The sequence below is a fragment of the Notothenia rossii genome (genome assembly GCF_949606895.1).
Source record: "Notothenia rossii genome assembly, chromosome: 3".
NCBI lineage: Eukaryota > Metazoa > Chordata > Actinopteri > Perciformes > Nototheniidae > Notothenia > Notothenia rossii.
Genome location: NC_136901.1, coordinates 28,903,329 through 28,959,361, shown reverse-complemented (window position 1 = coordinate 28,959,361; position 56,033 = coordinate 28,903,329). Strand labels below are relative to the sequence as shown.

General features: G+C 42.6%; 2 protein-coding genes across 3 annotated transcripts; one reads left to right on the top strand and one right to left on the bottom strand.

The window, feature by feature from the left end:
* Positions 1-3,087: 3,087 nt before the first annotated feature.
* Positions 3,088-34,321, bottom strand: adgra3 (adhesion G protein-coupled receptor A3). Its single transcript, XM_079670328.1, has 19 exons — positions 33,395-34,321; positions 25,410-25,481; positions 18,831-18,902; positions 15,072-15,143; positions 14,893-14,964; positions 14,152-14,312; positions 11,614-11,827; positions 11,358-11,522; positions 10,643-10,844; positions 9,885-10,034; positions 9,196-9,354; positions 8,499-8,666; positions 8,204-8,411; positions 7,891-8,099; positions 7,627-7,751; positions 7,261-7,384; positions 6,637-6,782; positions 5,777-5,872; positions 3,088-4,808 (listed from the first exon to the last, which is right to left on the bottom strand). Exons 1-19 carry the CDS (start codon positions 33,601-33,603, stop codon positions 3,362-3,364), a joined length of 4,071 nt encoding a protein of 1,356 aa, XP_079526454.1. The 5' UTR covers positions 33,604-34,321; the 3' UTR covers positions 3,088-3,361.
* Positions 34,322-35,846: 1,525 nt separating this feature from the next.
* On the top strand, positions 35,847-42,100 carry gba3 (glucosidase, beta, acid 3). 2 transcript variants are annotated; one of them, XM_079670329.1, is made up of 5 exons: positions 35,847-36,064; positions 38,205-38,429; positions 39,149-39,945; positions 41,043-41,166; positions 41,828-42,100. In XM_079670329.1, the coding sequence occupies exons 1-5, from the start codon at positions 36,010-36,012 to the stop codon at positions 42,025-42,027; spliced, it is 1,401 nt and encodes a 466-aa protein (XP_079526455.1). In that variant the 5' UTR covers positions 35,847-36,009; the 3' UTR covers positions 42,028-42,100. The 2 variants fall into 2 exon arrangements, with proteins under 2 accessions (XP_079526455.1, XP_079526456.1); XM_079670330.1 differs by lacking the exon at positions 38,205-38,429.
* The last annotated feature ends 13,933 nt before the right edge of the window (positions 42,101-56,033 follow it).

Below are 56,033 nucleotides of genomic sequence, written 5' to 3'. Positions count from 1 at the left end.
CAGTAGCTCATTAGCATTTAAAGCTACACAGAATCAGCCATTTTTGGAACAGGGCTGAAACAGAGGGGTTTATGGGATGCTACAATGCATGATCTGTTTTGTATTTCGAGCCAAAAACTTTAAAGACATGTTTTGTATATATCTGAGACCTATAATATATTCTTGAAAAAGAGTATAATACGGAACCTTTAAGATAAAAAGTTAAAAACAGAAACACATTTGACCACTTGTATTTGATTCTTTGACTAATTGACATGTAATTAAAGAAGAGGTTGTCTGATTTTTTTCTTTTGGACTCATTTTGGGAAAACTATGAGTCCACACATTCAAACTGCTTTAATGATATTGAAGCATCAGAAGCCCCTTCCCTCGAGAACTCTTGCATCTATTTCTGCCCTGCTCTCTGATGGTGCCCAAAGTTGAATCATGATATATTTTGGTTTGCACACAAGGACTCTGCATTGTGATTAATGAGAATACCGTATATATATTGGAATTATGTCACTTCAATTGATCTTAACACAAAGTTAGGGACTTAATATAATATGTTCATCCCACACATTCCAGGAGAACTACTGTGCCACAGTATATAGAAGACTCAATCATGAGGTGGAACATGGAATTTGCATTGTGATTTGACAGGACGAGATGTGGAGTTTTATTCTTAAATTGTTGACTGGCAGAATATTTAAAATGGCACTTATAGCTTCTTCTGACACCTTTATCTGTTGAATAAACAGTAAGTTCACTTTCTGAAAACACCAGCTATACTGTATAGCACAGTTTCTCTTTAAAATAATCTTCCTTCATTATTAATTGTAGTCACTCATGCTTCCCACTTCAACCATAAATAACATGGACAGGGAAATGTCTACTCCTGTTTTGGATTATCAGCAGAAAACCAAGTTGGCCTTGCATAATCTGCAGACAGTGAATCAGCTATTTTTGAGGAAATGATGTGCAAGTATGAAATATTCATGATGAAAAAAAACTAGCAACTAATAATTGTATGGATGTAATGTGACGCAATACATTTGTCTGAGATAAGGTGGGCAGTATTATGTGTTATTAAGTGTGAGTTGAATGACTAAGTGCTGAAATGCAAACACTTACAAAAAGCTCTGACCTTCGCTTAAACACAACTTACATACTGATGATTTCCAAATATCTGCTCAAAGAAAACAACATCAATTCAGCAGTTATCTCAGCAGACAGCTGTTGGACAGCGGCAGCGATCATCACAAACCCTGTGTGCTAATTATTGCTTTAATCTTTACTACCGGCCTCTGAGGGTTTTTGGGGAGATGATCACACTGCAGGAAGTAACACTGCAGGAAGTATTTGTGGCTCCCCTGGACAACCACAGCCAGCTAATTACAATCAGATGGCTTCCCTCTCTGAAAAGTATCAATCTTCATTGCAGAGGCAGGTTTCCACAGCAGAGGCAGATGCTGCTGCAGGGGGACGAGCAGCTGAAATGTAAACAGACATCAGCTGTCTGCCGCTGGTCGTCCTCCTGGTGAGGCACGCAGCTCAGATACACTCCACAGCGCACACTAAGTGGAAACTGGCTGGAAAAGACGAGTCATCGCTGTTCCTGAAAATAGACTGTTTACAATTAGGATACTCTGATGTGCTATTTCTGGCATCTGACCCTAAGACTTCTGAATGAGACTAAGAAAAGATCTTAATGACTCCATTTGTTTTATCTTAATTTATTATGGATTTCCGCCCAAGGTGTCCCTGTGATCTTAAAGCAAAGATGCGATCAGTGCTTTAATTAGCTTTCCCCCCAAACATCGTCCCATTGTCATTCCCACCTCGCTGACAGCCGAAGATGAACTCTATAACCGACGGCAGTGTTAAAGAACCTTGGCAATTATTTGAAGATCACTCTTTCATGCCTGGAGGAAATGTGCAAGGCTGCGACGAATCACGGCATAACTGCTCTCTACATAATTCAGAAGTCTTATTATAATTTGTCACATCCAAGTTGGCTGGGCAATATATCTTTGTTTTATTAATAGGCCATAAATGAAAAATCTGAGCTGTGCTTCCTCTGCTGTGGGAGTGATCAGCGGGATAATAGCGGGAACATTTTTGCAGCACAACCTTAAAAAAAAAGAGTTAGTGGCATGCTGTGAGAAGACATGAATATCACGTTTAATAAGAAGTGATTGTCTTATTGAATAATAATATTAAAGCATTGGAAACGGTTTTCAATCCAACAGTGTGACATTGACTTTCTGAAAATAGCTTTACTCCCCCAAAGACTGTCGTCCTTAGCCCGATTAATGTTGGTAAGCACGAAGGTTTATAGTTTTATTTGTATTGAAGTTAATTGTGGTGAGTACACCTTTCACCACAACATGGATGCTTTAGCAAAGAGAACTACAAATAAATGCAAATGAGACTCACAAGGACTATGAGAGGGGCAAAACGACCACAAGAGACGAGAAGCAACTTAAGTGAGACAAAAAACGATCTTTAAGTCTGTGTCTTGCTGCTATATAGAAGAGGCGTTGGAACCTATCGTCACATATCCCCCTTGCTGTACTCTTAAAGCGTAAGAAGCAGAAAACACATTTACTGTCAGACAACCACCATGTCAGATACATTCAAGTTATTGTATAATATAAATATCAGCATAAACACCATACTTTGTGTCAGTTATATGCTCTCTGCCTGGGACTGTGTAGGAAGGGGGGGGGGGGGGGGGGGGGGGGGTGAAGGGAACAAGCTGCACTCCTCTCATTATTCTGTCTTCTCCTGGCGGCTGCTTTGCGAGTCAGCTGTCAATCACACCACGGGCATCGAGTCAGCGGGAGTTCAGGACGTACTGCACTCATCCAGTCTGCCAGCAGTCAGGAGATGCACCTCTACGCTTGAAGCCAGATGCAATTAAAGAAGGCCCGCTGTGTGTGTGGGGGGGGGGGGGGGGGCTGAGGCCAACTGAAGGTCAGCGAGAAACCCAATTACCAACTTGTCATATTCTGTCAGCACGAGTAATTCTTGGAAAGAAAACAGCTCTGACTCACCTTTGCACCGGCTGCAGAGAGAGGAGATCACAGGAACAAAAAGGTTCAATTAGGTGTACAACACTTTTGTTTTATTATTGTTGGGGCAAACTATTAAATGGAAAATAAATCCCCGGGGGTAAGGGTATGCAGTTTCAATTACACAACTCTTAGAACAACAAGGTTTGGATTAAAGTTATAAAAATAGACCATTTACAAAAAAAACATATCTACAGAGATAGTTCAGTGGCAGTAATGATTTGATCAAATAAATGTACAATAGAAAAAAACAAAAGCATTTCACAGTTTAAAGGCGATGCAGTCTTTGGGTACGGAAACTGTCGCTACACAGTAGTTTCATGTTTCCACAGGCCGGTCTTTATACTGGCTGCACTCTCTGTGGTTAGTAAAGGCACAAGCTGTCCGTTTTCTTTGACTGTTCCACCGTTCTGAGTGATGAGGTTCAACCCGTAAGATTTGGGCTGTGTCTCTAGTTCAGTGTCGGGCTGCGGGACAGGGTCAGAGTCTTTACTGGCGTCGGACCCCGCAGCAGCATCAGCAGCGACCTGCTCCTTCTCCACCGTCACCACCGTCCCGTTCCCCAGCGTGCCGCCCCCAACCTTGTCTGCGTGGCGGGGCCGGCGCGGCAGGCTGGCGCTGTCGCTGCTGTCGTGCTGCTGCTGGCTCTGGTGGCGCTCCCTGTACGCCATGTAGGCCGCGCGGCGACTGTTGCGCGCCGCTACGTCGTAATGATGGTGGCGCCTGTGATTGGCGCTTTGCACGCTGCCCTCCACGCTGGTGGGCACGTCGTAGGCGTACTCCCGCAGCACCGTCAGCCGGCTGGCCCTGTGCGCCCGCGCTCTGTTTTTGTGATGCCTGCCCACGTGTCCGTTGGGAAGCGCCGCCGGATTGTTGTTGATGTTCATCGGGCGGAACTGCACCTCCAGCGGAGCCACGTGCATTTTTATTTCATTGTCTATAGAATGTTCCGTCAGGCTGTTGTCTAAAACAGCTGCACCGTTGGCGGTCACCGGTGCCGAGGCGGTCTTACACTGCGCCGCCTCTGCGTGCAGATTGGTCAGCTTGCTGCCGTGGGCGGAGTTACGCACGCTGGGGGCGCTTTTATTGGTGTAAGAGGAGTCTGCGCTGCTCTGGCCGCACCGCGTCGACTCCCCGTCTGCTTTGCTCACTGACCCTGCTGTCGACGTCATGGCTACGCCCGGCTGAGGCAGGAGCACGTCTTCCTGGGCTGAGTAGGCCCGTCTCCCCGAGCAACAGGCCTGGGACCAGTAGCGCCTCATATCCTGTCTGTTGACACAGTGATGGGCCACCATGAAGGCCCCCAGAGCCAGCGCAGCCACCCCGTAGAGGCAGGTGAAGGCCAAGTCGAAGGGGTGCTCCTGCGAGACGGCCATGGCCCCGAACACCCAGAGGGCGGCGTACAGCCCCAGCGCCCCCACCGCCCCCATCAGCTGAGCGGCAAAGGTGTGCTCGTTCTCCAGCGCCGACAGCGGCACCGAGTGTGGAGCGGAGCCCACAGAGGAGGATCCCTCTGGCTGCAGCTGCAGAGTGAGGGGGTGGCAGTGGCTGCTGGGAGCATCGCCCCCCCCCTCGCTGTGGACTAGAGCCAGGTGCTGGTGCTCGTCCGTCAGCTCCTTGAACTCGTAGCGGCGCTCAGGGTGGCGGCGCAGCTGCAGGAGGATGCTGAGGAAGTACATGCAGTCCACGAAGATGATGAACCCCACAGGGCCGTAAAAAGCCCCGATACTGGGCTCCCAGGCCATCCAGCAACTAGAGAGGAGACGGACAATCAGACATCTCATTTACAGGAAGAGAATAGGTGTGGCGTTTGATACTCTTTGAGAGTTTTATATGGAACTTGGTGGAAGGTTGCAGTATGTGCCAAGGAACCTCAACCTATTCAATGTTTGGAGCCGATTCAAATAATGTTGCGGCAAAATTGTTTTACTTCTCTTAACAAAACATAAGGGCATTTGTGCTGCAACGAGTTCCTGATTGGGAAACCGTAAAGTCAGAACTGAGAAACTGAGATATCAAAATGTTTTTTAAAACACTACAACAAATGTTTTTTGTGTCCATGTTGTTTACACATGAACACACCAAAGTTGGAAAAATGACATCCCAACTGACACCAGAGGCCTTTAGGGAAGTATGTACTACATTTGAATAGTTATTAAATGTTATACAGCACCTCTTAAAAGTAAACTTGCCGATAGTGCTCATTAAAACAATACCACATCTCCTCATCTTAAATCTGCCACCATCATTATTTACTTCTCAAACTCTTTGAAAAAATTTTGCGTGGTGTTTTGTCCAGCCACTCTCCCATTACATTTAATAACCCAGGCTGGATTTGTTTTAATTGAAAGAAATTACTTAAACTCCAAAGACTTCCGACGACACGGCTGCAGATTTCTCAATTAGCCATCCACCATCACTAAACATGTAAACAGCTGCTTCTGTAGGAGCGCTGTAAACTCGCTGCAGTTGTTGATGCTTGGATGCACATTACCATTAATAGGCCTCCATAATCAGAACATCAGGGAATAAACTTTTCATACCCTTATAAAAATATCCATTATTTACCAAAGCAACGCAGCCTGGCCGGTCGATAACTAAAGCCAGATCCTCCTGAGGAGAGTGTAAAGCATCTCCTGGGGCTGGAGGCTTCATTTGAAACATCGCAGGAGCACAGACATGAAGGAACTTTAATTGCTTTTCATACAGGGACTACTTACTATTGGGCATTGGTCCGGCTGCCGTAGTTCTTGATGTTTGCTGCTGCAGTGATTCCACAGACAATGATGGGTATCCCTCCGCCGATTAAGTAGAACCTATTAGAGAGCAGAGAGATTGGTTAGTTAGTCTTTGTGTTTGGAGGACGACAGCTTTACTGGACATAGTCTCTACACTGACACCGTGTGGCAGATCCACCAACAAACAGGACCACTTTGTTTTTTTATATTTATTGTAATTTGTCTTATCTTTAATACTTTTGTATGCATGCTTCTTAGGTAACATTAAGCTATCTTTGGCTCTTTTCTGCTGGAACAATGTAAATGCCCCCTCTGTGGGACTAACAAAGGTATTCTGATTCTGAGTAAGGAAACCTAAAATATCATTTCACAATAAGACACAGCTTTTCCTGATGCGTGCATTTTTCCTGTTAAATAAAAAGCATTCTTTTTGAGGCATTCTATAAAGTGTTGTTTAAAATGTCTGCTTTTAAGATCAGCTCAAAAAAGACACGCCATTTTAATAAATGTAGGGAAATGCAGGTGTCATAGCAGCATTATATATATGATTATATTAAATATATATTCACTTTATATATCACAAAAGAAACAGATGGCACAACTTAGGTTTTTTAAAACTCTGGTTTGTTGACTTCTTTTCTAACAGAAGGTGAGAAGTGGATAGTGAAGCGAGTTATCTTACAGTTCCGCATTAAAGTTTCTGCAGTTTAAAAAATCTTTCAGCACCAAATACATTTCAATTGTTAGTAAAGGCTGACATTGGGAGGAACACAAGTAATCTCATCCAAGTTAAAATAAAACCTATGTGTTTACTTTGTCCACCTATCTGTAATGTCTCGTACCTCAGCATTGGCCGTGGTGGTGGTGGAGGTTCGTCCAGCTCTTCGTAGCGCTTGGCCTTTCGGGTCACCTGTTTGTAAATGTTGCGTGCCGTCACCCCCACCCACAGAGCGGTGGCCAGAGTGGAGTAATGCAGCAAGATCCCAACCTAGAAAAGAGGGCATAAATATAAACATAAGATTTAATGGAGATAAATGCAATTATTCTCCAATGTCAGAATGCAGCTGTTAGTTACATTTCCCCAATACAAATAAGAATGATGGGCAGTGCATCAGTATTTTAAATGGCACGTTGATCATTGAGCTATTTCCTATTGAGCGTGTCATTACCAGCATGAGCTGAAAAGTCTATTTGTGAGATATCTGTATGCCAGAGGGGATTACATAAATAAACAAAACGTTCTCTGCTAAAAAGTCTTTCATCCAGGTACTTGTTGCAATGAACACGGAATAAGTAATGTGTTTCGCACCATAAGGGATCACCCCCGGACATGGAAACTATCTACTGTACCCTTCGATGCATCTTTTACTGAGTTTCCACAACTTTTTTTATGAGCAGAGTGAACTTAGCCAAAGGCAAAACAACAAAAGCACTTGGTCTTTTTTGCGTTAGAGGAGTATACTCACTGCCTGGCACACGCTTGCATAACGCGTCTGATTTATTCCCCCGACAAAGACCCCGTAGGTGAGGCAGATGTGAAAGCAGAGGTTGACCAGCATGTGCCAAAACTTGCGGCTCACACGGACAGACCTGGGGTCAGAGAAACAAAACACAGTTAGCATTTCTTTATTACGGATGTGACACCTGTTCACGTAGACAATATATTTTACAATCATCTGAATATGACAACCAATGAGAAGTTAAAAAGCATTCGTCTCGTGCATTGGTAAATGATTAAAATGGTAGCAGAAAATCTCTCCAAAGCCAAATCCTGCAGGGTTTCAAGATAAAGGACAACCAATGAATGACAGACACACATGATGAGGTCTCACCTGTGATGGTAGATGTAGCTGATGGTAATGGTGAGCAGGCAGATCAGGAGTATGATGGTTGTGGCGTAGATGACAGGGTGCAGGGGCCGGATGCTGGGAGAGAAAAACTCCACACTGCTGAGGTCCTGCATGACAGAGGGGGGGATACATCCTCAGGTTTAGGTCATATTGGCACTCCAAGTCACTACAGGTTACTACAAAGTGTCCAATGCTGATACACGGCCAAAGGTTGCTGTCATTGTCATACAACAAAGAGCAACCCACCATCAGCAGGGCGTAGTTTCCCAGAGAGTTGCAGGATATGGTGGTGAAGTTGTCGTGATGATCCAAGATGCGGCAGCCGTCGCTCTGCCACCCTCCCTGCCCCCCCACCAGGCTGAAGTTCCAGCAGGCGGACACGGCGTCTGAGCCGCGGGCAAACCGCCGCAGGGTGACGTTCACGGGAGACCTCAGCACACGCAGGGACATGCCGTCTGATGGGAAACAGGCAGAGTAATCAGAACTGATGTCAAGATAACTGATGTCAAGTTGTCGTGTGCTGTGGGAAAAAAGGATTTGAATTAGTCAGATTACTCACCAATCTTGGCCATGATGACGGGGGTGGCCACACTCCTCCTCTTCCCCCCGTCAGCTAGCTGGGAGGAGTTGCTGGTGGAGGGGAAGAACTTGCCGTTGCGGAAGGCCAGGAGGTGGAGCTTGTAGACGGTGTCCTCAGGGTGCCCGGGGAGCGCAGTGGGGGTGAAGAGGGCCTGAGGAAGCTGCAGGGAGGCCTCCACTATGGTGCTCTACAGGGACAAAACACATGAAACAGTTAGGTTCTTACTTGTTTGTTGTGTTAAACATCAAAGAATTTCATTTTGTATGGAGCTGACCTTGTGCAGGATGCTGGAGAAGGAGCTGGTGGTGTTGCATTTGAAGGTGAGCTGGCGATCCCCCCCCGGCGAGCGCTCCGGGCTCGGCCTCTGGAACAACATGCAGGTCATCCCGTTCCAGTCTGCCGCCCTGACAGGGTGAGCCTCCAGCGCGATGTTGGGGGAGTTCTGGAAGGACAACAACAACAACATTGGACTAAGGATTTTACAACAACATTTTAATAGTGGAGCATGACATACAGGTCATACTTAAATTGCACAATGCAGGCAAAGTCTTTAATATTGAGTATCTGCCGACCAGATATATATATATATATATACACACTTTTCCCTTCAGATTACAGCTGCACAGCATACTGAAGCCAAATAACATTTCATTTAAAGACAGGAAGACAGATAGCCTCTCTTCTTCCTCATTAAACAGGATTTGTAGCTGCAGTTTTGACTACAATGAGACACATAATGACTACAAAGATACAAAGAAACAAACAGATGGACATGCAAACAATCACAAAGCAAAGAAAAAAGTGAAACACAGACATACTGTCAAGAGATGCAAAAGATAAAGAAAATACATAGAAAAACTAGAAAGAGAGCCTGATCCAAAGACACAGAGACATGTGTTGCATGTTTTTCAGTTTAGGGGTCTTGCTCATGTGTCCATCTAAAGCTAAAGGCAGATATTAGGAGGACTAACCAGGGAGAAGGCCTGTGCCGTGGCATGGCGGTAGACGGCGATCTTCTGCAGGCAGGCGATGATGCGAGAACACGCTGAGGCTTCACGCTGAGCCATCCACAGCACGCGCTCATCAGCCAGCATCAGGTTGGAGGCCATGTTGATCATCACCTCGCCCAGCTGAGAGAGGGAAACATTTTGACATGAGGGAATGAACATTGGTTATAGACGTGAAATGTCATTTATGAGTCGTACCATATCCAAATTAGTATTGTCGTCATTTAGAATAGCTCCTGTGCTTAACCTGCTTTGTAAGGTTGTGTTTGTAAACGTTTCATTCAGCAGCAGCATTTCTAAAAGACATAAGATTCAAACCTGTTCACCATCTTGTTTGTATCAAACGGCCATAAACACATGCTGTGTTGACTTAGGGCCTTACTTGACTCCCTAGGTGACGATTAGGAACACATTTTAAGCATAGAAGCGCCAAACTAAACTTTTAAACTGCTTTTTAGTGCTCGGAGCTGCTTCACTTTGAAAACTGTTCCTTTTGCCAGCCTACAGCTGTGCCCAAGTCATGACAACACCTCTCATTAAACATGATAAGAAACAGCTGCTGAGCATTCATCTATTTATCTTTGAACAAGGACAAGCTTTCACATTCTTCCGCCAACATAAGCTCATGAAAAAAAGTTAAGAGCAGCACTTACATCTTTAAACTTCTCGACAAACTTGCCAAACTTCTCGATCATGTCCGCCACGAAGATGATGTCCATCTTGTCGGAGAAGTTGGCGGCCTCGACGGTGTAGACGAGCAGGCGGCGAGCCCGGGCAACCACGTTGCTCTCATTCAGAGGCATCTGGAAACAAGACACAGAGAGGGAGAGTTCACTCTCAAATAACTAATCTTCTCCATTAGCAAAAAAGGGACAAACAGAAACGATGAGAGAAACTTTTTTGAATATGTAAAAAGCATCAAAAATAAAAACAAACAAATGGACTGGATGGATAGAGAATAGATTAGTTTGCCCTATTCTTGATTCTTAAGATATTTCTTTTAAAAAACTTGGGTTTGTGGAAGGAAGATATGTTATATTAATATCATTATTTAAATATGTTTTAAAGATGTATAGTTAAGAAAAAGAAAAAAACAACAACATAAAGATAAATGCCAATTTACTGGACTCTGAATAATAAGATTTGTTTGCAGTTCTAATGTTTTGGAGCCTTCTTGCAGGAAGGCAGAGGGAGATAGTTTGTCTGTTAGTACAAATGAACCCTATCAGGATGGATTACAGCAAGTTTCTTTAAAGGTTTGATTATATTTCAAAGTAAAAAAAAAAGCATGTAAACCAGATTCTGAATGTTATGCTTTATTTGAACTGTTTGAATCTAGTGAATTCATTTTGATCAAAACTGAGGATACAGTGAATGAGGTTACAGAGCAGAACATAACAGTTTCTCAGACCTGGTTGATGACGAACAGAAATCTGGTGACGTCCTTCTGGAACTGGCAGCGGGAGTAGTCCTCCTCCGTCCACAGCCCTTTGTGGTCGCAGTATCTCCACGCTTTCTGCTCCTCACCCGAGCTGCCCGAGTACGTTCCGGCGCTCGACGGCAGTCTGTTGCAGGGCAGGTACGCTCTGATCCCCGCCAGAGTGCGAGGCCACCTGCAGGGAGCAGAACAAAAACATGTTCCATCAACCTGTATATGAAGCGTCCCTATGTTTTACTGACTTTGTGTAATAACATCAACAGTCATGTGCTCATTATGGCTCAAGCCCTGAAGTCATGTCTATGTTTTACCACAGGGGGGCGCCACAGAGCTATCTACAAATGTTTTACTGAATATTTACCAGTTTAGATTGCATTGACAAACACATTGATGCCTGCGTGTTAAAAGCAACATATTTCTTATTGCAGATGCACTGATTTGAGATTTTTTTTAACATCTGACCTTTTCTCAAAAACATTGTGTTTAATAAAATTGTAATTAAATGGTATGTTCACAATAAAAACAGTTACTTTCTAATTACTTGACCAGCTTAAACTCAGTAACAATGCCTCTTTTAATCGTCTCATTTAGAAAAAATATCCTCAGATTTTAATGTATCCAATAAACTTAAGTATAAGTCAATAGCTCTGTTCTGCTTGTTGTATACTCCATGTCGGGGGAAACTCACTTGAACTCTCCCTTGTTGTTGGAGATGCGTTCAGGAGCGCAGTACTCTGCAGAACTCTCCAGCACCACGATGTGGACCGTCCTGGTGGTGTTGCCTCTGCTCGTCCTGACCCGGCACTCCCAGTTCCCAGTGAACCCTGGCTGGATGTTGGAGATGGTCAACGCACTGAGGGGAGACGAGAAATTAGAAAACATTTGAGATAACCATTTTGTCCCATTTCCTATTAAAAGTCCTGAGACTACAGATGCTGCCGTACCTGGCGATGAGAGAGCAGTTCTGCACCATGTGCTTCTCGATGAAGATGCCCTGCGCGGCGTCTTGTTTGACCATGCGGCCGTTCTGGTACCACAGCACCTGCATGTCCTCGGCCACGAAGGAGGCCTGGCACTGGAAGGGAAGGCTGTCCCCCTGAAACACCACCTGGCGCTGGGAGGGGGTCAGCTGGAAGGAGGGCAGCTCCAGGGGGGCGTCTGGGGAAACCATGAGAGAATAAGAGTCAAGTTAGAAAAAGATTCAGGGCTTCATTCATCAAAAGCTAAGTTAGTTGGCTCAAAGTCTTTTTTATTCCATGCCCCTTCAGGTTCAATTAGATTTGATTTGTAACATTTGATCCAGTTCCTCTCGATTAATATATACATACATGTGTATATTCAAACAGTAGACTTTGTACATATGTTGATATAAGAATCTCATATTAGGCAGGTGTCTTTTTAGGACACGCCAGGCGGATAGTAACAGCTGTGACATCTTTCCTAATCTCAGGTGGTGCCTCTGTTTTTACTGTGGACATGTTTGTAGCCGGCAGAAGTATCAGTTTACCATGTAGACCCAGATTGGTGTCCAGCTTCCTTGTTTTTTCATTCAATGCTCCAAAGAATATTTCCTATGGGTTTGGTTGTTTTACATTAGTTTAATGTTATCATTAAGTTTTAGTTCAATATATTCTTAGCGCTAGTTAGATTTGTGTTAGGGCCAGGTTTTATAACTCTGAATTTTGAATGGCCATAAAGTTTAAAACTTATGGTAGTCAACTTGTGTCCTCTTTCATGCTTACACAAGCCCAGTTTTAGTTTTAGATTACCATAATAACCCTGCTCTGGGGCAGAAGGGGAAGAATGGAGAGAAATATGTGGAAATAATACCATAAATAAAATGTTACCTCTCATTTATCATATATGAAGAATTCATTTTTCAAACATTGATCAAAGCCAATTTTAAAATGATTTAACAAACGCCTTTTTTAGACTCCTCAGTGCACACAAAAACATAACTGGGAGAAATAAATAAATACGGATATGTTATTTAAAACCACCTCGAAAACATTTCATAACATTAACACAACATATGTTGTGTTAATGTTATGAAATGTTTTCTCGTAAATGATGCGGTAAGCAGGAGGACAGAATTACGTCTAAACTGACGCCGTTTTGCATTTCTATAGGTTGTAGATACGAGCATGGTTTTATATACTATCATGTTTAACCATGTTTTATGCCGTTTGCTAAGACTTGATAAGTTGCTCGTAAAACACAGGAGGCATGGAAACTAAGAGCATCATATGTGGTCAATTGTGCAGCTAATATAACAGAACACATTAGTTGTATTTCCTTTAACTGGTGGATATAGAGTTGATGCGGAGGGGGGGGGGGGGGGGGTTGAGATGCACAGGCTGCAGTGGAGACGCTGCTCACAGCTGACACAAACGGACACAAACCACCAAATACAAAAACATAATTTCGATCCAGTCGTCATGACTCCACTCCGGAGGGATTCCCCGATCATTTCTTACAGTTTCTCATCAAGGGGGGGTCTCCTGTCCCCGATACAAACACACTGCCTGAGGAAGGCTGTGTATTTTTTTTGTCATTAACCTTTTTCGGACCACTTATTTATTTATTTGGTGATGATCCGACCTCCATGCTGCTACTCTGGTTCAAACTGCATCCACCAAACAATGTCATTTATCTCGACCTCCCCAAAATAACCAAAGTCTGACACGGTGTGAGATGTCTTTTTTAGCTGTTCTGTCATCATTTCCTGCGATCTTCTTCATAAAGTCAGTCAAAATGAATGAATGAAAGGGCGTTTCTTTGACTATTTATAGGCAAATATGGGCGTTACGTGAAGCCCGCAAAAGCTGCACCGCATTTCGAGTCGATGGTGATTTATAAAGGGAAACCGGCGTAGGAAGTCCTGTACGCACTTTCCTCACCGGTACGCAATGTTTGGTGAATCGGAAAATGTCGGAACATTTCTGTACCTATTTTTTGGATTTCTACTACGTAAGCAACCTTCCCACATGAATCCTACACACGGCGTTATAAATGAGGCCCCTGGACATACTCTCCTTTTAGTGTCAAAAACAAAACAGTGCCTTGAATTCTGGGTAATTTTTCATGTATGTGAGGCCACGGCTCCTGCTAAACCTGTTCGCTGTATTTCATAATCCCTCACCGGGATGACGGCCTCACAGATAAGATATGAGCAAGTACAAACACTGGCCCGGCCCTTCTCCTATCTCCTGTCACTGCACAAGCCCTCCGCTCCCCCTCTCTGATACCAAAATAGAGAAATTAAAGAGGCAGGCCACCGTTTGACACCACAATCTGTGTCACAACTCAACATGACTTATTTCAACATTTCAAAACGTCTGAGACGGGACAAAAGACACATCAGAGAGTGTCCCTGGAATGACTAATGGCTCAGTATCAGATTGTGCTGCTATTTTAGGATGACATCTTTCAGCTGGGTCAAATCTGTGTGTGTGTGTGTGTGTTCGGGTGTGTGTCCCTACCACAGGTGAGCAGCTCGGGCTTGATGGAGGTGATGAGCTGGCCCTGCAGAGACTGAGGGAAGGAGCACTTTGTGTTCTTCACCACCATGTTCCTGTCTCTGATCCAGCGCAGCAGCCACGTCAGGTTGCAGTCACACAGCAGGAACGGCGTCTGGAACTCTCTGTGGACACGGACACACACACACACACAGGTACAGAAACAAGACATGTTAAGTGTTGGGGAACCAACAAATATCAAGGTTAAAAGACCAATAGCGTTCTGCCTGATCAAAAACCTCTACCTTGCTGCCATATTTAATGCCTTTAATACTTATTATTTAAGAATTGATTTGATCATTTTGTATCTGTTATTGATGTTTTGCATGTAAAAAATTTTTTTTTTATTAAGTCTGACCCGTTTATAATGATTTTCCTAAGAACAATGGTTTACAGCATACCAAAAACAAATTCTAACTTTTGTTCCAAACAAATAATTGACTATTTAGAAGCTTGCATTTTCTCTAAAAATACTTTCTATCACTCAAACAAATCTCAAAATGAAAAAAAGTCCACCGTTACTGGAAATAAACAAATCCAATCGACATGTTTTACGTTGCCAGAAGGAAACGGGTGCAACACTTCTATTTGGAACACAGCCTGTGTGTTAATTTGACTGGCAAGCAAATAGAAATATGATCAGCTGACATCCAGACAGTCTCAATCAATGGTTTATTAATGCATCTTCATTCATTTTATACTTACAGTGACTTCAGAGACACCAAGCTGTCAAAGGTCCCTTGAGCCAAGGAGGAAAAGATGTTCCCTGAAAGGTTTCTGCAAGAAAATAGAGATTATGTATCCAGGTTGATGACAAAGACAGGGTTATGTAAATGCATGTTTTAGCACACACTAATATATTCATAACAATACTGTGGACTTACAGTCTGATCAGATTGGTGAGGCCCTTGAAGATGTCCACGTTGAGACAGCCGATGCTGTTGTTAGACAAGTCCCTGTAGTACACAGCAAACAAAGTTTTTGGTTAATAAGTTCCACTTTTCAGCATAAACACAAGATGACAGTTACACTTGTTTGAAACACCATCTATGAGTAAAAGGCTGGGAATGTTTACCAACAAGATAAGCCATATGAGAAGAAAGGATAAACAGAGAAATAATGACGTTGCCGAGTTAAAGCGAAGCAGGGTTTTTGAGGGGAGAAAAAAAGTGAAACGGGGACAGGTTGAGGCAAAGAGCCCAAATATTCAGCTGACAGGTTAACAACGTTCAAGGTGATTTCAGATAACGTGTCTGTGTGGGCCTCCGGGGGGAAACCTACACATCTGAGGCGGAGGATTAATCGCCTTTGATTAACGTCAAAAGCGTCAGGAACAAAAAGTGTGTGTTTCTCCTGGTGGATGTGATCTGACACGATGTCTCCGGCAAACATCAGATGGAAGTGTCTGAGAATGCTGACGCCTTTTCAGGAGGAATCAAAGGCGAGTCCGGGAGCGAACACGGAAAATACTGATCCTGCCGCTGTGAATTATACTCAATTTGAAGGATCTGCCGAGGGGAAATATTCACTGCAGGCTCCTGGAACTTTTAGCACACCGTTCTCTGAAGCACATATACTTAAAATGTGTGAGAGTCTTTAAGACAAAGCTTATACCAGGGGTGTCCAAACTACGGCCCGGGGGCCAAATGCTGCCTGTTGTCCATTTCTAATTGGCCATCAGCAAATTCTTAAAGTATAACGGTAAATGGCCCCCCACCTGAAAGTCGTGTTTGTCTTATATTGTACTTCTTAAACATATATGTGAGCCTATATTACACAGTCGTTTTCATATGTTAATAAGTCCACTATTCAAAGACATTCAGTCAATTAGAGCTGAGAACATGTTCTAACAAATCTTTCTTTTATTTCCATAACAAGCTTTAAAAAGACCCTTCATATTTCCCCTTATTATAAGCAATCTGAGGCTTCCGTATTAAGGGATGGACTGCAACTGAAACCCTATGGAGAGTTGTGATGTTTCTTCAATCATATTCAAGTAGAAAGCATCATTTACCTACATTTGATTGATTTTGCTGAATTATAATTTAACCTATAAGGCAGTATACCTCACCTCTAGTGAGGGGCCCAGCCCTTTGTATGTTTTTCTGTATGTGGCCCTCAGTGAAAACAGTGTGGACACCCCTGGCGTATACAGAACAAGAAGGAAAGGGGCTATTTGTCTTCCCAGAGAGATAACATCTAAAGAAACCAGTCACAGCAACTCAAAGGTTCAAAGTCAGCGCAGCTTCACATATTCTCCTGTGAGTGATCCAATCATTGTGAAGAAACAAGAGCCTGGGAGAAGACATTACCTCAGCGCACCAGCTGAACAGTGTCCTGGGGTGCTGGAGGAATGTGATCCCCACACAAACCTGGAAAATGTCTGTCAGGCATACGCTAACATCCGAGCGTTTCTGTAATTATTGGTGTTGGTGCTTCAGGTACCAGCTGGGGATTTTACTGTGTGAGGTTATTAGTTCCACTTGGAAGGAAAGAGAAAAAGGCTTCTTTTACAGGCTTGCCAATTTGTGCAGGCATTGTGTGTCAGGGGAAGGATAAACCAGTGTGGAGGGAAGGGGGTGTGTGGGGGGGGGGGGGAGGGGCTGAAGGCAGACTTTCATCTCTCTTTATCACCTGGACTCAACTTCTAGAGTTACAACAAGGGACTGAAGACAAGGGGGAGACTACTGTTATTACTCTCTTTTATTTTCACTAACATAAAAGATTTAAACATTTCAATTAAAAACGCAACATTGTGCAAAAGTTAATATCTGAGTGTTTGGTCTGAAATGTTTTTGATGTGTTGAACTTATTATCTCCTTCTTCTACTTCTGCCGCCTTCTCTTTAAATAGCACTGCCCTTTGAACACATGAGAGGAAAAGCTGCTCCAAATGGCACGTCTTGAATTGAGAAGAAACCTAATTAGGCCACACTGAGGGGGGGGCGGGAGGGCAGTCACACAGACGGAGGGAAATCAAACACCGGCTAGAGTCAAAGATACAAAGATAGGGACAAAAAGAAACGGAGGGAAGCGTGTGCTTAAAGTAAATGATAGGAATGGGGGGAGAAAAATCAATACAGCATATTATCACAATGTTTTTGATATTTTAGCAATGCCATGTATCAATCTTTTATTATATAAACCACTAAATGCAAATAACAAATCCAACTTTTTTGTAAGAAAGGGCTTTTTTAGTCCACTAGATGGTGCTAAGTTTTGCTTTTGTTTACGCAATTGGCAGCTAATTGGGAGTCTATTGGCATCATTAGCTGTTTAAAGAAAAAGGTAATATATTGCAACATTTATAAATATATGATATCCCAATACTCTCAAAATGTTTAAATGCAAACATCCTGCAGTAATGATATGGTATCATGGAGCCTTTGGAGAATCCCAACCTTAGTAAAAGTAACAACAAAAACCTCCTTTCTGATAATTAGCTCAACTCCCGTTTTCCAAATCTGGCGAGCGTTGTTGCGAAGTGTAACGGCGGATGCCAAGCTCTGATGTCTGGCTTCAGTGTTGACATTCCCATGGTCCAGCAGCACTACCTCATCCTCCTCTCCTTCACTCGTCTCCTCTTTTCTCCCTCCTTTTCACTCCGGTGAGTGACAACCACCCTTTGAAATTAACCGAGGCGGGCGGAGGGGCCAATTCAACTTTGTTATCCTGAGGCGAAACCAAACTGGAACAAACATCGTCCATGTGAGGCTACAGATCACTCTGTGGTGATGAGGAAAGTCTTTATGGAAAGCTTAATATGCAGAAGACATATAGGCAGGCCTGAGTACGCAGTGAGGAGGATGAGGGGGGGGGGGGGGGGCTGACCGCCTTCTTGTCTAGCTCCACAGCAGCAGCCAGGCTCAGTTTGTGTTGGCAGCCGCCGGGAGCTGTCGGGTGATTCCAATTCATGCTGCGCTCTCACTCTCTCTCATGCACACAAACAGAAAGAAAAACAGACAACTGAAACAATCTGACCTCCCACTCTTACACACCACGTCCCAGAAGGACAGGGCATATCAGAATCAACGTCACATAACATTCATAGACACACAGCTTTAGATATCCGCCTGCTTCTCCTCCTGTGGTGTGTGAAAGTATGGAGGGCCTCATGCAGTGCTCCCTGGCAGCAGCCCAGAGGCAACAAGCAGCAGCAAATAGAAAATGGACCGCCGCCGCTGGACCCTGCTCCCTTATGGACACTGGATACACTCCAGTTAGAAGACACACAGTTCTTTGCATTGATGGACACAAAACAACAGCTGCTTTGAACACAATATAGGATTGTGTGAACGCTGAGAGACGCCAGAATAAATGTAATAATAACGAATACAGCCACACACTTAATTCAACGTTTCATTATGTGATGTGAAGTTTGACTGAATCGGAAGAAAACGGCACAAAATGTAAATGAAAGATGACAAATAATCTTCACTCACACTATTCATAAGCCTCTATTCTTACATAGCAAATAAGGAAAGCAAGAACTCTAAACTCACTTTGAAAACCTTGATTTACAGCTCATTTGGTTGCAATATTAAAAGAACACCTCAGTGACATCCCAGAGGGGCTAAATGTGTGAATGTAGGGCACGGAAACACTTTGCAGAAACCACATTAAAGACACAGCTCCACTACTCACAGTCTTTTGAGTGCCGGCAGTCCGAGGAAAGCTCCAGGCTCAATGCGATTGATCATGTTACTCCGCAGGTCCCTGTGGGGAAAAGAGAGAACATTTCACGAGTAAATCAAACTGTATCTGCTGAACAAAAGTTAATATTCAGAGATCTGGAAATTGGCGTTGGAAACTTGTGAGGAGCATTTTTGTAGGCAATTTACGGACATTTGTACCATAAACGATTATTAGAGGGAATGATTGGTATCTCACTGATGAGTAAAACAATCATTATTTGCAAACATGTCAGGTTATAGGATGCATAAGACAAGGAAATATGAGCAGATGTTCAGTAACATGCAGTCTGATGCTTAAATATTCTAAATTACATAAAAACCAGAGACTGACATTTCATGCAAGCATCAACATGGCAACAAGTGAAAGTGCGAAGGAAAGACTTGGATTACTATCTTTACACCAACTCTTGGCAATCCCAGTAATTATAACAGCAACACCTCAAAATAATATGTTTACAGTGGAGAATATCACACACATTTCTTTTTTATACAATCAGACCACCGTCACCTCCACCCACTGCCTCCCCAGCTGCATCACTGACGGCGCTCAGCTCTCTGAGGTTCAAAGGCTCGCGGTCACACATTCCTGCAGCCTCACCTGCACAGTCACTCATTACACTCGCCACCTGAAGCAGCACAAAGGCCTCTGGGTAACTCTGCCCGTTTGATGTGGTGGAGCTGTCATCTGAAGGTGGGGAGGTGGCCACAGATAAGTCCCGTACAAAAAGCACGCTGCTCGATAAAGCTTTTGATGTGAGCAGGGGGCGTTGAGAGAATAATGAGAAGGCAGGACGGGGATATCAAAAACATCCTTACATGACCTTCAGAGCGAAGGAGAGACCGCCGTGTTCAGTGCAATTATTTAAAGTTCATTTACTCTCATGTACACGTTTGCTTGGAGTTCAAGTTGTTAAGAATCAAAGGAAAGCAACACAAAAACAGTATGAGCTCTGATTTCCAAGTTCAGAAAGTAACTGGCATAAAATAATGATCCTGATCTCGATTATTTTAATTCAATTCAAGATTCAAAGGTTTTAATGCAATATGCACATACAGTGGGGAAAAAAAGTATTTAGTCAGCCACCAATTGTGCAAGTTCTCCCACTTAAAAAGATGAGAAAGGTCTGTAATTTTCATCCTAGGTATACCTCAACTATGAGAGACAGAATGAGAAAAAAAAATCCAGAAAATCACATTGTCTGATTTTTAAAGACTTTATTTGCAAATTATGGTGGAAAATAAGTATTTGGTCAATAACAAAAGTTCGTCTCAATACTTTGTTATATACCCTTTGTTGGCAATGACAGAGGTCAAACGATTTCTGTAAGTCTTCACAAGGTTTTCACACACTGTTGCTGGTATTTTGGCCCATTCCTCCAGGCAGATCTCCTCTAGGGCAGTGATGTTTTGGGGCTGTCGCTGGGCAACACGGACTTTCAACTCCCTCCAAAGATTCTCTATGGGGTTGAGATCTGGAGACTGGCTAGGCCACTCCAGGACCTTGAAATGCTTCTTACGAAGCCACTCCTTCGTTGCCCGGGCGGTGTGTTTGGGATCATTGTCATGCTGAAAGACCCAGCCACGTTTCATCTTCAATGCCCTTGCTGATGGAAGGAGGTTGTCACTCAAAATCTCACGATACATGGCCCCATTCATTCTTTCCTTTACACGGATCAGTCATCCTGGTCCCTTTGCAGAAAAACAGCCCCAAAGCATGATGTTTCCACCCCCATGTTTCACAGTAGGTATGGTGTTCTTTGGATGCAACTCAGCATTCTTTCTCCTCCAAACACATCTAGTTGAGTTTTTACCAAAAAGTTATATTTTGGTTTCATCTGACCATATGACATTCTCCCAATCCTATTCTGGATCATCTAAATGCTCTCTAGCAAACTTCAGACGGGCCTGGACATGTACTGGCTTAAGCAGGGGGACACGTCTGGCACTGCAGGATTTGAGTCCCTGGCGGCGTAGTGTGTTACTGATGGTAGCCTTTATTACTTTGGTCCCAGCTCTCTGCAGGTCATTGACTAGGTCCCCCCGTGTGGTTCTGGGATTTTTGCTCACCGTTCTTGTGATCATTTTGACCCCACGGGGTGAGATCTTGCGTGGAGCCCCAGATCGAGGGAGATTATCAGTGGTCTTGTATGTCTTCCATTTTCTAATAATTGCTCCCACAGTTCATTTCTTCACACCAAGCTGCTTACCTATTGCAGATTCAGTCTTCCCAGCCTGGTGCAGGTCTACAATTTTGTTTCTGGTGTCCTTTGACAGCTCTTTGGTCTTGGCCATAGTGGAGTTTGGAGTGTGACTGTTTGAGGTTGTGGACAGGTGTCTTTTATACTGATAACAAGTTCAAACAGGTGCCATTAATACAGTTAACAAGTGGAGGACAGAGGAGGCTCTTAAAGAAGAAGTTACAGGTCTGTGAGAGCCAGAAATCTTGTTTGTTTTGTAGGTGACCAAATACTTATTTTCCACCATAATTTACAAATAAATTCTTTAAAGATCAGACAATGTGATTTTCTGGATTTTTTTTCCTCATTTTGTCTCTCATAGTTGAGGTATACCTAGGATGAAAATTACAGGCCTCTCTCATCTTTTTAAGTGGGAGAACTTGCACAATTGGTGGCTGACTAAATACTTTTTTGCCCCACTGTAAGCTACATTGTAGAAATGAATAATGTATCATTCAATATTGTACATTAAGATGAAATTAAATACGGTTTATTCCGGTGATAACTATTTAGATAGTAAATTGCAAGATGACAAACAGATAAAGGAAAATAAAAGCAAATAAAGTTGTGTTGTTAGAAGGTTCCATTAACAAGAAGGACATATGAATACGTCACACTTTATAAATATATTTTTTCTGTTTGGTAAAATGCTTATTTTTAAAGCTAAATCAAAAGATATCTTAATATAATCTTTGTAAAAAATGTATTGCGAAAGCCAATTTCTTTTTGAAAAAATATCGCCACAATTCATTCAAGAAATGGGACCAAAGTTAGATCTAAAGAAGAAATATGTATCTGCAGATCTTGTGTGTGTTTGTTCTTTTATACGAAATGTTGAAGGCATCCTATCTGTTTTGTCATATTATAATTATTTCATTTTTTGTATGGGCCGGTGTTGTCATCTCATCATACTATTGTGTACTTAATGTTTATCTGTTGCCTGTACTTCAAATAAAACACAAAGATACACAGTGAAACCAGCTGGTGGTCTTCACATACAGTCAAACTAGCCACACACACTGCAGCTCTGATATTGAAACACTTGTGGATGAAACATGTGGAGTTAGAGCAAACCAGTCTGTGCCTAATCATCATAACAGAAGTAGAGACTCCAGAGACACATGACCACACATGACCTGGCACCTTTTGAAATCTATGGCCAGGGAAACATGCAGCCAGGTTTTATCAGCGGGCTCAAAGTGAAATAGCTGGCAGAATGTTTCAGAAATGTTCCTCAACCTAAGGGTGGTTTCACAGCTGCTCACATTTCTACGGGAACACAAGCAATCTTTCAAAGGAGCTTTTCAGGAGTGAAGATGAATGGGCATTATGTTTGTTTTGGCATCATTTCTGGTGGAGGGTTATGGAGAACCTATGGAGGTTTCCAGTTGCAAAAAGTGGCAGATGGTTATAGGTTAACAATTATATAAATATATAGAAAAATAAACTCTCCCAGTCTACTGTACCAACTCACCACACAATCAAAGCACATTTCCAAATGGGCGTTATTTGAATAACAACATGTCAAAAAACGAAATATTTACTTTCATGCCTTTAAATATATTATAACTTAATATAGTCAAATGTTAGAAGCTTTAAAACAACACACCAGTTCTCCCATCACCCAAAGATTGATTAAATTATGACTTTCAACCTGGTTCCTATTCTTTAAAACTGTATTACATATGACTTCAATTGTCATTTGTTTAAATAATATTGCATTTTAAACACAGTCTTGCTTTATTAACACTGATTGAACAAGTCAAGCGATGTTAACAGTTTCCTCCCTACAGATGTGAACTAACTAAAAGCAGAATTGCAGTATCCATTTCAAACTATCTTTATATTTATGCGCAACTTGTTACCATACTTCCTTCCACAAGTCATGAATAAACAACTCTTCAGGAAACAGGGCACACTGGAGCCGTTCTCCTGCTCGGTTTTCCACAATGAGCATTCCTCCACAGCAGCGGATTTAGAGGGGAATTAGCATGTGACGGTCGCCTAGTCTGGCGGCTATTTCTATGAGCAGAGTAATAATGGGGATTCTGTGTGGCTTATTTCCAAGCAGGGGCACCTTTTGGCCCCCGACAAAACACAGCGGTCTCCACAGTTACTTTGCAATTTCACGCAGAGGCAAAATCAATTCTCTCCCCTCTCTGGACTCAAAGCCGGCTGCATACAGGAGGGCCAAATGAGGGAGAGTTTCTTTGTGGAATAAGGAGGGGGGGAAAGCTGGAGGAAGAAGGGGTGGGAGGCAAGATATAGAGGAGGGAGGGAGGGAGAAGCTTCAGTGTGTTTGGGATTCGTACTGCTGGCACCTCTGGCCTCGGCTTGGCTTCATTACAATGACAAAAGCCGGACAGACATCAAGTGATCTCGCCTCATTGGCTGAGGGCGGGGGTCTCTGACACAAAGGAAGCTGCTCTTTGGAGGTAAACTTGTCTGTGGAATGATGCAACGGCCGAGTTTACAACCAAATCCACTAGCCATTCACAGAAAGAACACACATAGGTGCCTGAAGGGCTTACTGAGGGGAGAGGGATCAAAGCGGGTTTTTTTCCTGACACGAACACACAGCCTCATGTTAATCTAGTCGGTCTGAGCTCTAAAAACATTGGATTCAGTGGGGGATTGTCTGCAGCAAATATACGAACAAGCTATGCAGATGGATGGATTATTAAACAGGAGTCATTCAAATTTAATTAAATGAAGACAACCATATAAAAAGAGTTTGGTCCAGAAAAACAGGACGTTATGTCAAGAAGAAAATAAATCGGTGATTAACTAAATTTGCAAATACGATGACTGGGAGCATATTTAAACCTAAATCTTTTTTTCTGAAATGATACAACAAGGCTAAATGTGGCTGATATCATCTCATACCGTTGTATATTTCAGGTCTTTTCAACCATAGAGAGTAGAACAGGGGGGAACATGCTCTTAGAATTCCATATCAATGCAGTCATGTGTTAGTGTAGCCTTGGGTAAAAGCAGGGCCATTAATGGTCTGGTTATTTTATCTGCATGAAGCCATTCCACAGTGATAAATCACACACAGCCCATATGTGCAGGTCCACAGCCATTTTCATGAGATCTCTATAGGAAGGAAACACCAGTAATGACATTCCTATCTCCGAAAAACAGGGTCACATGACATGGAGGACAGCTTTCCGCTGTTCAAGGGACAGAAAGGACTATGCTAATAAAAGTCTTTATCTAGAAAAATAAAAGGTTTTCCTTCCAGATATATTACAGGGGTCTGGAAGTCTGAAGTCTTATCTCATGTTTGGAATGACACTTGGGAATTTGGTATAACAGAAACATGTCTCCTGAGTCCTAACTGCAGTTTACAAAAAAAATGGTATCTTAGTACAGGAATTTAGCAAATGTTTTCATCCATGTTAGCAAGCAAGCTAGGCGAGAGCTGTAGATAATGTAGAAATTGGTATCCATTTTATTTTGTTGCCATTTTTATTGCAAATACTACTAATATCACATGTTTATATACATTTTTATTTTTGACATTTTATTTTTTTAGCTCATTTTTTTTATTTGAGCAACTGTCATGAAATCTTATTTTACCCCCGAGAATAAATAACGTATTCTGATCATGGCTTGTTCATCTAAAGTTGCCTATTTGTACATTTTAAACAGAGATGCAAGAAAGACAGAACTAATTTACAGTCATACTCAGGATACATTTAAGATAGGGAGTCTGACATAGAATATGACACAACCATGATTTTAGAAATAGTATCTGTAATAGGAAGACAGTCCTTTTGGGAACTTGAGTTAAGAATTGGAAGGATATTTATTCTGAAATGAGGCCCTGATACTTTACACCCAGTGTTAGAAGACTAGTTTACATGTATCTTAGGGTGTCCTATATGTGTTCCCGTCCCCAGAATAACAAGCAGCTGTGTATTGATAGTGTGTCACCAGGCAGACAACAGCCATCACTCGGGGCTGCTCCTATAATTAGCCTTTTCTAGTTCCATCTCCAATCTTCCTCCATATACTGATAGTCTTTACCGAGGCTAAGTGCTGTGCCTTCTCATTTTCTATGACCTGCATGTTCCACTGGCATGAGGCCACTGTGTGTTTTATAAACCTCCTGCTCCACAAGCCCGAGCTTGACTTCAACCTTAATATCTGCTGTGACTGTGAGCGATGGAAAACATCACTTATTAAAGCTACGGCTATTATTTGACTAAATCCTAAGTCAACAATGTCAAAAGCTGAGGCACTGGCAAACTGGAAAACAACACATTTATGGTTTTTATACTTACAATTTCTCCAATGTAGACAATCCAAAGAAGGATCCATTTCGGAGTTCTTGAATCTTGTTGTTGTTCAGAATTCTGTGGAGAGAAAAATATGTTTAAACTCAAAGAAGATCGAACAATACATGTGAATGAAGTTCTCAAGGTATTACGTCATTTCTGTTGTCTTTTGTATCATATATTTGACCCCACCCCAAACACATGCATGTCATTTCTTTCAAGGACATATTGATTTCAACTTTCCACAGCGGTTCCAAATGAATAAAGGCTTAGGTGTCATTTCTGTTTGCAAAATAACACTATATTATTATTCAAAACATTTGAACTGTGCGGTAATTTGTGTATCCGCCTGTTACTTGCAAAATAAGAGGCAACCTGAGGTAATATTCCACACCCCTTCAAAACATGCAACAAGTACACATCCTGTTCTAGAACAAAATAAGTCATTGTTTTAATCGTTATCACTGCAAAACATCAAGTACAAGTGTGAATTCTTGATTGCTTTCTTCCTGGGTAATAAACCTCGATTTTATGATCCGGTTTATTCAGCACAAACTGATTTGCTGCATACCAAGCTGCAAAGTAAAAGCTCCACTTTCTGTGCCCGAGTTTCCCGAGAGTTTCCGGCTTTCTCCACAAACTACTCCCAGAGGATTTGGAGAATCAATAGCCCTGTTACGTCCCTGCAGAAACCCAAAGCAACGACTTGTGGTTAGCGTATGTTTCTGGCCAGCTGGGACTCGGGATGTGGTAGGTGACATACATGCTAGCTGCACCCACAACCCGGGGCCATATTGGAGTCATTACGGGGTGTTGAGGGGTTGTTTTATTACAGGGTTGGACAGCACAGACTCATTGGAGATTTGCAGCTTGCGCTCGTTGTCCCTCTGAGAGAGTGTGCACACAAACGGTTCCTGTGTTTCCCCGCCCGGTGCTCTGCAGGCTTCCTCAATGCTGAAATGGCAGATGTTAAAAACACGGGCGATGTACAAGGCTGCAAATTCTACCCCTGCCTGTGTACACATGATCTGATGATATAGGCAGAGACGGTGGGCCTCCCAATATTAAGGTTACAGAAGTCTCATTTATATTGAAGAATAGTTAGAATACCAATGGGATGCTTTTACCAGGAGGCCTGTGTGAAAAATAAGGAATGTGGCACTCAATCCACATAATATAAGGAGAGCACGGAAACATCTCACACAACATAAACTGCAGTTCAGGGAAGCTTATAATGAGTGTTGGCAACTGATGTACAAGACAAATTAACATTGTGACCCTTTATGCTCAGAAAACTTAACGATGAAATTATACTGCAGTATAATTACATTGCAAACCTACAGTTTAAGGATCTGAAAGAGATGACTTTCGAGAGCCGCAAAATAGAAATGACCTGAGGCAGATAGCCCCCTTTGCATCATACCTGTAATCTTTAGTGTGGGCCTGACAATCCCTCTTTTTATACGACACCATAAGCCCATTTTCAGAGGTACAAAGGGGGCAAGAAAACAGCTACATTACAACAACTTGGTGAAAAATAAGCCTTTACCTAAAGTGACTGTGCGTTATAGGAGGTTACAAACAGCACACACAGACTTTTAATCCTCAAGGAAAGTTATATAATTAGGTTTACAGAACACACTATGATCTTTAAACAACATGGAATGGATGGGAGTCTGGCTGCATAAATACACATTGAATCTACAGGTCGTCAAAATATAGCTTTGACAGAAAGTTCTCCAGAGAGTCATGAGCTCTCCTTCTTTCCGGCTCCCCCCTCCCTCCCACACTAGCTGTTGTCCCTCCCTCTTCCTCATGACAGGAGTGTGACCTCAGTAAGTTGCTTGGCAGGAATTGCACAATTGAGTTTTTTCACAGAAAGAAATATTGTAGCCGACTATCCAAGCAATATACATAACAAAGTGTCAAAACGGTATAGATTGCGGTCATTTAACAACTCTACCCCGCCCTCAGGACGTGTATCCAGCCGTCTGCTTCCTTACACTGTCTCTGGACGTCAGCCTGAAGTCTCAGAATGAAGAACTGTCAAAGGAATTTCTTCAGGCTAGGCCTCGAACCCTGGAGGAGGGGAGTCTCTTATCTTGATGCATAGATAAGACCTGCTAAAGCACCGGCCATGAACAAGCTGGAAGGAGATCCTACCAAACCTCACGTCCTGTCTCCTGATACAGAAGCTATAAATCCCAACGACATTTATTGTAAAGCTGTGTCCAAAAACCCAAATATTTACTCTGAGTAATAGAGACATATTAAAGCCTTTGGCCTGAATCTCATCTTTCCTTCCAATGAGTAAATATGTTTCTTTTTCACTTCAGAAAAAACACTAAGTAGGAGGAAAAATGGCCAGCCATAACACCAACCCCTCACAGGCGCACAGCACTTTAGAGACAAATCCAACTGATGCTCTCTCAACACGTTCTTTATGCTTAGGGAGGCTTTTAGACAAAGAACTCCCAAGCGGAGAGCTGTAACCCTTCAACAGGTTTTCAAATAAGTTTCAGATTGAGCTCATAAAATTCTTTCTAGAGTGACCTCCTCTGAATGTGGTGGATGGAAAAGTGGGCCTCAGTTCAGGTGGAAAAAGAGTCCACTGGCTGAGGTGCTGCAACTTGCCAAAGTCATTCCTGTGGTTATCCAACACTTTCTTGTTCCATTAATAATCCAAAGATGTTGCTGCGGTATTTGGATTTAGTTTGAGAATGTGCACCAACGGGTAGTAACTCTGTAGTGGATTCCATGTAAAAAAGCTAATATTAACTTCTTTAAAGAGATTCATTTGCAATGTAAAAAAGTTAACCCGTCATACAAGCTGTTATTGCCCCTTCATTCCTGTAGGCTTGGCAATATCCTCTTTCAACATTCAACCGAGCCAATAGAGCACACTCTGGCTGAATAGAACAATGATCCACCATGCAAACAGCAGGATAAAAGCAGACTTAACACAGTCAGTCGAGGAAGCATTACACAGCCTTACCTCATGTCTACGCACTAAACTCAAAATGTTTGTCCGGGATTATATGAGTCTTGACTCGACCTGGCAAAGTCAAATCTCCACAAGTCTGCCAAATGTAAGGCTGTGTGTGGACTGACAAAATGTGCGGCCACTACTACGAAAATACAGGAACATTTCTTTAGGGCAATGCGAAAAACTAAAACAAATCCTCTGAGGACAGGTATGACCGTTGGCGTCTAGTTACACAAAGCACCAAGGACTCCCCGATTGACGTAGTGGCTTTTAATGGTGAAGCAAACAACCACAGGAGGAGATGATTGACGAAAGGAATGATCATGCATTCCTAACCGGTGCGTCTTAAGATCTGAAATCCAAAAGGAGAACCAGGTGGGAACAACATGTAACCCTAAATGCCAGTCGGCTGAGAAACAGGACCGTATACTTAGGGTTAGGGTCATCACATTGTGCACGCTTTTCCCTGCACTAAAGAGGAAATCCCTGCTTTCTTCCTGACAATAATCCTGTGCTGCTCTGTAGAAGCTAAACCAGGTGCGCTTATTTGCACTGTCCAACCCAGGTGCTCATGTGAACAGGATCCTGATTACACTAAGCAAGACCTGTAAAGACATATGAGCTGGGTGAGTGCAGAAAGCTTAAATATAGTCAGTTCCCGTCTGCACCGCATGTGTGTAGGCTGAAACTTAAATCAGATAAACAGAAATAAACGCTCATATACACACCCATATAGACGGCTCCTGATTTATAACTCCATGTAAGGCAAAGGTTAAGTGCGAGCCGTCGTATTTTAGCCGAGGCCTGCACACTAACATGAGAGGACAGGCCAGCTGTAAACACATTTGTGTCATTTCCTCTCGGATTACTTTGGCATGCGGTATCATTTGGAGAGCACGAATGTGGGGAATGCCTCACTCATTTTCCTCTACGGAGAAGAATTCAGAGCAGAGCTGTACGGAATATCTACATGTTATCTATCTAAGGGATAAGTTGTAAAACCATAGCTACTTAACTGTGCTCATGTACAGATTGTTAAATAAAGAACACGGTAAGACTCATCATGTGAGAGCAGTGGTTCAATACGTTCACTAAAGAGTAGTGTGCTTCAAATCTCTTTTTTCTTCCTCTATAAAGCCCGGTTAAAATTGTATATTCAGTAGATTCCAAACCCCTGAAGAGTAAAGGCCGCTACACACCAAAGGCATCCCGACTTTTATGTCCCAACTTTTACATCCGCTATGTTGCCCGCCGACCGCCTACGAACACACCGCAAAGACTTCAGTCGACGAGTGGCAATAACTGTTCTTACCAGCAGGCAGCGGTAGTGTGTATTCGTCATTCAAAAGAGGCAACAGCCAATCAGAGTGATTCCTTTGGCGGCCATTTTCACACCTCCCGCGGCCGATTCAACATGTTGAAACGGCCGCGGGAGGTGTGAAAATGTGCCGAAAAGCAACGACGGTGCGGGACACACCAGAAGGCGATAGACAGATTGATCCAATCCCATGCCAAGTATTTTTGAAAGTGCCTGCCCTTTCCAAATGGCTTCCAATGGAGCTTTCCTAGATGGTTTGGTGAAACAAACCATCTGAGTCAGGTAAGTAATGCTCCATCACATGTTTCTATTACAGGGTGAATCTTAAACTGAAGCTTGACTTTAAAGCAACCCAACGGAAGTTTCATGTAAGTTTAGTTCTTTCACTCGTAGCTCGGGCTGTAGGGGTGCTAGAGACGGGAGCACGTTGATACGGCCTTCCTAACCGTTGTTATGGCCGCATTTTACAATAAACTTCCGTTGGGTCGCTTAAAAACAAAATCGCACATCGAATCGCAATATCTGTCAGAAAAATCGCAATTAGATTATTTCCCCAAATCGTGCAGCCCTAATACTGCTACCAATCAACACATTAGGGAAATACAAGGATGCCTAAATTGAGGAGTAAAGTTCAGAAGCAGTATTTGTTTTTTGTATAGTGATTTAAAAATGTAAATGAAGTAGTCGAGTAGTAGAAGTAAAAAAAAAACAGATTTAGTGAATTCACAGCGAGGATTTAATGCGTTAACACTAAGTGAGCAAAACTAAACGGTGAGGTTTGCTTAGGCTTAACAAGTAGAAGGAATGGTCTGTCATTTCCAAACTTCAGAAAAGTCTCTGACAGCAGCTGAGACCTTCAGATCATTCCAGTTCAGACCAGCTGTGCATCAGCCACGGTCAACTCCATCAAAAGACAATGTGTGTGTGTGTGTGTGTGTGTGTGTGTGTGTAGGGTTGTAAAAAAGGACCACCACACCTACTGAGAGGGACAATCTTAAAGGTCATAAATTACCACGCAAAAACTGTGCAGTCAACATAAAAAGCCGTTTCATTGTTGCTCGTGCCTACAGGGATTTGTGAGGAAGACAGTTCTGTTGTTTTCCTACAATTAATGAAAACAAATGTCCAGAAGTTTAAATGAAAAGGCAGAAAGGAATTCCTGGAAGTCGCTTTCTGTCTGGGCTCTCTAATTACATCTTTCTTGTTCTTTGGAGGCCACATCACAGTGCTTTAGCTCGATGCTAAATCATGTGGAACCTCGTATCCATCGCTGTCACAACTAAATTACGTTAAAGCACGTCACTGCTAAAAGAGATAGGAATATTTCAGACTCTACAAATATCTAAAAAGGACATACTAAAGTTATTCCAGACTGTCAAGAGGAAGGTAATGGGGAATTTAATAAAATGCAAGAGCTACCAACAATTAGATCCCTTTTTTCATATTTTAGACATGGAAAAACGTTCTTACAGTCTAGGCAGCTAATGGTCCCATGTATTTAAGTATTGTATGGTTATTAATTTTAATGAGACTTGCTTGATCCAGACCTTCAAAGATCTCTTTAAAACAGTGTGAAGTGTGTTGCATTTATGCGTTGGTGGGAAACTGCCAAATCTCAGATTTCAGTCAGCTCCTGAATAGAGAGGCATTACAACAGGAACGAGCTTTGAAATAAACTCCTAATGGCTGATTAATACTCTTCTATATAAAAGCAAAGACTGAGTATACTGAACTCAGAGAGAGAATTTGTTTTACAGGGAACATTAGTCCTAAAGAGAGGTATAGTCTGTTTTACTGACAGGTCTAAACACTTAGTTGAGTGGATGCCAGCTGTTCAGCTCCACCCCACTCGGCTAATGTTGGCTCCAGTTACTGATAAGATGACTTTAAATGTAACCCTTAAAAGTTTAATAATGTCCCTGCTGAGACTCCACATCAGATACATGGTATTCCTGCAAATCAACGTGTCTGGGTTTCCATGCCACAATGGTGTAATCATGACAAGAAACAATATTTATCTTGTGGGTTATCCAACTTAAGCAAGTCTCTCCGATTGTATTGAATACTGAAAACCATTTTGTCTGGAAAGCAGATTTGAACCTGTTGCTCTAAAAAGTGCTTCAAAGTAATACACATGTGGTTTGTGGTAAACGGGTGAAAACATGCAAGCTCACTTAACTTAGCAGCCAATCCTCTCCCTTTCCTTCCCCGGAGTCTATTATTTGCTTTTCTACTCTTGCACCCTGCCCTGGTATTCTCAGATTTCCCATGGCTCACCACCACAAAGCACAAGTGCACAGCTTTGAATTTGGGTCTTTTTTTGGTTGGTTTGTAGAGGGCAGTTATAATGTTATTAATCTTCAGTTTGGTCAGAAAATCCCACAAAAAGGCCCATTCCAATTACTCCAAGTCCAAATAATGTCTTTAAATGTGATATAAAAAGCAGGAAAAGGAGGAAATCTCCATTTTGGGGGGCTGAAAGCAGCATTTGTGCATGCTTTGGCAGCTCAAACATCGTTAAAACACCATGATACTGAGGTGTGCTGTCAACAAAAGTACTACAGTCTAAATCTAACCCCAGCCGAGAGTGTGTATTTCAGCCAAGTGGAAAAAAAACGCAAGGATTAACTCAGCTAATGAGCTCTGGTCTCTATTAAAATGCCTAGGAGGTAGAACATAAGTGTCTTGTCTGAGCACTAAATATCTTCCAGCCTGTGAGAGAATCAGCACAGGAAGACAGGCGGTTACTGTTACATAGGGTTTACATTTACACCATCACAGTATGCAGCAGCTGTGAGAGAATGATCTATGGATGACAAGGAGCAGACACAAATGAGTGTATGTGTCAAGCCATATTAATCATGTTTTCCTTACTTTAACTCAAGAGATAGATGATAAGGAAGTTAGTTATACACACATGTAGCTAATAAGACCACTCACAAATACATGTGCAAATTCCTGTAGTGACACCACATTAACTTTTTTGAAGACACCATATTTGGGGAACACCTAACAGCCAGTTTCATGGCCAACAACAACATTTAACATGGACTTTTGTGAATATGACATTAACATATATGAATCTTGTCTGTTTTTGACTCACTCATAGCCCAACCTACATCATAGGTAATGATTTAATGAATTTTCTGTTGACTAATAAGTAGTTTTGGTCTTAGATTACTTATTTTTATAATGCTTTCTTCATGCAGATTACAAGTAAACACAAGATTATGGTGGTGACTTTGTCTGATTATTTGTTTAGTGTGAGTGGTTTAGTTACTTCTCTGTGAATGCATTTCTCCTCTGTCTCTTTTTTGAGTTAAATATGGTTTAGAGGAAAGTGTTGATTTATTTCTCGATTTTAACACACCAAAGAGAAGGATAGCAACACAGATCTGTTCTTTTGAAAATGTATAAAACATATAGAGAAAAGAAGAATACAACAAGGACATACATACCTTTAAAATTGTTCTAATAAGTATATGTTTGGTACTTTTTTGCAACCTCATACCTCCAAATATGTTTGTATATTCAACATTTTACACCAAAGCACAAACCTACCTGGTCATAAACCTGATTCTGACCTTTTTACCTTAGTAATAAACCTTGCAGACATTAGTTCAGTGTGAAACAGTTACAGGGTGCAGAATAATGTGTTTTAACTGTGTGAAATGGATGCAAACTCACAGGGTGACGGTCCTGTTTGGGAAGGAGTCCGGGGGGAGCACCTGATGGAGCTCCATGTTGCTGCACACCACTTTCCGGTCGAACGGCAGGCTCTTCCCCCCGCTTTTGGAGCGCTCTTCATATGGTTTGCAATCAGATGTTACCGCCGAACCTCCACAGCCTCCACCGAGCAGCAAAATCACAAACCACCGCAATACATCCACCTTCATGTTCACACAGAGAACCACCGCAGCATGGGCACAGGAAATGTTTCGCTGCTAAACGCGGAGCTGAGCTTTGTTAAGATAAAACAGAGTGTATCTTGTTTGGCTCCAGACAGCCTTCCTCCTCCATTTCTCTCTCTGTATCCTTCTTTGTTTTTCCACAAGACTCATTTATAATTCCTCTTCCATCCCGGTGTTATTCCCATTTCCTGGAACTGTGCGAATCCGTGTATTTTAAGCGGAGTGTGCTCGCTGGTTACTAAATAACTTGTGCAGTAGTTGAGAGGGTTTCTTTGTTGCACATAGCGTGGGTCCGGGTGTATTTTCCACGGAGGGCGGCAGGAGTACTCCCAGGTTATCCGCACTAACGTCAGGAAACAAAGCCAGACTTCTCTTAAACCCACACTTTAACTTCCAAGTTTTTTTAACGTTACATAAATCCAAACAAAAGCGATACACTTTCCCTCTCTCTTCTTTTCCCACAGGAAATTACTCAGGAATGGAAAAAAACACAAAAACAACAACTTCTCCGCTTAAAATGTGCAGCAAAAGCGGGAAAAAACAAAGTAAAAATAGCTTTACGTCGCTTTAAAGAAGAATATCCTCAGTTGTTGTGTTGTTTTTTAACTCCACATCGTCTTTGGAAAGTATTCATAGCTCGAGTCCTCCTCCTCAGTGGCTCTGCCCCGGGCTCCACCATTGTCAAGTCCCTCTGAAATAAAAACCATATCCGGTCAGCTTTTCAAAATAAAGTTCTCGGTAGGGACATTTCAGGTTGTACCCATAGAGGTTGTACCGTTACTGCTACTTCAGTGGGGAGTATTCAATTACTTTAGTAATACATTTTTAAAGGTAGCAATACTTAACTTGAATACTTTCATTTTATGCTACGTCTTCTTCACTTTGGATGACCATTATATTGACTCCCCTGCCATACATCTATTTTACAGTCGTTAATAATAACCTCTTCGAGTAGACGTTATTACTTTACTTGGATGCCAATAAAGTTGACAGCATTCCTGCGCTATTACATTCACTTTGCAGAAGTATTCACATAAGATTTATTATACAAAATCAACTATGATAGAAATAAAGCCGATATTTCAATTCTCATACCATACTTCAAATAAGGTAAACAACCATTGGAGACAGTAGAATGCTGCTAATATGAATATGAATACAAATGTCCCAAAATACTTTTTTCATACAATATATTTTTGTTTAAGATCATTACTTCTGTATACTTGGATAACATTGACTACTTAAACACTGTTGTTTAGCTATGTTCAACAAAGTAATGTATCTGAATACATCCCTTGGCCTTCTCCTGTGTATGCCTCTGAACAAGTGTAGTCTTGTTTGCTGTACACACAATAGCAGTGAAAGATTAAATAACAAAAATCAAATTGTGTGTTTGTGTAGTTATATGAGGAGGATATTTAGCAGGCGAGGATTTGTTTGCCCTTTGGCTAACATCCATTTTCTTTGTTGTGATCAGGTCGAGTGGGTCCCTTCACTCTATAGAAAACTGGACCAGAGGATAGCATTGAAGTGATCACAGGACAGAGAACATATGCCTTTAGGCCATTATGCTTTCACCTCCTAGTCTATTTGTTTTCAGGAAGACAACCTTTGAGCAACCTCTAACCTTTTTATGTCTGCATAGAAGACGTCACCATGTTGTTATGCAGTGGATCCTACTCAATCATTTAAAACTAATAGATTATTTCCATCTGACTGACTCTGAATCTGACACATCATCACACCCCATCAACGGCTGTCATGAATCCTAAACATACTTTTACACTTATCACTGCACTTCACATAATGGACATGAATAAAGGTGGACTCTTGAAAAATCTTAAAACAAATATGTTATATGTTATTTTATATTCTGTTTCTATGTAGCTCATTTGTACATTATATAATTATATAATAATAATAATAATAATTGATAAAATATTGTTTTTTAACTGTACTTTGCAGTAGCTTTTTGCATGCAAATCTCATCATGCATGCAAAACAAGCCTCAGGTGCTGCGTTCACGTTTTCCTCCGAGTTGTTACATCCCGCAGTAATGAAACATAATAAATAGAAATACTCAAGACAGTACCTATTGACTAATTATTTAACAACCTTAATCAAGTAATCCAAAAAAACAAATCAAAGAGAAAGAACAACACAGTATTTGTGTGTGTTTGGTTTACCTTGACGTGTAAATCAAGTACGTGATAATCCCCACGCTCCATGAACGTCACATAGCGGATTGCTTCCTGGTCGGCCGCGTTGACACATACTGCGCGAAAACTACCTGTTTAAAAGTAAGATATCTTCGACATTCATATACATTCAATAAAACGCAGTGAAATACATTAGAACTGCTTTGATTCAGTGTCCTTACGCTGATGGAACATGTTCCCACGAGACTTTGCATGGGGAGCGGGAACTGCTGCGTATCAAATTGAAGGTATGTAAACACTACCGTGAGATTCGTGAAGCTATTATTATGACTAACACTTGTGCAGTTTAATACAATGAATAGACTTGCAAAAAAGACTTAAAGAGTTCAAATAGTCGTTGGGACCAGAACTTTTTTTTTTTTTTTATAAATACACGTTATCAAATCATTGCTGGACAATTAGTGATGCAAAATCACATTCAATAAGTCAAGAACAACTTTACTAACAAATTACAATCCAATATCAAAAAAGGATTTTAACAGTTACCACAAACTGAACATTATGATAATAACTAACTTAACCCTTGTATGGTATTCGGGTCTGTGGGACCCGTTTTCATTATTTAGCTAAAGAAAAATGATATGATGAATAATTTTTTCAAACCCACACTCAATGGCCTTGGCTCATTTTCTGTGAACATATGTCAGAACACATTTTCAATGACCACCCATTGTACCCGGAGAGGATGAGATTGAGCATCAGCTAGTTACAAAAAAAAGACGAGCCACAGGACCAGCCGGTCAGTGGGCAAAAAAACGAGTAGCACTTTAATTCATTAATGTGATCTAACAAATGTAAAAGGGAAAATATTAACCATATATGCTGTTTATATTGCTTGTGATTGAGATGAAGTAAACATCTGTTGAGTATTTGAACATAAAATAGTTTGATTGTGTTGAATTGAAGCCCAAAAAGGCAGCGGGTCCACCAGACCAGGGTTAATACATTATTGTTTCCACACATCACACAAAGCAAGGTCCATTGTTCTGAGGTTGTATGCATATTGTATTTTAAATTGTCATGTGACGTTCAATTGTGACACACCTTCACCATTGTGATGTCTGACCAACTCATACTGTATAGAATCAATGGACAAACTTGAAACACACGTGTAAACACACTAACTGACATCTACATTCAATCAATCAATCAATGTTTATTTATATAGCCCAATATCACAAATGTTACATTTGTCTCAGTGGACTTCACAGTTTGTACAGAATATCAGTATGACAATACGACACCCTCTGTCCTTAGACCCTCACATCGTACAAGGAAAAACTTCCAGAGAAAACCCCACAGTTTAAAGGGAAAATTGGGAGAAACCTCAGGGAGAGCAACAGAGGAGGGATCCCTCTCCCAGGACGGACAGACGTGCAATAGATGCCGTGTATAAATTGAAAAGATAATACATTTGCAACATAGGTAGTCCAAATGTTTGGAAATGCATGTGTGTATAATAAGAAGATGAATCCACGAGGATATCCATCCAGGACTTATGATCCAGGACCACAGCCACGACTCAAGATCCAGGACTCGCAATCCATGACACAGGACCGCAGCATCATCCATGACTCCGGATCCCGGCGTATATAGACACCAAAAAGAAAGAAATTTGGGGAAGCTGGGTTAATCGGAACATGAGAGTACACAGGTATAGACAGAGAGAAGGAGGAAGTAAGATGTCCCCCGACAAACTAAGCCTATATCAGCAAAACTAGGGGCTGAATCTAATCAGCCCTAACTATAAGCTTTATCAAAAAGGAAGGTCTTAAGCGCACTCTTAAAAACGGATAGGGTGTCTGCCGTCCGAACACAAACTGGAAGCTGATTCCACAAAAGTGGAGCTTGATAAGAAAAGGCTCTGGCTCCCATTGTACTTTTAGAGACTCTAGGAACAACCAACAACCCTGCATTCTTGGAACGCAATGCCCTAATAGGACAATAGGGTATAATGAGTTCTTTAAGGTAAGATGGCGCCTGCCCATTAAGGGCTTTGTAGGCGAGAAGAAGAATTTTAAATTCTATCCTGTGTTCTATAGGGAGCCAGTGTAAGGCAGCCAGAACAGGAGTAATGTGGTCCCTTTTCCTAACTCTGGTTAGTACACGAGCTGCAGCATTTTGAATCAGCTGAAGCGACTTGACTGACTTCTTGGTACACCCTGATAATAAGTGTACATCTACAGACCATGATGACTGTAACAAAAGGAACATTACATTGACATTTAAATAATGAATACTAATATAGACAAGCCAGTGAAATCCACAGACACACACAGTTGAAGTCCCAACAGAAACATTTCTGGGATTTCGTTTTTGTCAACATCAGACAAACTGTTTTGAAAATGAATTTCTGTGTGCATGGAGGTGGCTGGCAGGCAGACGGTAAGGGGGCGAGTATCTGGGACACGTTTACTCACGAGGGGGGCCGAGTGTTTGGGGAGCAGAATGGAGATGAGGCCTGCAGGAGCTACGAGCTGTGGGACGAGGACCTGAAGTGCATCGAGACGCTCGGACTGACACATTACCGTCTGTCTCTCTCCTGGGCCCGCCTCCTGCCTGACGGGAACACACGACACGTCAATCAAAAGGGTATTTCCATATCCCCATTAGACCCATGCCATATTTTTTATTAAAAACAGCACAAATGAACCAGCTTATTTGAGGGTTTCAGTGCTGCGTTACCTCATCACTAGGGTAGGGTCTTTTCCTCTCTTTGTTATGACAGAAATGTGTTTTAGGCTTTGATAAATAGTCCAAACTTCTCAATTTCAACATTTTTATTTACATTGAACATTTTGCATTATTATGACATTGCAATATTGCAAGAGTTGGTCTGGTCGAGTTTTAAAACTGACTTAAGCAAGTTTTATGTTTTGTCCCAGATGTATACTGGGATACCAACGTTTTGATGACTGATTTAAAGGAGACATATATTGCTAATTTTCAAGTTCAAATTCTCTTTTGAGTTTCTACTAGAACACGTTTATATGCTTTTAATGTTAAAGAAACACGTTAGTTTTCCTCGTAATATATACCTATATGCAACCTCAGTCTGAAATGCTCAGTTTTAGCGCCTGTTCCTTTAAGGCTCCCTAAAATAACCCAATCTGCTCTGATTGGCTTCTGAGAAGAATTGCAAAGGTAATCGTAGGTTGAGATACTCTTATTCTACCAAGCCTGCATGTGACGTAGGAAGAGGAACCAAATTTGAATGTCCTTTTGAATCATATGTTTACAAAATGTCATGGTTTCCACTCCAGATGTACAAAAAGCATTGAAACAGTGAGTTTTTCCTGTGATTCCAACAGGGGTGGAGTACTACAACAAGGTGATTGATGATTTGCTGGCCTGCAATGTATCCCCCATGGTCACACTTTACCACTTCGACCTGCCTCAGGCTCTGCAGGATCAGGGCGGCTGGAAATCAGCAGGTACCGCGACCCTGTTCGACAGCTACGCCAAGTTCTGCTTCCACACATTTGGCGGCCGAGTCAAACTTTGGATCACCATCAACGAGCCCTACGTGTGTGCCAAACTGGGCCACGAGGACGGCACCCACGCCCCGGGGTTAAAGGAGCCGGGGACTGCCGCCTACCTGGTGGGCCACAACATGCTGCGAGCCCACGCCATGGCCTGGCACAGCTACGACTCTCTGTACAGGGCGCAGCAGGAGGGCGCCGTGTCTCTGGCCATCAACAGCGACTGGCTGGAGCCTCTGAACGCAGGATGCGCCGAGGATATCGCTGCTACTGAACGCCTCCTCGCCTTCACACTCGGGTGGTTTGCCTGGCCTGTGTTTGTAACAGGAGATTATCCAGAAGTAATGAGATCAGCTATCGACGCTCAGAGTGAGAAGTCGGGCTACAGCTCGAGACTGCCCAGTTTTTCCAAGGATGAGCCAGCCATTCTGGGCACAGCAGACTTCTTTGCGCTGAATTACTACACGTCTCGTAAAGTGAAGCAGGGAGGAGGTTGTGGAGAGAAGCTGTGTATGAAGAGCGACCGAGACGCAGGAGAAGTTTTGGACCCGTCCTGGCCTATCTGTGGTGTGTCCTGGCTCGCTGTTGTGCCTCAAGGCTTGAGAAAACTTCTCAAGTACATCAAGGTACAACTACTGCTGTATCACATCACTACAAAGTATGGCTGCACGATATTGAGAGAAAATATTGCCGTATGACTGGGGTGTCCAAACCTTTTTCACCGAGGGCCACATACAGAAAAATATACTGGGTCACTCACTAGAGGTATATTGCCTAAGTTCAGTTATAAGTTAGCAAAATCAATCAAATGTAGGTAAATGATTCTTGTGAGTGTTGGCAGCTCATCCCTTAAAACAGAAGCCTCAGATCGATTATAATAAGGAGAAATATAAAGGGTGTATTTCAAGTTTGTTATGTAATTTGGCTTTTTTCTTATCAACTAAGATATGTTAGAACGTTTTTCTTGAATTGACTGAATATATTTGAAAAGTAGTCTTATTAACACATGAATACTACTGTGTAATATATGTTTACATTTATATTTAAGAAGTAAAATATAAGACAACCACAAGTTTCATTTGTGGGCCATATTCCATTATACTTTTTCAATTTGCTGAGGGCCGATTCAAAATGGACCGCGGGCCGTAGTTTGGACACCTCTGGCGTATGAAAAAGAAAGAAGGAAGTTTTCCAAGATGACATCAAAGTTTTTGGTCGACATCATCCATGTGACTTTTGCACATCGTGTTACCTATCTCGAAACAATATATATTGTGCAGCCCTACGACAATCTATCCCCAAACACATCCCTCACTTTGAGTGTGAATTCAATCAGCTGAAATGTAAAGTCATTTTTCTCTCTTCTGGCATCAAACTGAATTGACCGACAAGAAGACAAATCGCCTTCCGCCAAACGAGTAGAACACCCTGACATTTGTTTAGTGTCTTGCTATTGATTTTGTATGCGGTAATCTCCTTTTAACACCTCCAGAAACACATTGATGCTTCATTAGTGCTGTCACATTGAATGAAACAGTTACTTTGCTGAAAGTGTTTGCAATTGCAATTTCCTGCTGTTGTGCCTTGTCACAGGCCATTAGTTTGATCTTGGCACCGTTGAAAAGCAGCTAAACGGCACACTGTGGACCAATCTGTCTCGCGCTGGATGTCTGACAACTCAGATGCCTTGTTTGACGACAATATTTGCCCCGTGACTTTCCAGAACAATTTCAACAACCCAGCGGTGTACGTCACAGAGAACGGCTTCTCTCAGGTGGGCCGGCTGCAGACCGAGGACGTGCAGCGCGCAGAGTTTTACAAGGACACTATCGCAGAAGTGGCTAAAGGTAAATCTGGAATGGAAATAAGATAAATGCCATTAGCACACAGTCGTACAGTCCACATTAATGGAGCAAATGACAGTGAAATCCTTTCTAAAATGAGCCAACACTTTGGTGTCAGTCCAGTGAAATGACTGCTCAAATGTGGTCTGTTACACATCTAGCTCTTGCAATTTGGTATACATGATTCACAAATATAGGATGCAAAGATTGGTTGCTGTTGTATACAATTGTTTTACTTCCATTTTGTTTTGCATATCACCAACCAACATTTACACTATTGGCAAAGTTGACTCATTCTTATAAATCTTGCATTAGGTAGGGCTCATTTAAGAGATCTTAAAGGGTTTTACAAATAAGTTTCATTTGAAATGGCAGAAAAAAACAAACAAAGAAAACGTCATAAATTGACTTCCAGACTCCAATACAGGATTTATTGCCCAGATGTTAAGTTTGTTTTGGCACCACCATCTGGCCAATCTATGTACATATTATTTCCAAGGATATCAAAAAGTATCTGTTGAGCCTCTAGAATTTGTTGTTTCTTTTGGAATGAATAACAGTAATTTAGGGCTAACACAATTGTATTAGACCCTTTGGTTAGTTTGCATATTTGCTACTTGTTGCAGATTATTCATTCAAGTTGTTACTCTGTGTTTGTGTGTAGCTCTACAAGAAGATGAGGTTAATGTCCGTGGATACTTCGCCTGGTCACTGCTGGATAACTTCGAATGGGCGGATGGATTCAGCGTCCGTTTTGGATTGTACCATGTGGACTTTGCTGATGCAAAGCGAAAACGAACAATATACCGGTCTGGACGGGAGTATGCAAAGATCATCTCGAAAAACAGATGTGGTCAATCTTGAAGATAAAACTTAATACATTTTTTTTTTTAAATCCACGTTGTACAGCCTTATTAAACTAGCAGATTTTGCATTATATTTGTCCGAACAGTGTGCCTTTTATTTAAAGAGTGTTAAGTCGATTTATATGGGATAACATTCAGTATTTATGCAGAGTTCCACACACGTGGGCCAAAGGCAGCTGCTGCATAGACCTGCAGAAGGATTTGTTGGAATGAATTGCATTGGTCCATTCACATTTGATGTATAGCAATCTTATCTATCGACTTAAATCTACCTGAACAACCTTCCGTAAGTTTCCATTTCAAGGTTAAGTAAACACTGATGTTAGCTTATTTTAGTTAATGGTATTTGAAGTACACAGGAAAATAAATGACACAGTCCCTTTGGTCATACTTTTTAAATTCAACCCCCTGTACCATCTCACCTATCACACAGGTAGGATCAAACACTCTGTTATCATAATGCCGCCAGGCTGCATAAAGCACACTCCAGCGGCCTCAGAAGGGGAGCCAGCTGAAAGCAACAGATGTCCTGCCACAGGAAGAGGAGTGAAACGCCATTTGTGTTCCCCGGACAGCTGTGCAAACTCTCTACTTAAAGGAAGAAAAGAGTGAACAAGGCGAAAAGCCACCCGAGGCCTTCTGTTGATTCTGTGAGCATGCTGTGGTATAGGATTATTTATACTGGCTGAAGAAGAGAAAAGTGCACTGCAAATCAACAAGCTTAGGAGCCATATTGAATATAAGTGTGTACAGGTGTGTGTGAAAGAGGGATTTGTAGTCAGTTTTAGGCTTACTTAACTTAACGGAAAATGCCAGATAAAATCAACTTGATTTTCAGAAGCAGAGCAGTTTGATGTTCCTGTTTGTTGGCCTACACTGCCACCTTGTGGTAGTAAAGAGAAATGCAGATTTTATTCAGCCGCTCATTGTGCACTTTATCTGGTGTCACATGATGTGCTGCTCGGATTAATAAAATGCAGCCCGGTTGGTGTAACAATAAACAACTAAAGCAGCTCCCTAACCACAATACATCATAGATTTAACACAATTAATATTTATGCTCCGATGTCAAGGAAAATATCATTTATATTCTTTGTTTGCATTAATAAGCACGGTGTATCGTGACATCCAGTTGGCTGTGCATACTGCTCTCAACAGATGTGAGTAATACCCTCGTGGCCCTCCTCCATCTATGTCACGCCGAGTGAGATTCTCCTTTGTCTTATGATGAATAACAAGCTATTGTGGAAACATGAATAATGCCGCTGCCGCTCGCTTTGGAACTCTTTGCGGGGTGCTTTGAGCACAAAGTTAAACCTCGCACTCTTTCAACGCTAATGAAGTTCATCTCGTATCTGCGGCTCTGTCACAAGCTGTTTTAAATCTCAGCAGAATGATGGCGACACACCACAAAGCCCTGAACATTTACTAAACACATGTTATACGCAGCCTGTCAGGTGGGGACAACTGATTAAAAAACAAGCAAAAAAAAAACTTGTAGGGTAAAATATAAAAGCAACAATTCAAAAGAGAGAAAAATCCCAACTAAAGCGGGGTTGAATCATGTTTCAGCTCAATTCCCAGCTGACTTTATATTAGTAATTCCACCAGCTGTCTCCAGTATTGATGGATTCAATCTGGCTGCAGGTAGCATGCAGGAAGCAGCGCTGCATTGATGGAATGAAATATGAGCAAGAAGTTCCCCTGCACTTAGTGAATGTTAGGAATAATATGTGCCTATTGCAGGTTGGAAAGCTTAAAACATTAATTAGCATTTAAATAATTCACTCCTCCAGTCTCTTTAATAGCCCAACTACGAATATTCAACTTCAATTCATTACGGCGGGCGGAATTTATTCTGATTAGGCAATGGTGTGTAGAAAGCCACAGAAGAAACCATTTCTAAATATGCTCTCCAATTAAGCGCCAAATATATCATGTGTATAGATAAGTTGCTTTTGACAATGAATTAGTACGTTTAATTGTAACATTCAATCACATTCACTGGCGGAGATTTACCCCGAGGAAAATTCTGGCAAATTACCCAGAGAGGCCCATTTGTATTGGACCAAACTTAACTCATTATATTTTTTTGACAGACTATGAAATACTCCATAGCTGTGAAATCCATCTACTTATTATAAATTAACTAAATAATTTAGATGCTGATAAACTGTCTTCATTGCGTGTTTTATTATTAAAAGCACAATATGGTGCAGTGCTTACAGGTGCAAAGGGTATGACTTCTGGCAAATAATTACCTTTTTTTATTTACTGATTACCCTCATATGCATATTCCCTGGAGAAATGGTATAATTAGATTGTTGCTTCAATTTCAAGATGAAGAGACATGAGCCACTCCCTTCCTCTGGAGCTGATAAACCCCCCTCTCCCCTATTTGTCTGGGTGTCTCAGTCAGCTGGCAAGGGACCGGCAGAGGCCCAAACCTCCTCTCAGCCTGCCTTCTGTCTCCTTCTTCCCCTCTCTTGCTCTTCTTCAGCTCATCATCTCCCCCTCTCCTAATCGCATTGCTCATTTTCCATTGACAAGAGACTATGAGGAGAGAGGGAGGAGAAAAAACAGCACAAACTTTCTAAATCCCATTGACCTACTTCGCCAGACATTTCACTGGGAATTTATATTAGTGCAAAAATAGTTAGAAGAAGAAGAAATGTTTCTCTCTTTCAGCTGGGAGCCATTTCTTCTCACATTTTGATCCTGTATGACCACCACTACAGTGCATTATAGCAGAGGATAACCGCCTTACTGTGGCATCAGAAGCGCCTGCCGCCACTTTTGACAGTGGCATAAGAAGCATGACATCGGAGCCATAAAAAGCTTTTGGAAGGCCTCGTCTTTGATTGATGAATTTGTCGTCGCGCAAACAGGATAGAGGGGGGGGGGGGGGGGGGGGGGTGAATATTGCTAGGCCTTGAAGACAGGAAGTTGGAATTATGGCGGACCCATACAGAGAAGTGCAGCGGCGAGACGGAAAAATAATAAAAAGAGAGAAAGGCAATTCAAATCTTTTTCTTTTAAGTCCCTCCCTGAGGGGCTGCAGATGACCCTGCTAACGACTGCTGAAGTTCCAACTCCCCTGAGTGTGATTGCGCCGCGTGACGGGGGGGGGGGGGGGGGGGGGGGGGGGGAGGGAGTTCGTGGACCTGCCTGAAAAATGGAAAGCTCGTAGAATATTCAGCTAACCCTGAGCGCTCGGTAGGGGGTGGTGATTGGGGGGCACATGATTGGTATTCAGGGTGTGTGTGTGTGTGTGTGGTGGGTAAGCCCAGCGGTGGTGGTGGCGAGAGAGAGACCCCCCCCCCCCCCCCTCAGTGTGTGTGTGTGTGTGGTAGGCAATGAACCGGGCGCAGTGTCTCCTGGGAACAGTGGTAGGAGTGAACAGGAAGAGAAAGAGACAATTTATAGAATGCGAGTGTGATGGCGTCGTATCGGGGCTGGATCCAAGAGAGAGACTAACGACGTGGATATAACCTCGCGCTCCCAATATGCAAACACAATATCATCAACAAAGAAAGAGTGGAGAATCCATCTGCTGCAGAATCTCCTCTGAAACTTTAGAGATGGGAAATGGTTACCTGGGGGTTTTATCATTCTGAAAGTAATGAAAGGAATATGAAGGGCCACATACAGGATGAGCACCATGATTGAACTTTCCTAGGCCATGGAAATATCACATTGGAAATCCTAATTAATGTAGTGTTCCCCTTTACTTTCTAAGATGTGGAATATTGATACATTAGCGCCAAGAGGCAAGTGAGGGAAAAATGGTGATGCGTTTTCTAAGTCTGATCTAAAGGGGTTTCTCTGCTGTTTAATGACAGGTGAAGGGAAAGGATATATTTGAGAAGTTTGCTCATTTTTACTACGTTTTTTGAAACGTGGAATCTTCTAAAGGATTATTTACGTTTCGTTTAAATGTAGTGGAAAAGTTACTTAAACAGGTGAAACTTTTTTTTGTCAGGATAATGTTGTGTTTTAAGTGTTTGTTATTGTAACGACCATTTCTGCCACAAAAGGCTGAGGTGCATCACTACCCCCTGTTACAAATATGACTAAACACATTTCAGCTTTCTTTGTTAGTCAATTTTAATTTCTTCATAAGAGAAAACTATTTTGACCAGACCTAAAAAATGTATCACTTGCTGCTCAGGGCTTCTAGAAGTTCACAATCTGAAAGCTCCAGTTTACTGCCACCATTTTATCATAAACAATAGATGGCCATAAATCAGAAAATAAGACCTGTAGGCTACATGTCCTTTAATCTTAGTAGTACTGTACAAGACACTCTAAACCACAGTACATTTAGAGCTGTGTGAGTGCCGCTCTTCATTGAAGTACTTCCTGGAACAACAAGTGTTTCATGTGTAAAACTCTGCGGCTCATCTTTGATTAACTGCAGACGCTGCTTTAAGTTCAGCCCATTTGAAGTGAGAGCGGACGCATGGGGCGCAGAGCAACAGCGCGCAGACTAATTAACTCTAAGTGTTGTAAGACATGCTCCCTTCTCACCCGTGTTGTCACTCATGGTTTGAGTGGCGCTAATGAGAGAATTATCTAGCCTCGGACCTTGGTAATGCATTCAAATGAACACCAGCTGACCTGACCTATGAGATGGCTTTTTAATCCCTCCACTTAATACCAATCAGACCTGTGTTCTCATGTGCTTAAACTGGGAAGGCCCTATACTCCAAACACCGCCATCCACTGCTTTTCCTCCCACTGTTGATCTAAGGGAGCGAGTTAATTGTCTCGGATGGCTCAAGGGCCTGTGCTGATATTATGCAGGGATCCTCAGGTGCGCCGGATAAAACAGGTGGATATGGCATCAAAGTAAAAGTGTTTGAGTTTGTGTGTGCGTCGTGTAAGCCCCTTATCATGAGAACCCAGTTGAGGATTAAGAAGGTTAATAAGGTCATGAGTTTGCAACTAAAATCTGCAACATACAATAGAGCTTTGGCATTGTTGGATTACCTTTGGTGCCCAAACCTGTGACTCAATTGTTGTGCTCTAGATGCAATACAAACATTCTGCAGGGGGTGGGTTGGGGGAATTTAATAATTACCTGCTGGTATTACCAATTTAAGCGTTTATACTTTGGCATGTAAGCCTGTGTATCAAATTGGATCAAGGTATTTTCGGTTTGTTGTGTAGCGAGCTTAACTGTGATGGTTTGTTTCAGCCAGACAGCGCACAACTTGTGGGCAACATGAGCAATAAGCCCTTTCAAGTGTTTGGGCTGCAGCCGCTTTTGTTGCTCGAGGTAACAAATAGCAGAACAGCCAGAGTTCAAGGCTGCTCGCGAAATGGTTGGTGCGTTTCAATGCCTTTTGGGGAGACTTTTATTGTTATAAATCTTGTGGTGTACTCAGAGCATGCATGGTGTGTGCCAGGGAGTCCAACACAACACATCTGCTCGTGTAAACTTGCAAATGGAGGTGTAGAAAGCAAGTACACCCTCCTGGCCTGCAACCATGCCACACTGCAGCATGTATCAGGATAGACAGGGAGAAAAAAACTATTGATGAGCCTAATATGCCGCTCTCTCCACCTCCCTCAAGTCATTAGAATCTATATTCTTATATTGTTCACAAGCAGTCAGGATTTGCTTAAATGAGGCCCAATTAAAAGGGATTTAATAGGATTTGCTTATTGCTGATTCAAGGAGGTGGTTTGTATTTCCACTCTGCGATGTATATTTGGATGTTACAGTATTGAATGAGGGGTAAGCCCTAAGAGTGTTGTCATCTTGAAGGATATAATATTTAAATCGCAATAAGGGCTTGGATTAGATGAATTATTATGCAGCTTCATTTTGTCTCCCCATTATATGAATATACAGTATCCTGAGTGAGGATCAGTGCTGACAGTGTTTTGACTGCTCTGCATGTGTGATCAAACCCAGTGTCAGAATATTGCTCTAATTATGGCGGGTGAAAAGTTTGCTTGTGCAGAGACACGGTATTCAATTACTTGTTACCAGCCTGGGTGCATTGTACAGCACCTCTTTACATGTCGCCGGCTGACAGCTAATTGTACGGCAGACAATAAAGATCAGCTACAGTGTTGTGACGTGTGTGTGTGTGTGTGTGTGTGTGTGTGTGTGTGTGTGTGTGTGTGTGTGTGTGTGTGTGTGTGTGTGTGTGTGTGTGTGTGTGTGTGTGTGTGTGTGTGTGTGTGTGTGTGTGGCACGGTTGCAGCTTTTGTCTCTCTATCTCAGCCCACAGGCCCATTGTCATGCAGGCGCTCAGGTAACGGGGCCCCGTCGTCACTCATCTGCCTGACGGGCCGCCGCTATCAGCCCCTCCGCTGACTGATGATGGGAGTGTGTTAGCACCACACAGTGTGTTGCACCGAAGGGGGGTCTGTGGCAGGTAGGCAGGCAGAGAGAGAGAAGAGGTGGATACCCACCCCCCCCCCCCCCCCCGACTGAGGGCAGTGTTAGAGGCCAGTGCTGCATTCACTGACCGTGCCCCTGGGCAATACAGGGGCAAGCAGGGACAGCAGTGTTGTTTGGATGGATCAATTGTCACAGAATGACAATGAAAAGAAAGTTTGTGCAGCTGGATGAGAACACAGTGTTAACTAAAAGATGTGATGCGGCTCAAGTTCAACTGTCACCTAGACTTCACTGTTACTCTAAAACAGAGGCTGTCAAACTGTGGTGTGGAAGTCCACCAAATAAAGTTACAGCAGTCTGTTTATTAGGAAGGTGAGTATATTTATATAGCACCATGTCATACACAGAGGTCTTTCCAAGTGTTTTACAGGCAAAATGTAGGAAATCTAAAAGTATAAAATAAAATGGGATGGGATCTAAGAGGTTGGGGAAATGTGTTCTTTCTTTAAAAAGTTCCACCTTTTTAAGTCTTATTTTTAAGTAATAGTCTACCCTACAAAGAATAAAAGCGTGAATGATGTTCTCTAAATCCTTTTTGGACAAAACGTTTTACAGCTTTGTTTTTAGATGCTAAAATAGATAGAGAAAATTAGATGTTTGTTTTAACTTGAACATGTGCTATGTAAATCTTCATCAATTCATGTTGGAACAATATGCAAACAAGAGGATTACAAGAGTTCTGTATGCAGAAGAGTACATTAAATGTTAAGTAGAATGGACAGATTTTCTTAGACAGGTAAGGCAAGAAAAACATTTTGATGCTCCTCAAGCAAACACGCCAGTCAAACTGAAGTTGAGGAATGTGACAGTCTACCTTGCTGTCAGGCACACTGTTAAAATATTTCACTGTCTGTCATACAGCTGTAGCGGGTTGGATCAAGTTCTCTCAGGAAATGGAAATATCAGTTTTTATCATATTTAGAGAATGTTGAGTTAGTCTGAATGTCAAATACCCCTATGTGTACATTATATGCACATCCATGCACAGGTGTTATGAATTTGTGTGGACGTACGTTTGAGCGCTCTCAAGCTGTCCGGGAAGATCAATGCGTCCGCATCGATGTCGTCTTGCCCTCCACACGTGAAGTGAATGGAAGGGGGGGAGGGAGGGGCAAAAGGGTGGGAGGAGAGTGGGATGAGAGGCGCGCTAAATGGATGCGATGCAAATGGCTCCAGAGGACATAGGAATCAATTTACCTTATTGAAACAAACGAGAGAAGCTCAGCCCTGCCATGGCAAGTGTTCCTTTTTTTTGGCCGCCCCCATTGTTATTGTAATTAACCCACCCAACCCAAATCCCTGACCCTCCCTCTCACAAACACAGCCACGTCCCCCCCGTCCCTGACGCCTGGGGTCCCTTTTACCCTAATGAAAAAGCCTCAGAGGTGCCCAGGTAAAACTGGAGGTGCCGTAATCGTGATTCATGGCCCTGGGTGACATGCTAAAAGGCATGGAGATCTGCCTGGGAAAGCATTTAGGAAAGGGGTTTCGATGTGCGTGCGCCAACACCCCCACCACACACACACACACACACACACACACACACACACACACACACACACACACACACACACACACACACACACACACACACCTAATGACTTCCGGACATTCCCCATGCTCTCATGTTTATATACTTTCATGGAATCCCAATAACCAAAATGGACTCCCCCTAACATGCTATGACCTCAGAGCTAAGTGGCCAGCACCCAGCCTTTTTTATATAATGATGTCCTATTGAAAATGTGCCATGCTTTTGTTTAAGGGTAGGGCCACATTGAGGCTTGAGGTTTAATTCCCCTGTGTGGCACGGGCATTGTGTAGGGGTCTTTGGGGATGGATCAATAGTTAGAGAGAGCGATGGGGTCACGGTGGAATCAATGCGCTGGACAAACGACCTCCAACTGCCTCGCGCACCTTCCAAGCCGCTTGACACCTGAGGCGATCTTTACTGAAATGTCCTCTGCTGAAATGCCACAGGGCCACGGGCTGCTGAGCAGTCACTCATGCAGGGCTCCCGGATCAAGTGGTGTATGCAAACCGGGTCTGCTGTCATCCACGGAGAAAGGCCTTGGCTCAGCGTTACTACGTAAACAAAACCCATGCACCTGAGAATGTCAATTACTTGCCGCCTGCCCCTTTGGACGGCCCCCGTGCTTGATGGCCAAATTGGGATTAATTTGGGAAGGATGGGGGCCGCTGTAGAGGTGACACCGTGTTGTTCCACCCTAAAGAAAGAGAGGCGGTGGCCGCGCTGAGCACAGCAGCAGCAGCAGCAGGCCGGCTTGATTGTTCCCCTATTACCCTGCGTGGCGTTTTGCATAAGCGGCAAAAGGCACTGATGAAAACAAGTGGCGGTTTCAGGTCGGAAGCAGACACCCAGAAAATGAGCTTTTTTTCCTCCTTTCCCTTCTTACCCTTCCGCTGGGCAACATAATTCAGAAGAGCCATCTCGTGGAAATGTCATGGCGTGGTGGCGGTGGAGCAGGTAGTGTGACAGAATGCTGTAACGCCTCCCGGGCTGGGGGCCCTCGCCACGCCCGAGTCGGCCTGACCTTGCAGGTGCTGATATATGCAACCACATGAGCGTCAAAAACGGACAACGGTGCCTCTTCTTTGTGGAAGCCAACTTTCCCCTTCCAATTTGGGTTCACTGAGAGGTGGTGCATATTTCAATGTGAAACTGTATTTGTTTATTCGCTTCAGGATATAGATTTCTTCCCTTTTTTCCTCCTTTTTGAATAGGGGTCAATTCCCCACTGTGTGTTCCCTTTTATGCACCAACTCCCTATTCTTCATTCGTCTTACCTGCTGACACATCTGACAACACGCCGCTGTATTATTATCTCCCCACCCCCAGCTCTTTACCTTCCAGAACAACACAGGGACGGCTCCGCTCCTCCACCCCTTCTCTTTCTCCTTTAGAAAACTGATTATAAATGGTCAATTTGAAAATAGACTGGAAAGTCCCAAGGCTGCTTGCCTTGTCAAATTGAAAAGGGACAAGGACAAGTCAGTCGAGTTGCCCCCCTGTCCGCTGTCCTGATATTTCCGAGGCAGGCGTAGGAGAGGGAACATAACAAATTCCCCCCATGCGGCGGGCGAGGCGATGGCGAAGGATGACGAGGGAGGGTGGGGCGGCAGTGAGCTGAGGATCTTCAACATCTCGCCCTCAGCATTTATATCACAAGTCTCCACAAAGAGTCTATGGATCACTCCAGTGGGCCGGTGTTGGCAGTATCAGGAAAAGCCATAGGCTGTCAGGGAGTGTGTGCCTTCCATATTTCACTGTAGACAGCCTTCCCTTCTCGCGGCCTCACTCACAGCTACCTTTGAGGATAATATCTTCAAATCTCTCCTTGCCATGCTGAGAGGCTATTTTTAAATAGATATTTATTTCATTCTCTCCATTTTTCTTCCTCCCTCCCCCCTCGGTCTTACAGGTATGGAGCGTTGTGACTGTGTTTGTGGCAAGACAGTCTTTCCCTTTCTCCATTTCCCAGTTCAATCTGAATTGTTTTCACTGCCGTTACAAACCAATCTCACCCTTACAACTTTCATTTACCAAATGATTCTAAGCAAAGCTATAAAGGACATTGAATATGAACCCTATTATGCTGGGACTTGTCTCATCAACAGACACAGCGAGTGAATGCTTGATTTGTACGGGTCGTGCGCTGATCTGTGTTAACAATAAAGTCCCTTTCTGATTAATCACACTGTTGAGCTCCCTTTGATAAAGCCGAAATGTCCATTGCGGCACGATTCATCAGCGAGGACCTTGCAATCAGATGGGACGTGTGCCTCTTTTCCAACACGTCTCCCCTCTCCGCTCAGAATACATTAGAGGAGTGTGAGCGACGGAATCATCAGATACCACGAGGTGAATTGAAGTGGTCATGAACCTAGTGTCAAACTCAAATAGCTGAATGGCGAAAGATAAAACAAACAAGGGACGTGAGCAGCGTGCAGAGGGGGCGAGCGGACGCGTGCTGCACTGTAGAGAACTTTTACAGATGAAACCTTGCTAGCCCTGCATCGCAATCGGTGCTATTATCGAGCGTGACCCCTGCCGCTAACTGTAACATATGACCCCACATTTATGTATTGCATGAACTTTCTCCCCAGCTATCTTGATATGAGTTATGTTTCATGTTTGAATTGTGAGCTGTCCCTGCTTTCCCCCGGGGTGCACGGTCCTCTTGACCCACTGCAAAAAAAAGATAAAAAGGTAGATGGAAATTTATGAGTTGCTCTTTCCCTTCGGGCGCAATGTTGCTAATAGCAATGTGACCGCGCTTCAGCTTGAATACTGTGGGGATAGAATACACATGGATATAAAACAAAGCGTGTCCACTTAAAGGTCTTTTCACTTCAAGGTAGGCCTCACAAAATGAAGCGGTATTGCTCTCGTGTTTACCATTGCACACACAAGAATAATAGATACAAAAAACAAGCCCCAGCTTTACCATAGCCCCCTGCTGTATTCCCTGACGACTGTCTCTTGCACAGTAAGCACATTTGAAGTTGTTGTCTGTTATTCTTTATCGTATTTCCTCTAACCATGGCTAATAACAGTTATTCCTATCTTCCTCTATTTCTGGGCTAAGCCGGGTCTTAGAGCTGGCTCCCCGTTTTACAGAGAGGCAGAAAGTGCTGGAGTAAGCAGAGGAAGGATTCCTCCGTTGCTACTTCAGGTAGTCCCCTCCCTCCCTTTAGCTGAGATTTCTATCCCAGGCCCTTATTATCACCAAACAAGCACTTTTTGATGATGATAAGTAATAGCCACATCCCTGTGTGTAGGACTCTCTTCTCAGGGGAGTAAGAGGAGAGCACGCTGGTCATTTTTCTTTCCTGTTTGGCGTCCAGCGATCCCCGGGAAAACAGAAGCTGCTGTGTTTGTGCAGCACTATTCACAAGTGAAGGAACGAGCTGAAGATTGTGTGAGAGTAATGCTTTGTGATGTTTTCCAGCACGTGTTTTGAAAAAACGAAATGCGGAACACCAGACTTATTATAATGATGATCACTGAAGACAGCGAATCTCACGAGCAAAAAGAGGCATTTATAAGTTTACCTTTCACATTACTGGTGAAAGAAATCGAAAGGGGCCACAGCTCCTTGTTAAATGTTTCAACGTTATCCAAGCAGTGTGGATAATCGCAGTGATAAATCCCCAACGTGATTGTTTGCAGGAACAACGATGGAAGAGGAACATGACAAGAGGAGGATTTCAGGGTCAGAGCTTCCTGACAGAAGTTCTGCAGTCATTAATAGCGCTGTTGGGTTCAGAGCGGGGATGATAGGCTGCGGACAAAAGTAAAGATACCCCGCAACGAGCGGACACATAAACAGCATCTCAGAGCTTCTAATCCCACAGACGTGCTCGACAGTGGCCTGTCAAATCATGCGGGCCAATTTGAATGCACAGCAGGGGAATATCCCTCTTTTCGATTTGTTTATTTCTCACTGCCAAACACACCAATACACCCCTCAGAAAATCTATAATTTAGTTGGACTTGTTTGACAATTTGATATTATACTCTGCTCAAAGCAAAAAGAAAAAGAAGGGAAGAAGAGAGGGAGGGAGGAAGATGACAGAACAAGTAAATACACAACGGATGGAGGGATACATTCTGAAAGGAAGTCATGTCTGAAGACAAATCGAGCAAAATATCTAAAATATAAGGCTTTCTTTGTCATGTGTCCTTGTATAAAAGTGTGGTATGCCAGAATGCATCCTGTCTTTGACAAATTGGTAATATTTCCTTAAAAAGTATTTTTGAAAAGCCCTTTGGTCACCTCCTCTATGACAAATCTATTAGCATCACTATGTAACCGTTTACCTTAACTGTTTCAAAATAGTTTTGATGCTACATGGACTACGGAAGATACGTATTTAGGGGGAGCTGAATCGCAAAAATACATATTTCCATATTACATTGCCTTAAAATGATATGTTGAATGTCAAACACACATTTTCACAAGTATTTAACAACAGGAACGCACAACTGGAAAAATGAATGTAGAATACATGTATTGGTATTTAAGCAAGTATGAATAATACTTAAACAACATAACCCATTCTTTTAAAACTAACTTTTGTAGTCACTCAAGTGTGTGTATTTAGTTTGTTGTTGGCATTTGATAGTATATCCATATTGAATAGGATCTAGTTTCATCACATAATGCCTGAAAACCTATGTGATGTGAATTTGTATAGAACCTTAAGGGGTAGAGGTGTGTATGGAGTGGTCTGTGTGGCCTGATTGAATATTGAAGTATTATTTGAATTATTTGAAGTATTAAAGTAACGTGTTATGGCAGGAAAGTTCAATCCGGTATATTCATTTTAATGTCACCTTATATAGAATGTGTGTTAAACTTGTGATTTCTGCATTGAGTGACTTCTGCCTAGCAGATACCAAGAAGAGGCCCCTAGGGTCTCTCTGTTAATTATCAATAGTCCTTGCAATTAACAGGGGAATTCCCGGATACATTTTCAGATATAAGGCAGTTAAAGTCTTGTAGAATTAATGATTTATCTCCTACAGACCCCAAAAGAGGCCTTGAGACTTGGGTCACCCAGCAGTAAACGAGATAAACGTCCTTTTGAGCTTATCAATAAAATGTATTCATTCCTAGTAAGTTGACTTCAAGGTGAAAGGAAGTTCACAGAAGCCATTAAGCGACAAGAACAATTAACTTCTGTTAAAGATACATGATAGGATGTTTGTGTGTGTTGAAGATGTTTAGGGGGAATGAGTATGTGTCCTGTCAAAGAGTCCTCTGTCATGACTCCAAATCATTGATTGGGGGATCTGCCTGAGGGCAGAGGGACAGAAACACACACACACACATACACTGTGAAGCAACAGATGGAATCAACAACTGCGGACTTACTACCTGGGGTCCCGCCCAGAAGGGAAACCGACGAATGGAACACTGTCAACTCACTGGCTAGCTCGCTCAGAAGTGAACTCGCCAATAACAAATAGCTAGGGAAGAGCAAGCGATAAAACTCCTCCCCACCTGTGTATAAATGTTGTGATCATTTTGAAGATCGGCGCTCTTGTTTTTGACTGGCCGTTCCTGAGACGTGTCTCACACGGTGGTAGAACCTGAGTCCGGAGTACTCTGCAGAGTGCTTCGTGATTAGGTGATTAGGTGATTAGGTGATTGGGTGATGTATTGTATTTTTTTGCCATTAAAGCAGATTATTGTTTAACCCTTATCCTGGCTGCTTTGACTTTTCCGTCTTTTAAAGCAAACTCATAGAGGAACGGCGCGAAGCAGAGATTCTGCCTCAACAATATCTATAGAGTGTGTGGTCACATGAGTGTGGGGGTTTCTCCGTCTTGGTGTCTGCCACACTCCGTCCCCCAGCTGCCACTGAGCAGCCTGACCTTTGTCTCTGCCTTTTAGTGCATTGATCCTCCGGTCACTTTGAGCCAAGATGGCTTCCCTGGTCTCGTTTGCTCCCATCCAGTTAACCTCTGACGCGTGGTTGCCCCCCCCCCTACACACTGGTCTATGTCCAACCCTGTCAAAATTATTGCTTTTTCAAAATAATATTCAGAAAAAAAA

Excerpts from the sequence above, each read along its gene's own strand:
- adgra3 (XM_079670328.1), bottom strand. The coding sequence starts at position 33,603 with ATGAAGGTGGATGTATTGCGGTGGTTTGTGATTTTGCTGCTCGGTGGA. Across the intron at positions 14,965-15,071 it reads CTCACCAATCTGATCAGACT|AAACCTTTCAGGGAACATCT; the intron begins GTAAGTCCACAG and ends ATTTTCTTGCAG. Across the intron at positions 11,523-11,613 it reads AACTGCTCTCTCATCGCCAG|TGCGTTGACCATCTCCAACA; the intron begins GTACGGCAGCAT and ends GTCTCCCCTCAG.
- gba3 (XM_079670329.1), top strand. The coding sequence starts at position 36,010 with ATGTTCCCACGAGACTTTGCATGGGGAGCGGGAACTGCTGCGTATCAA. Across the intron at positions 36,065-38,204 it reads TGCTGCGTATCAAATTGAAG|GTGGCTGGCAGGCAGACGGT; the intron begins GTATGTAAACAC and ends GTGTGCATGGAG. Across the intron at positions 39,946-41,042 it reads AACTTCTCAAGTACATCAAG|AACAATTTCAACAACCCAGC; the intron begins GTACAACTACTG and ends GTGACTTTCCAG.